This window comes from Scyliorhinus torazame, chromosome 29, assembly GCF_047496885.1.
Source record: "Scyliorhinus torazame isolate Kashiwa2021f chromosome 29, sScyTor2.1, whole genome shotgun sequence".
Taxonomy (NCBI): domain Eukaryota; kingdom Metazoa; phylum Chordata; class Chondrichthyes; order Carcharhiniformes; family Scyliorhinidae; genus Scyliorhinus; species Scyliorhinus torazame.
This window is the reverse complement of record NC_092735.1, coordinates 34813224-34883549: the sequence shown is the minus strand read 5'-3', so window position 1 is coordinate 34883549 and position 70326 is coordinate 34813224. Positions and strand designations below refer to the sequence as shown.

General features: G+C 50.5%; 3 protein-coding genes across 5 annotated transcripts in view; 2 read left to right on the top strand and 1 right to left on the bottom strand.

The window, feature by feature from the left end:
• The window catches only part of pdap1a (pdgfa associated protein 1a), a 19454-nt gene extending 15656 nt beyond the window's left edge, over positions 1-3798 (top strand). Inside the window, exons 4-6 of the mRNA XM_072492406.1 lie at positions 334-458; positions 1697-1848; positions 3649-3798. Coding sequence (XP_072348507.1) covers positions 334-458; positions 1697-1848; positions 3649-3668 — 297 coding nt within the window. The 3' untranslated portion in view covers positions 3669-3798. The remainder of the gene's footprint in view (positions 1-333; positions 459-1696; positions 1849-3648) is intronic.
• A 13078-nt stretch (positions 3799-16876) lies between these two features.
• Positions 16877-31321, bottom strand: LOC140404048 (probable G-protein coupled receptor 146). Its single transcript, XM_072492405.1, has 2 exons — positions 30967-31321; positions 16877-20243 (listed from the first exon to the last, which is right to left on the bottom strand). Exon 2 carries the CDS (start codon positions 20102-20104, stop codon positions 19064-19066), a length of 1041 nt encoding a protein of 346 aa, XP_072348506.1. The 5' UTR covers positions 20105-20243; positions 30967-31321; the 3' UTR covers positions 16877-19063.
• Positions 31322-34525: 3204 nt separating this feature from the next.
• On the top strand, positions 34526-67943 carry LOC140404047 (lysoplasmalogenase TMEM86A-like). 3 transcript variants are annotated; one of them, XM_072492404.1, is made up of 3 exons: positions 34526-34698; positions 63825-64089; positions 67356-67943. In XM_072492404.1, exons 1-3 carry the CDS (start codon positions 34678-34680, stop codon positions 67781-67783), a joined length of 714 nt encoding a protein of 237 aa, XP_072348505.1. In that variant the 5' UTR covers positions 34526-34677; the 3' UTR covers positions 67784-67943. The 3 variants fall into 3 exon arrangements, with proteins under 3 accessions (XP_072348505.1, XP_072348502.1, XP_072348504.1); XM_072492401.1 differs by lacking the exon at positions 34526-34698 and adding an exon at positions 59877-60446; XM_072492403.1 differs by lacking the exon at positions 34526-34698 and adding an exon at positions 62302-62493.
• Positions 67944-70326: the final 2383 nt, after the last annotated feature.

Here is a 70326-nt window from a genome sequence, read left to right as displayed (position 1 = left end):
GGGCAGGTGTTACACCTTCTGCGATTGCATGGGAAGGTGCCATGGGTGATGGGAGAGGTACTGGGTATGGTGGAGGAGTGGACTAGATTGTCTCGGAGGGAGTAGTCTCTGCGGAATGCTGACAGAGGGAGTGAAGGGAAGATGTGTGGTGGTGGCATCACACTGGAGTTGGCGAAAATGGCGGAGGATTATGCTTTGCATACGGAGGCTGGTGGAGTGAAATGTGAGAACGAGGGGGACTCTATCCTTCTTCTGGGCCCAGTGAAGAAATAATTCTTGGGTTGATGAAGGAATTATGGTGAGATCTGAATTTTTTTTTTTCCCCGATCCCAGCCCAAGAAGAAAGGAGTGGAGGGTTTAATAGAAATCGAGAACCCAAATCGAATAGTACAGAAAAACAAGAAAGTAACCGCCTTGGATCTCAATCCCCCTAACCGTGAGCTCAGCAGGCGGGAAAGGTAAGAAAAAGATTCAGTCTGCGTCACATTTGAAACGGGTAATGTTCTCTCTGGGCCAATTGGCAGTGTACCATGTCCTCCATTAGCACGTGCATCATGTCCACCACAAAATCCGTGCTCCCTCTCCCGGCCCACGCTCTTGGGATGAACCAGCATTCTGCCTTTGTTCTGTTGGATTACTTGCTGGGTTTGTCTCTGTTCTGAAAGCATTGGGCCACCTCCGCCCTCCACTTTAACCCGCCTGACACTGAAGCAGCACTTTTGAGAGCCTGGAAGTGACGAAGCCCTCCTTCCCGGTCAGCTTCCTATCTTCTACTTTCCCTCCACTTCAGCCCTTCCAGATCCGTTCGTATCCTATCGCACGCCGTCTCAATCACCGCATTTTTCCGGACTACCTCCCATCCCCGACATTTTAAAGTGGGCAACACGGTAGCACAGTGGTTAGCACGGTTGTTTCACAGCTCCAGGGTCCCAGGTTCGATTCTCGGCTTGGGTCATTGTCTGTGCGGAGTCTTTTTTTTAATAAGTTTAGAGTGCCCAATTATTTTTTTCCAATTAAGGGTCAATTTAGCGTGGCCAATCCACCTAGCCTGCCCATCTTTGGGTTGTTGGGGAAAAACCCACGCAGACACGGGGAGAATGTGCAAACTCCACACGGACAGTGACCCAGGGCCGGGATTCGAACCCGGGTCCTCAGCGTCGTAGGCAGCAATGCTAACCACTGTGCCACGAGCCGCTCCCGTCTGTGCGGAGTCTGCACGTTCTCCCTGTGTCTGCGTGGGTTTCCTCCCACAGTCCAAAGTTGTGCAGGTTAGGTGGATTGGCTATGCTAAATTGCCCTTAGTGTCCAAAAAAAGTTAGATGGGGTACAGGGACCGGGTGGAGGTGCTGGCTTGGGTAGGGTGCTCTTTCCAAGGGCCGGTGCAGACTCGATGGGCCGAATGGCCTCCTTCTGCACTAAATTCTATGAGATCTCGCTGTATGTTCATTCTTGTCCCTCCATATCCATATTGTCCCTTCTCCAAAAGGAAGTCACATGAAAAGGTCCTCTCAAGACATGCTGTTGTGTTTCTCTAGTGTTTGTTTAATGAATTTACACGCCAGTTTATTTACGGTCCCGCAGTAAAAATAACTTGAGCTATAAAGTCAAAACATTGTGCAAGCCGAATATGAATTTTGTTCAATTTCTTCCTTCCTTCCCCTTCCTCTGCCCCACCTTTTATCTAATCATATGCCAGGGAAGAGTTAGAGAAACAGCAAGCACGGGAGAGGTATATGAAACTCCACCTTGAAGGGAAGACTGAACAGGCGCGAGCTGACTTGGCACGGCTCGCCATCATCCGGAAGCAGAGGGAAGACGCAGCCAAGAAGCGGGAGGTTGAGAAGAAAGGTGAGTGAAAGGATTGACGTAACCAGCGAAAGCCAGTGCCTGTTGAGTGTTAGACTGGGGCAGGGGAGGGGAAGCGGGCCTTGATGTCTGCACCTGAATTAGTAACAGAAGTAACATTGGGGAAGGGGTACAAGTCCCCTTCGTCTTGCTGTAAGTGCCCACTGTGAAGGAGCTTCAATCTAAGATGGATCCTGGTAAGTCCTTCCCTGGGTAGCACAGTGGTTAGCACTGTCGCTTCACAGCGCCAGGGTCCAAGGTTCGCTTCCCAGTTTGGGTCACTGTCTGTGCGGAGTCTGCGCGTTCTCCCCAAGTCTGCGTGGGTTTCCTCTGGGTGCTCCGGTTTCCTCCCACAAGTCCCGAAGGATGTGCTTGTTAGGTGAATTAGACATTCTGAATTCTCCCTCCGTGTACCCGAACAGGCACCGGAATGTGGCGACTAGGGGATTTTCACAGTAGCCTCATTGCAGTGTTAATGTAAGCCTACTTGTGACAGTAATAAAGGTTATTATTATAAGGAGCAGTGCCGCAAATAGCATCTTTGCCAAAGAGAATGACATTGGGTTGGGGAGTGGAATTGAAGCGCCTCATCCGTGGCAAGCTTTGGCGATTGTAACACAAAGACTTTTCCAGCTCCAGGTTGGCATTGCCACTGATGCTGTATTCACCACTTTGAGCTCAAAAGGTGCAGCACCACCATTGTACTTTTCCTCTGTCCAAATCTGAGTGGTCTGAAGAGCTATATAACACTAGGGTGAAGTACTGTTGGTTGCGATTCTGTCACAGTTGGGGGGGCGTGGGGGCAGTGGAGTAATGTGGGGTAATAAATTAAGATGATCACCGGAACGGTCTTGCCCTGTTACATTTTGGGGGGAGGTGGGTGAAAAATATTGATTCCAATACACTAAAAGCCTAGAGCCAACGCACACCTCAGATGACATAAAATTATTGGTAGGGGCTGTGATTCCATGTGACAGCTGTGCTGGCTGGTTAAACTATCACTGACAGGGCAAAACAAAGGGGCACGATCAAGATGCCAGACTTGAAGGCGGCACAGTGGTTAGCACTGCTGCCTCACGACGCCGAGGTCCTAGGTTCGATCCCGGCCCCGGGTCACTGTCCGTGTGGAGTTTGCACATTCTCCCCGTGTTTGCGTGGATTTTGCCCCCACAACCCAAAGATTTGGATTGGCCACGCTAAATTGCCCCTTAATTGGAAAAAATGAATTGGGTACTCTAAATTTATTTTTTTAAATGTTGCCACGCTTTGTATGTTTGTGTGGGGGGGGCGGTTGGCCATGGTCGATTTGGAGGATTGTCGGAGGAGGTTACACGAGGCAGGCACAGGGCCACGGAGGGATTTGAAACCAAAGATGAACATTTTCAATTTGGGATGTTAGCTGGATCGGGAGCCAGTATAGATCAGGGTGTCCAGGGGATGCTGGGGAGGTGCTGTGGTCTTGGGTCAGCGCCATCAACCCCTGATGCGCAAACCCCCCCCCCCCCATGTGTAACTGGGCACAGCCTTTCTAGATTGCCTCTGACGCTAAGGCATGGGAGGGGTTGGGTACAGTGCGTATGGGCATAGAAGCTGCTACACGGCGATTGCAATCGTGAGACTCGAGGCTGTGAGCAGCGAGAAAAGAGAAACTTTTAAAGGTGGCATAAAATGGAGAATTTGAACATTAGAGTGGCAATGGTGTGGGTAAAGAGATTGCTTGGCGTGCAAAAGGATAACGTTTTTTTTTCTTTTACTCTCATCTCTTTTCTCTTACACCCTCCCCCCATCGTTTTTCTTTTTCAGGAAAAGAAGCAAAGGCGTAGTGCTGAATCAGCCCGGCAGCTTCATCTGGGCACTTGGAAGGGGCAGGCTGGGGCAGTCAGACTGTCTGCTCCCACACACAGCTCATCGCAAACAAAAAAAGAAAAAAAAACCCACAAAACAAAACCCACCCATCACGCCACACGCCGCAACTGGGTCCGGCCAGAGGGGGGGAGGGGGGGGGGAGAGAACGGGGGACTGTGCAGTGTTTGAATTTTTACCCTTCCGATTAGCCATGAATAAACGGGTGTTTGATTTTAAAATGCAGCCGCGTGCTTTTAGAAGCACCATTGGCATTGTGTGAAATGAAGGCTGAAAGACTTGCAATTGTTCAAAAGGAAGTGCCATATGACCTGTCAGCGCTGAAGCAGTTAGGGGTTCAAATAAGTAGCGAGAGTTTGGGTACCCCCTTCACTGGCCAGGTCCCACCGGCTACAGGCCTGTTTGTTCAAAGCTCCTCCAGTTCACCAGCCTTCCATTTCATTGTTGGCGTTCATAAATTTATTAATAGTGGCAAGAAGGTAACCTGGATAATATTTTTTTGTGAAGGGGGGGTGGGTGGGGGGGGGGGGGGGGAGCTGCAGGTTGGAATTGCTCCCGTAGGAAGGTATGTACTCCTGCCGGACATCTGGTGCTGATTACATATCAGTCTTGTCGACAGAGGTTCTGCGAGCATATCATTTGGGGGGGAATTAAATGATTGGCATCTACTCCCAAGCATTTTCTGGTTAAGTAAATGGGCTACAGGGTGTTCCGAGGGTGCGGTTTTGTCTTTTTCCCCCGGTGATTTACTGGCACTGCCCGTTTGAGTCTGTGTTCTCTTGTCAATTTACTTTTTAATTTGAACCCCTATTTTCAGCTTATTTCCCATTCGCCAAATCTGTCTCTCTTTTTTTTTTCCTTCACTTTTTGCTGCGAGACTGTTGGTGTGCCCAAGCTTCATTGGTTGCCGCTGCTATGAGCTAATTAACATAAGGAACCGCCTCTGTTGTCAGAGGTGTAGTTACGCTGACATTGTTGTAAATGGAACGTTACTTTTAATTCCCCCCCCCCTCCCTTGGGCATGTTGCGAGGTATATCCAGTTTCCACACCTCACGCCAATCATTTTTGGTTGGGTTTTTTTGTGCCTGTTTACTTTGTGGGAAAGTTGAATGGTTAATTTCTCCTCGACTCTCCGTGTAGGTTACAAAGGAAAAGATCAGAGGTGCTGGAAAACTGAAATACAAACGACTCTCCGATCTGAACTTCCCGGATTTAATTTCTGCCCTGTGGTTAATTTGGTCAATGTCGGACCTCGGTTGCTGGAGTGTGCTAGGTAGACCTGGGGATGAGGGGAGGGCGGTAAAGAGAGAGGGGGTGGCAATATTACTTTTTAAGTTCCCCTTGTGCCTAGGGATCCTCCTGGATCACTCCCTGATGGCTGCCCCTGGGAAGTGCATGCATGCAGTGGTTGGGTGGAACTGTTGGTCTGTAGTGCCCCTGGAGGTCACATAACCCTGCATCGCCTGGCATGAGTGCGTGAGGTACCATTGGTGTGCAGAAGCCCCAGCAAGGTGACCGGGGTTTGAGGGACTGGTACAAGGCTTGTCGGTAAGGATTACGACTCCATTCTCACCAGTCCGTGCCCGTGTTGAAAAGGGCAGAATCAACCTCTGTGTTTCTAGCATCGTCAGTTTTACATTTTCGATATTAATTTTCGAGGCGCATCAATAAAATTCTAATTCTGCAATAGCTTCTCTCTGCATGAAGCCCGTAAACTCAGGCCAAAGCGTAGAGGTACCGAGGGAGCTGTGGTTACAAGAAAATGTGTCCCTCTATCAGAACTCTTGTTTTTAAATTTCCAGGCATCGATGTCCGTTTTAGATTGAGTCTCTCTCCTGAGGCATGTGTTTGAAAAGAAAAGCAGCCCTTGTGCAATTCAGTACATCTCAGCTGGGCCAAAGACCGTCTCTCGTGCCCTGGTCTCAATGGGTCCCTGGTCCTCTTAAAACACTGAAGGTACCACCAACCCGGGCCTCTCTGCAGCAAGTAGTCTGGGAGCGCTCAGTGACGAGACAGCCGCACTCGGGATGCCAGTTTGTCATCCACTTTACCCCTTTACTCATGACCTTCATTTACTCTTCATTGAACTGAGCCTTTTCTATTCCCCTTCTCATTTGTCTCCCGAGCAACAAGGGGGGGGGGGGGGGGGGTTGCAGTGAAGAGAGTGTCATCCCAGCTGCCATAACACGACTAAAAATCCCTACAAAACTTGTTCAGGTGTGCAGATTTGCTTTTATCCCAGTAGCCTTTGCTTGCAGTTGTATTCCCTGTAATCAGAGCGCTCTGTGTGTGTGTGTGTCAGTAGTTTACCTGACTGGCCACAGTCACAAGACTTCTTGCTCCTGAAGCAAGGTATTGATTGGGAAGGATCCTGAACTAAGATTCAACAAGTGACAATCCACCACCATGCAGCCATCCATATACTTTATTCAGGTGTGGTGAATGTCCCCTGACATCCCGCCTTCCTTTATGCCTACAATGCTCCTCAGATCATTTTACAAATTCATTCACAAATCGCAGGAGGCCGAGGTTGATTTGCATTCAAGCAGTGCTTCAATTCACAATCGAGGCAGCGCCGTAGCAGGTGGTTTCTCGAGAGCACAATTTAATCTCGCGCATTCGACTATCCTTGAAGGCACCAGGAAGTATTCCCTGTGGAGCAGGAACGATCAACGGCATTCTACCAGATTGAAGTTGTGAGTTTTCAACTGACTGCAGCTCGTGATCTGAAAGATCCCAACATTTAATTTCTCATCAGTGGGGGGGGGTTCATGATGCAGAGCGCGGCCAGCAGCGCGGGTTCAATTCCCATACCGGCTGAGGTTATTCACGAAGGCCCCGTCTTCTCAACCTTGCCCCTCGCCTGAGGTGGTGGGGCTGGCCAGCTGTACTTCAATCGGGAGTGTCTCGCCCCCAACCTGCTTGCACCCCTTTGCCGAACCAACTCCGTTGTGAAAACTTGTGGGCTGGAGTGTGGCCACCTTTTGGGGCTATAAGCAGGTATGATTCAAGCTGACATCTTTATTCTTTCCACTGTTTTCTCTACATAAGATTAAGAGCCCACTTTGTCAACCACTTCCTGCAACTAGTCTCCCAATCATTCGCCCTCTAGTTCAGTTCCGGGAGCTGTCACCTGTCTGGAAGATTCCCTCCAGAGAATTCTGGGGATGGAGTTAATGAACTGTCAAGGGCGAGAGCCTGCATTGTGGGCTCCTGTTTGATATCCAGACTGAAATCCTTCAGCAATCTAGTGTTGCGACATAATCACAGGGTTAAAGAATGCTTTTTTTTAAATTGAAATTGAAATAAAACCTGGAAGAAATTGCCTGTTTGTCTTGTGTGTTTTTTAAATAAAGCATCCTGTAATTCATGGATCTATCCTTGTCCCCCTCCAGACTTTCCAACTCTCTCTTGGCTGGTGTCCTATTCTCTAATAATTTGATTAGAGATAGTCAACACGGTTTTGTGAAGGGTAGGTCGTGCCTCACAAACCTTATTGAGTTCTTTGCGAAGGTGACCAAACAGGTGGATGAGGGTAAAGCAGTTGATGTGGTGTATATGGATTTCAGTAAAGCGTTTGATGAGGTTCCCCGCGGTAGGCTACTGCAGAAAATACGGAGGCATGGGATTCAGGGAGATTTAGCAGTTTGGATCAGAAATTGGCTAGCTGGAAGAAGACAAAGGGTGGTGGTTGATGGGAAGTGTTCAGACTGGAGTCCAGTTACTAGTGGTGTACCACAAGGATCTGTTTTGGGGCCACTGCTGTTTGTCATTTTTATAAATGACCTGGAGGAGGGCATAGAAGGATGGGTGAGTAAATTTGCAGATGACACTAAAGTCGGTGGAGTTGTGGACAGTGTGGAAGGATGTTACAAGTTACAGAGGGACATAGATAAGCTGCAGCACTGGCTGAGAGGTGGCAAATGGAATTTAATGCAGAAAAGTGTGAGGTGATTCATTTTGGAAGGAATAATAGGAAGACCGAGTACTGGGCTAATGGTAAGATTCTTGGCGGTGTGGATGAGCAGAGGGATCTCGGTGTCCATGTACATAGATCCCTGAAAGTTGCCACCCAGGTTGAGGGTTGTTAAGGCGTATGGTGTGTTAGCCTTTATTAGTGGAGGGATTGAGTTTTGGAGCCATGAGGTCATGTAGCTGTACAAAACTCTGGTGCGGCCGCATTTGGAGTATTGCGTGCAATTCTGGTCGCCGCATTGTAGGAAGGATGTGGAAGCATTGGAAAGGGTGCAGAGGCGATTTACCAGAATGTTGCTTGGTATGGAGGGAAGATCTTATGAGGAAAGGCTGAGGGACTTGAGGCTGTTTTCGTTAGAAGAAGGTTAAGAGGTGACTTAATTGAGGCATACAAGATAATCAGGATTGGATAGGGTGGACAGAGCCTTTTTCCTCAGATGGTGATGCCTAGCACGAGGGGACATAGCTTTAAATTGAGGGAGATAGATATAAGACCGATGTCAGAGGTAGGTTCTTTACTCCGAGAGTAGTCAGGGTGTGGAATGCCCTGCCTGCAACAGTAGTGGACTCGCCAACACTAAGGGCATTCAAATGGTCATTGGATAGACATATGGACGATAAGGGAATAGTGTAGATGGGCTTTAGAGTGGTTTCACAGGTCAGCGCAACATCGAGGGCTGATAGGCCTGTACTGTGCTGTAATGTTCTATGTTCTACCCTCTGCAAATTCTGCTGCTCTGACTCTCGACAACTCCCACTTGCCCCCTGTGCTCACCGACTGGGAGGATGTTTCCACTTGTGGGGTGAGTGGAACCAGGGGCCATGGTTTACGAATAAGAGATCTACCGTTTAAGACATGAGAATTTGTTTTTTCTCAAAAGAGTCAACGGTGTGTGGAATTCTCTTTACAAAGCAATGGAGGCTGGGCTTTAGAATTTATTCAAAGCAGTTAGATTTTTGATAGACGGGACAGTTGGGTGGGGTGGGGAGGTGGCAAAGTGGTGTCGAGCACAACCCGATGGGTCACTATTTTTAAAAATAAATATAGAGTCAATTTTTTTTTCTAAATGGGGAAATTTAGTGTGGCCAATCCACCTGCGGTGCACATCTTTGGGTTGTGAGGGTGAGACCCACGCAGACACGGGGAGGATCTGCAAACTCCACAGGGACAGTGACCCGGGAGTGGGATCGAACCCAGGTCTTCAGCGCTGTGAGGCTGAAGTGCTAACCATCCTGCCGCATGAGCCATGATCGTACTGACTGCCCTAGCCTCACTGCTCAGTCCTAAGTTCAACCCTTCCAAGGTCTCCCTCACCGTCTGCTAGGGCTACCACCCCTTAGGAAGGGAATATATACAAATGACCCTGAGTATATTCAGGAAGGAAATGGACTTCTGGACTAAAGGTGTCAGGGGACATGGGGAGAGGTGAGGGAGTGGGTTGAGGTAGAACGTCAGTCATCTTTATTCATGCTGGAGCAGACGAGGTGCCAAATGCCGTACTCCTATTTTCTTTCGTGTCCTTCCAAGATAACTTCACCCCTCCAATTATGGCCTTTAGTGCCACCCTTTCCCTTGTTGCACCATTGGTCTCTGTGTAGTGGCCCTCCCCAAATCTTGTCTCCAATCCGTTAAAACTTGCCTCTGATCAAGGTTTTTCCCCTTTATAGATTAGTCTCAAATATTGCCCAACAGCACCCCTGTGATGTTAACAGTGCCACAAACTTCCGTCCTATGAGATTTGTGTCACAGTGCAAGAACCACGTGTTTGGCACTGTTCTGGAGGTTCTAGGATCTCTCATCCAGCACGCCTTGCTGAGCAGCCCAGACGTTGCGCCGGTTAACGTTTGTCAGAGCCACATTAACTAATCACAACCCCAACAAGCGTGGTGGAATGTTGTAGTTAGGCACAGCCAGAATTCTAGCTCCTGTCCATTATCGTGTAACGTGCCCATGTGGTCAGCAAGGACAAGTATGGGTGTGATCAACTGACCAGATTAATCCAAATTGTATTGGTTCAGACACCAGGGATAAGTCAACGTGTTGAATTTTTTCATGTCAATAGGGAAAACGAGCAAGTTTACTAGTCTGTTCACACACTGGGGACTCATCGGGCTTTGCCAATGATTCAGGAGCGTTATCAGCACAGAATTACTGAAAGTATGTTTGTACACCCAGGTGGACCATGGAAGCTGATGTGCTCAGTGAGATAGTCATGTGTTCTGTATAATATAGAGCAGTGGAGGGCAATGTTGCACCAGTTACACCCTCATTAGAATGTGTTGTTTACGTAGAATATCATTGTGTAGTTATAAATGTCATATTAGGGCAGCGCAGTGGGTTAGCACTGCTGCCTCGGGGGGCTGAGGACCCGGACCCAGGTCACTGTCCGTGTGGAGCTTGCATATTCTCCCCGTGTCTGTGTGGGTCTCACCCCCACAACTCACAGATGTGCAGGGCAGGTGGATTGGCCACACTAAATTTCCCCTTAATTGGAAAGAAATAATTGGGTATTCTGAATTTATTTATTTATAAATCAGACCCGCCAGTGCTTCAGATGGGGAGGAAGTCGAATGTCCTCACCTTCGCCTCGTTAATAGTCCGGAGACGAGTTCTGCTTGGGTGCCGCCTAGTACCTCAGCTTGGTGGGTGACCTTATCTCTTTCGTACACTTGGAGAAGGTTAAGTTCACCATTGGAGAGTTGGTAGAAGGATTCCACCTAAGGTGTCAGCCATTCATTTCCTTTTTTAAGGAGCTAATCACTGTCAGCTGTTAGAGGGTTTTGTTTGGCTTTTTGGGGGGTTGTTAACATTTACTTGTTAGCCTCGTTCTTTGATTGTGTAACTTTGGTTAATTGTTTTATCTGACTTTGTTCATTATGGAACATTTTTTTTAGAAAGGTTCTGAATGCATAAACCATAGTGTCTCCTTTTGCCATTGTCCCATCAATAGGAAAGGACCGTTCTTATTCCATGTCGAGAGGCATTACATGATGATACCAATTCTCTCTTGGCGTTCTTCATTAGATCCACAGACCCGTTGAACGTTTTAGTGTCAGAGGCTGCAGGATCAGTTAAACACTTAATAATACTGAATATTGGGGCCCCACTTGCCTTCAAATGGATTATTTTATGTCCGTCGCCAAGAAGACGTAGCGCATATGTCCAACGTACTGGGGCCAGTCTTCCACGTCCCCATCACAAGGCGCGAACCTCCCAAGCAAGGCCATTTCCGCCATTTCATTTTCCTTTGTTTCTTACCAGAGTTGTCTGGGAGTTTCGATGTGTCTGCTCAGAATCCTGTGCTTAATCCTTATCGCCAGTGCAATAATGCCAGGGGGCGCGGCGCGAAAGGCCAAATTGACTTACTTTCATGGGCTGTTTGGCACAGGGCTAAATCGCTGGCTTTGAAAGCAGACCAAGGCAGGCCAGCAGCACGGTTCAATTCCCGTAACAGCCTCCCCGAACAGGCGCCGGAATGTGGCGACTAGGGGCTTTTCACAGTAACTTCATTTGAAGCCTACTTGTGACAATAAGCGATTTTCATTTCATTTCATCTGAAAATAAAGCTGCTTCAGGGGTTCACAAGGCAAACATCCCAGCCCGGGACTATCGGGAACTCCGGGTCTGGGAGCTACAGTTAAATGTCCCGCTAACAAGCCCCAGCTGCGTAGGCCTCTGCCCGCTCACCACTGCAACGGGTATCCCACAAAGCCCACAGGGAAATCCCTTCTGAGGCTGCGCTACAGTTCTTCCTGTATCATTTAAGCTATTTTCTCCATCATGCACCATTCTCCAAGGCTACTGACACAGGTTTGTGATCACGCGCGCTTTTGCGATATCCCTGAAATTTGGTTCAAATGTTGCTGTTTCCAGGTATTGGAATCTTGAGGAAAATGGTGCGAAAACCGTCTGGAAATAGACAGGAGAGGGAGCAGGATTCGGGTTGAGACTAGTTGAGTGGATCATTCGTGATACGGTCTACTGAAGCTGTAGAGAGGAAATTGTACATCAGAGGGCGCTCCTGGCTTAGAATTCTTCCATATCAGAGATTTTCAAAGTGTGGGTGGCGGTCCACGGGTGGGTTATGGGCAGGTGGCAGGAGAGTTGCGGAGTGATCAGTCGCGGCAGCCATTCATGGGAGAAGCACCCAATGCCCGTTACTGACAATTAAATTGAGAATGGTAGCTGCTACCAGCTTTTAAATGAGAACAAACTGACACTGCGTGCAATCTTCTGACCATAAGCGGAGGCAGAGAGCAGGTCACGGGCCCTGGACAAACCTGCCTTTGGCACAAAATCATAGAGGAGAGCTTCTTCCATTTTCTAACTGCTAGCGAGCAAGGCAAGAGGACTGAAGATGAATCATTTTGTTACAAGAAAGTGATGACCAGAGACACAAATAGGCAGTGTACCGTACGGCCAGGATCTCGCATCTGAATCTGCCGGAGAGTCTGCGGCAGGACAGAGCAGTACTAATGTTAGCTCTGTACGGAGCTCCAGGGCCTCTGGTTAAGCGCCAACAAAGAAGGACCTTAACTCGGGAACAAAGCAGTATAACGATGATTTCTTGAGGTATGGTTTTGTTCAGTTTGCCAATGCAAATAAGGATACAAAGCCCATGTGTGTTACATGCAGGGAAGTACTGGCAAATGAGAGAAGTTTCAGATTTTGAAAGAGAAGTGGTGGGTGAAAAATTCCTTTTGAGGTTGGGACCCGAGATTCAGTTATTAACTTACAGCTGACTCCAAATGAAAAGACTATGGTGCTGTACCCGACCTGTGACAGCACATTAAAAACATGCCAAAAGTCCACGAGCTGACAGCATTCCGGAGCAGCATCTCCCAGGAATGTCCAGTGCTGAGTAAAACAAGCATTTGTTGCCATTGCCCTTCACGATGACCGACATGTGCGAGGTGGGATTTTCAGTTCACAAAGATGAAGATGGCACAAAGGAGTTGGCTAAAGCCTGCACCTGATGTACATTGCCCTCTCCTCCTGATTGGAGTGAGATCGTGAGGACCAAACGGGCTCCCCTTTTGCATTAAAGGTAAGCAAACGTAGCGTGTGGGTCACGAAGGTCGGTGGATGTGGGTCCTGAATGATGGCCAGTTGGCAAATATGGGTCCCGGGCAAGAAAGTTTGAGAAACACTGGTTTATACGACAGTTGATCCGCAATCACAAAATCATCTCAACGTTGGGAAGTCTACAGTGTACCTTAAAGAGATGGGGGTATGCTGTTTGGGCAGCGCGGTGGTTAGCACTGCTGCCTCATGCTGCCAGGGGCCCAGGTTCGATTCCGGCCTTGTATGACAGCGTGGGGTTTCCTCCGGGTGCTCCGGTTTCCTCCCACAGTCCAAGGATGTGCAGGTTAGGTTGGATTGGCCATGATCAATGCGCCAGGTCACGGTGATGGGGCGGGTGAGTGAGCCTAGGTAAGGTGCTCTTTTAGAGGGTCAGTGCAGACTCAATGGGCCAAATGGCCTCCTTCTGCACTGCAGGGATTCTATGATTCTGACTTATAATTATTTTTTACACATATTGGAAGCATTTTTTTGTTGGGTAGCAGGAGATTTGGGATATAGAGCCAAGGCCCTCCTTCTGAATCATAATAGCTGTGACTCTGATTACATTTCATATTGTAGGATGCCTTGAAGCTCAAAGATAAGGGATAACCAAGTCTGGATGTTAGACTATTGACGGAGGGACATTCTGGATGAAGGAAGCAAAAAATTGTATTTGCATCAATACCATAAATGGGAGCTGAAGGCAGCAATAAGAGCAATTTGAAATGTTTCCTCTGTGTTTCTAAGCCCCTCCGTGACCTCCCCCCTCTCTACCTCCCCTCCGTCACCTCACCCCTCTCTATCACCGCTCCGTCACCTCACCCCTCTCTACCTCCCCTCCGTCACCTCACCCCTCTCTATCTCCCCTCTGTGACCTCCCCCCTCTCTACCTCCCCTCCGTCACCTCACCCCTCTCTATCACCGCTCCGTCACCTCACCCCTCTCTACCTCCCCTCCGTCACCTCACCCCTCTCTATCTCCCCTCTGTGACCTCCCCCCTCTCTACCTCCCCTCCGTCACCTCACCCCTCTCTATCACCGCTCCGTCACCTCACCCCTCTCTACCTCCCCTCCTTCACCTCACCCCTCTCTATCTCCCCTCTGTGACCTCACCCCTCTCTACCTCCCCACCGTCACCTCACCCCTCTCTACCTTCCCTCCGTAACCTCACCCCTCTCTACCTCCCCTCCGTCACCTCCCCCCTCTCTACCTCCCCTCCGTCACTTCACCCCTCTCTATCTCCCCTCCATCACCTCACCCCTCTCTACCTCCCCTAGGTCACCTCACCCCTCTCTATCTCCCCTCCGTGACCTCACCCCTCTCTACCTCCCCTCCGTCACCTCACCCCTCTCTACATTCCCTCCGTGGCCTCACCCCTCTCTGCCTCCCCTCCGTCACCTCACCCCTCACTACCTCCCCTCCATCACCTCACCCCTCTCTACCTCCCCTCCGTCACCTCACCCCTCTCTACCTCCCTTTGTGACCTCCCCCCTCTCTACCTCCCCTCCGTCACCTCACCCCTCTCTATCTCCCCTCCGTGACCTCACCCCTCTCTACCTCCCCTCCATCACCTCACCCCTCTCTACCTTCCCTCCGTGACCTCACCCCTCTCTACCTCCCCTCCGCCACCTCACCCCTCTCTACCTCCCCTCCGTCACCTCACCCCTCTCTACCTCTCCTCCGTCACCTCACCCCTCTCTACCTCCCCTCCGTCTCCTCACCCCTCTCTATCACCCCTCCGTCACCTCACCCCTCTCTACCTCCCTTCCGTCACCTCACCCCTCTCTACCTTCCCTCCGTCACCTCACCCCTCTCTACCTTCCCTCCGTCACCTCACCCCTCTCTACCTCCCCTCCGTCACCTCACCCCTCTCTATTTCCCCTCCGTCACCTCGCCTCTCTCTATCTCCCCTCCATCACCTCACCCCTCTCTATTTCCCCTCCGTCACCTCACCCCTCTCTATCACCCCTCCGTCACCTCACCCCTCTCTACCTCCCCTCCGTCACCTCACCCCTCTCTACCTTCCCTCCGTCACCTCACCCCTCTCTACCTTCCCTCCGTCACCTCACCCCTCTCTACCTCCCCTCCGTCACCTCACCCCTCTCTATTTCCCCTCCGTCACCTCACCCCTCTCTATCTCCCCTCCGTCACCTGACCCCTCTCTATTTCCCCTCCGTGACCTCACCCCTCTCTATCTCTTGAGCCCTGCAACACTTTGAAAACTCAGCTCCCCTCCACATCTGGAATCTTGCATTTCTCCCACTCTTCCCATTGTTGGCCGTGCCTTTCAGCCCCCTGAACTTTAATCTCTGCGACAACGCTCTCCCTAAAACTCTCCACTTCTCGCCCATTAAGTCGCTCACTAAAACCTACCTCTTTGACCAGGCCCTTGGTTACCTGCCCCAATATCTCCTCAAGCAGCTCGGTGGTCAGTTTCTGACTGATAGCACTCGAGTGAAGGGCCTTGGGGACATGTTGTTGCAGTGTGCCCTCTCAATAACTTCAAGTTTTCCGTTTTATCCTAACCGTGATTTTGTCGCGCAATACTGTTGATGAACGAACTGTGATCCGTATTCATCCGCTCAAACTTGACAACGTTTGTGCCATTGTGGGAGGTGGTCCGGGAGGGTGGCGAAGCTGCCCATTGGCCTGCACGCTGTCTGGGTGTCTTTCCCACAGCTGATGAATCAGCCACTTTGCACTCTTTGCACTTCAAAGCGGTTGCGTTTGAGGAAGGTTTACATTTCGCGAGGAAGGCCGTCGTGAAATTTGGAAACAAACAATTAGTTCCAATTACCTCGGGACCACAGGAAGCGAGGAGTCTGTGAGTTCCCAGCCCTGCCCAGCTCCCGTGCGATTTCAGTTCTGAGCAATAGGTTCTTGCGCCCAAAGATGCCACTTTGAACATAAGAACTAGGAGCAGGAGTGGGCCATCTGGCCCTTCGGGCCTGCTCTGCTATTCAATGAGATCATGGCTGATCTTTTGTGGACTCAGCTCCACTTTCCCATCCGAATACCGTAAGCCTTAATCCCTTTATTCTTCAAAAAACTATCTATCTTTAACTTGAAAACATTTAATGAAGGAGCCTCAACCGCTTCGCTGGGTAGGGAAGTCCAGGGATTGCCTGGCGTGGCTGAGGACCCACATGGTCATTTAACCTGATTCCTTTTCCTCCCGCCCCCCCCTCCCAAAAAAAAACCCTGCCCCAAAAATTCAAACAGCTGGATTTTCTTTCCAAATGGTTCCTGGTAGTTACGTGCAGAAGCTGGGATTGTTACAGCAGGCAGAGTGAAGAGGAGATTTGCTGGAGGTGTTCAGAATGATGGAGGGTTTTGAGAAGAGTAAATGATGAAGAACTGTGTCCAACAGCAGGAGGGTCAGTAACCAATGGGGACGCAGATTTGAGGTAGCTGGCAAAAGAAGCAGAATACTTCTTGCCTTGTGACTGGTTGGTCTCGTTTCCATGGGAATTTCAAAAAGTGAGGGGTGATTTGAAGTATACGACGACATCCTGAATGGTCTTGACAAGATGGATGGTACGGTAGCACAGTGGTTAGCACTGCTGCCTCACAGCTCCAGGGTCCAGGTTCGATTCCGACCTCGGGTGACTGTGCGGAGTCTGCACGTTCTCCCCGTGTCTGCGTGGGTTTCCTCCGGGTGCTCCGGTTTCCTCCCACAGTCCAAAGATGTGCAGGTTAGGTGGATTGGCTGTGATAAATTGCTCCTTGGTGTCCAGGAAGGTGTAGATTAGGTTAAGGGCTTATTGGGATAGGGTGGGGAAGTACGCTCGGGTGGAGGGCTCTGCCAGAGGGTCGGTGCAGACTCGATGGGCTGAATGGCCTCATTCTGCACTGCAGGAATTCTATGAAAATCTGCAGGGTTAAGGAAAAAGAGTGAGAGGGGAGCGGGACTAATTGCGATAGCTCTTTCAAACAACCAGAGCAATGGGCCGAAGGGTCTGCTATACTGGCAGAGTTTGTGAAGTGATTACCGAACATTGTCTATAAATATGCAGACACTCGAGCAGCTCTCTGAATCGTATTCCTGAACATTAATCAAACTAGTCAGCACACTTTTAAACTTCAACTGAGTGAGAACCTACCATTGGCCAGCCGGACACATCTGTGAACACTAAATAGATATTTATTGATGCTGCACATCAAAGTATACATTTCCTTTTGAGAAAATCGCCCATTGTTATCCAAAGAAGCTGCACTAATAGAAAAGGAATGATAGATTATACTTTCTTAAAGCCATTGTGCTCAGTTTGTAAAAAGTTTTGATGGTTATCTGTTACATGTATAAACAATGGTCAGGAATGTTGTTTCATTAGCACAGTTTCTGAGAGTTATTCATTCGGATGTCATTCTCCCTTTACCCTCTTTGATTTTTTGGGTGACTGCCTCGAGTCTCATGTAACAGTGTCTACAGAGGGAGTGCCACGCCGTCCCATCGTCTGTTGGATAAGGCGTTAAAGCCAAGGACACCTCGGGTATTGCGAAAGATCTCATGGCACTATTTTGAAGAAGGACTGTGGAGTTATGCCCTGGTGTCCAATCCAGCGACCCTCAACCAGCGTCACTAAAAGGGATTATCTGCTGTTGATGGGATCTTCCTCTGCACGGATTGTTGCCGTGTGACCTACATCGCAACAGTGAGTGCGCTTCAAAAGTACTTAATTGGCTGCAAAGTACTTTGTGAAAGGTGCTATAGAAATGCAATTCTGTCATCCAAATGGCCATCGTCGAATTGAGGCCTCCCCAACCAGGGGGGGAACAGGCCCCTCAGTAATTACACCCTCAACCTGCCAACGATTTTATCTTGGGTCACTTCTCGTTCTTCTGAAGTGTTGTCTTTCAGACGCTAAAATCAAATAATTATGAAGACGGGTCCCACGGCGAGACTTGTATTTCCTTGAGAATAAAAAGTGTTTAAGATGATTAGAATAGCAGGTAGAGAAGGCGGCACGGCGGCGCAGTGGCTAGCACAGTTGCTTCGCAGCTCCAGGGTCCCAGGTTCGATTCCCGGCTGGGTCACTGTCTGTGCAGAGTCTGCACGTTCTCCCCGTGTCTGCGTGGGTTTCCTCCGGGTGCTCCGGTTTCCTCCCACAGTCCAAAGATGTGCAGGTTAGGTGGATTGGCCTTGATAAATTGCCCTTAGTGTCCAAAAAGGCTAGGTGGGGTTACTGGGTTATGGGGATAGGGTGGCGGCGTGGGCTTAAGTAGGGTGCTCTTTCCAAGGGCCAGTGCAGACACAATGGGGTGATTGACCTCCTCCTGCACTGTAAATTCTATGATCTATGAATTATTTCCTTTGACGTGGAGCAAGGAGGCAGGATGTTAAAACGAGGGCTATTCAGGGGTGATGTTGGGAAGCACTTCTTCACAAAGAAGAGCGGAATCCTGTCACCCAGTAAGGCTGGGCGTCAAACTGGAAATTTTACAACTCAGCTGGATAGGTTTTGTAAGTATTGAGGGGAATGGAACCGCAGCGAATGGCCCGAGTAGGAGGCAGGTCAACTGTGATCACATTGACTGACAGAACCAGCTCAAGGGGTGAAATGGCCTCCTCCTGTTCCTATGTAACGATAATAATAGCAATCTTTTTATTGTCACAAGTAGGCTCACACTAACACTGCAATGAAGTTACTGTGAAAATCCCCCAGTCTCCACATTCCAACGTCTATTCGGGTGCACGGAGGGAGAATTCAGAATGTCCAAAGTACCTAACGAGCACAACTTTCGGGACTTGTGGGAGGAAACCGGAGCGCCCGGAGGAAACCCACGCAGACCCGGGGAGAACGTGCAGACTCCGCACAGACAGTGACCCAAGCCGGGGATCGAACCCGGGACCCTGGCGCTGTGAAGCAACAGTGCTAACTACTGTGCTAAAGACCCGGGTTCGAATCCCGGCCCTGGGTCACTGTCCAGGTGGAGTTTGCACATTCTCGCCGTGTCTGCGTGGGTCTCACCCCCGCAACCCAAATATCATCTAACTGGTCAGCTACCTTAAAGCTGCCGCTGGTGTGCACATTAATCGCCATGGCTTCCTACAGAAACAACAGTGACCATACACCTAATTTACTGTGAAGCACAATAGGGCATCTGAGCTCATTAGAGGTGCTATTTAAAGGCAGGTTCTTCCTGCTGTTGAGGGGCCATTAGGGTTAAATTGTGGAGAGTGTGGAGTGCAGTGATTCTGGAGAGTTCGATTCAGTGGCATTCCAGTTTGTCTTACAGTTGAATCGGAGTGGGGATTTCAATGTAAGTTATTGGGCAGAAGCACTGATACTGTCCACAGCTAGGCTGGAGCTTTCATTCCACGGGCAGTTCTGCCTGTGACACTGTTGCAATGTGTTGCTGCCGTAGCCCACGTTGGTTGCACAGACCCCGCTTTAGTCCGCATTGCATGTCCTGAATGACCAGTCTAAGCCGGCTGTCGAAGGTTTTCTGAAGGCATTTGTAGATCATCGGCACTGCACAGGTGCTCACGTAGGCGAGCAGCTCGCAGCCTCCTCGCAGGAAGTGGAGCAGGTTGGCGAACCGCATGTCGTCCCGGGCTCGCGTGACAAAATGGGCAGTGCTCACCAAAAGGGTCAAGTAGTACGGCAACCACAGGGCAAACTGTGCCAGGACCGTGGGCAGGAGCAGCCTCTGGATGGAAGGGTCAAGCCTCGAGGATTCTGCCAACTGGAACAGGTGGCTCTTCCGGGGGCAGAGAATTAGCCGGAAGGCATAGCCCACCCCGGCGGTGGGGACCACCAGGCCAGTGAAGAACATGATGGCGTCGCCCAGCTCCTTGGTCTGGAGCTTCGAGCAGTCGTTGACTTCTTCAGAAATCTTGCTGCAGACGTAGAAGAGCAGGGAGGAGAAGCTGGCCAGGGCGGCGCCACCCCAGACAAAACTGCACACGTGCTTCGTGTTGTAAACGCTGGACATGTAGGTGTGCGGCAAAGCTTGCTCGATGAAGCAGTCCAGGCTGAGCAGCGTGGCGGAGTAGATGCTCACCAAGGCCGCCATGTTGAACAGGATGAATGAAACCATGCAGAGCTCCCGGCCAAACGTCCAGACTGGCCAAAGGAGGTGGTCGGGGCCCAGAAGCTGCAGGAAAGCGACCAGGTTGAGGATCAAGCCAGCCAACGCCATATTGGTGAAGTAGACGTCGGACATGTTGATGGACAGCTTGTGACGAAGGTTGACAACAAGAACCAACACGTTGAAGATAAGGCCGAGAGGGAAGCAAACAATGAGGTAGGCCGTCGAAGCAATAGATAGGATCAGGCCAACGTTATGGCAAAGGTCATCTCCACAGAACGTACTGTTGGGTCCAAAGTTCCCTTGAATGCAGCTCCACATTGTAACGAGATTCTAGGCCAACAGAGGCTGGGATTGTCAACAAGGCAAGGCTTGGAGCTTCATTATAAGGAGAGATCGATATTGTTGAAGAAAGTGATGTGAGCAGTGTGGAAATCAGCTGCCATCTTTATCTGTATGTCTGTAAATAAGATCGAAAAATATATTAGAACTATAATTTGCTGAGCTTGTGATTTTGACGTCTCTTCAGAGGTGTGTGAAAGAGGCTCTTCATTCCTTGAGTATTCCTTCTCGTTAACCCAGCCACTCCCAAAGCCCCCCTCCCCTCTGATAACCTCTATTAATTAACAAAGTACAGCACAGAAACAGGCCATTCAGCCCGGCTGCTGGCCCATGCTAGCGTTTGTGCAGCACAGGCGCCTCCTCCCACCCTTCTAAACCCAATCGCATCAATAGATCCGTCTATTCCTCTCTTCCCTCATCTGTCATCCAAGCTGAAGTCCTCTAATATTCCAACCAGATCACTGTCACTCAAGGGAAATCCAACTATGTGACCTACTCTCACAATGTAACCCTCTCAGCTCTAGTATAATTCTGGTGAATGTGCACTCGACCCCCCACCTTCTCGAACACCCCTCCCCCCCCCGTCCTCAACCCAAGGGCCACACATTGTTTCTGTGTACGGAACTGAATACAGGGCACGGGACATTAAATTTGCTCGAGTCTGTGACAGGGTAGGTTGTCCGGGATATGGGGAGGCAGGAGGCTTCCGGAGGATTTTCCTGGGGGCGAGCGGGATTTAGCATTGGGCAAAACTCACCCATCCATGAGTTTTCATTTACCGCCACAGTTGAATTGTTTGTAAAAGTGGGGTGGCCTCAGTCGATTTGGATCCCAGAATCTCTTCAGCCTCCTCGCTATAATTACTCACTGGTGCGAACACCGAGTTGTTTGCAATGTCCCTTGGGGTTGCCAATTCTTTTTGGACGATGTGGTAGCGCGGCCCCTGTAAGGGACGAGCCTTGGCGGTCCACGTGACCGCCGGGGCCTAACCCGCGGGAGCTCGCAAACACGGACCAATGGGGAAAAAGCACGGGACCCTGGGAGCCAGAGAGTGAAGACCTGTTTAGTGACCTTGCACCTGTGTATGGTTTATCTTCACTTGATAACAAGCCCTTGTTCCGCTGTACTGGAAACCTCCACTTTATTGCCTCGAGCCATCACTGGCGAGCTCCCGGCAGTCTCTACGCATCACCTCCCACTACCCTGCCTCTCCTCCTACCATTGGTCTACCTTGGGACACTCTGACCTTGCATGGACAACGGGAAAGTGTTCAGGTTGCGCTCCTCGAATTAAGTAAATGATTCTTGAGTGTTTGTCAAATATCATTTTGTTACTCCCGCATTCCTGGTCCATTGCCACAGATATTAATCACACTCACTGCTGTTCAACACACTTTAAGCGATTGTGTGCCTATATCACCCGAATGTACAATCCCAGAGGGGAAGATAGTGACGCACATCGCAGGAATGTACACAGAAGTCTATGGGCTGGAGTAAGATACACAGTTCAGTGGCATCTCCCGAGGCCAATATTCCTGCAAGGAAACTTATTTAATAATTTCTGAGATTGGTGTCACCTCTTCCTGTTTTTTTTTTAAAGCAGTCACACGTCAAGCACTTTGAAAACAAAAACTAATTTGGGAGATTACAACATCACCATCATCAACGTTAACACTTTCACAGTCGGAGATCGAAAATAAACCCCAGAGATTAGACGTTACCAGGCTTTTGCAAAGGGCAGTGGCACAGGGGGGGATGATTATAGGAATAAAGGAACAGGAGTAGGCCATTCGGCCCCTCAAACCTGTTCCACCCATTCATTGAGATCAGGGCTGATATGTAACCTCGAGGGTCGCCAACTCTGACTATTGCCAGAGATTTCATCAAATGGCTTTTAAAAAAATAAATTTAGTGTACCCCAATTATTTTTTTCCCAATTAAGGGGCAATTTAGCGTGGCCAATCCACCTAACCTGCACATCTTTGGGTTGTGGGGGTGCGACCCAGGCAGACAGGGGGAGAATGTGCAAGCTGCCTATGGCGCTGAGGACCGGGGTTCGAATCCCGGCCCTGGGTCACTGTCCGTGTGGAGTTTGCACATTCTCCCCCTGTCTGCATGGGTTTCACCCCCACAACCCAAAGATGTGCAGGGTAGGTGGATTGGCCACGCTAAATTGCCCCTTAATTGGAAAACAAATATTTGGGTACACAAAATGTTTTTTTAAAGTATTCAAATCCCTCCATGGTCTCACCCCTCGTTACCTCCTCCAGCCCCACAACCCGACAAGTCCATGTCTGGACCCTTGATCATCCCTGACCTTGGTTGCTTCACCATTGGTGTCTGTGTCTTCAGCTGCCCAGGCCCAAAGTCCTGGAATTCCCTCCCTAAACCTCTCCACCGCTCTCCTCTTTCAAGATACCCCTTAAAACCAGCCTCTTCAATCAAGTTTTGCATTGCCTGTGTCCCCTTGTGTTATCCGGTGTCAAGCTGTGCCTCATTTACACCCCCCGTGGAGCATCTTGGGGAAAAATACAAATTGTTGTTGTGTCTAACACATACTGTAGCAGGTCTGAGGGAGGGAGGGTGCGGTGATGGGATTCCGGATTTGGTCTACTTGATATCTAACCTCCGGATGAGTGGCCAAAACCTCACCTTGACCATGAGCGCACACCTCCTTGTAGAAACATGCACACACATCTCAGCCCTACAGTCTGTGGGCAGCACGGTGGCACAGTTAGTACAGTTGCTTCCCAGCTCCAGGGTCCCAGGTTCGATTCCCGGCCGGGTCACTGTCTGTGCGGAGTCTGCACGTTCTCCTTGTGTCTGCGTGGGTTTCCTCCGGGTGCTCCGGTTTCCTCCCACAGTCCAAAGATGTGCAGGTTCGGTGGAATGGCCATGCTACATTGCCCCTTAGTGTCCAAAAAAGGTTAGGTGGGGTTACAGGGATAGAGTGGAAGTGTGGGGTTAAGCAGGGTGCTCTTTCCAAGGGCTGGTGCAGACTCGATGGGCCGAATGGCCTCCTCCTGCCCTGTAAATTCCATGATCTATGATCTGCTGATTGGGGATCGATTCCGGGGGATGATTCCTTTCTCCCTCTTCTCAAACACGTTGGCAAAGCCAGACTCACTGGAGCCAAGAGGAGAAAAGAATGAATTAACTATTTATATAACTGGTTTGTAAAGTAGATGAATTGCAAGGGAACAGCCACTGGGTTTTGTTTTTCGCTTGTTGGCACAGGCGATGTTGATCCAAAGCTTTGACTCTATTTAATGGGATATTTTGGATTTCCGCTCACATCCTCGATCAGCGAAGGCCTCCGAGCTGCCCGCCCATTAGCATGCTCCCAGACAAAGGAAGCTCTCTGTATTTTGATCCTGTTCCAAGCGCGCCACAATTCGATGGCTTCGGTAATTCTCAAACCAGACCTCAACTTGTGTTCCAAGAACAATAAATGGAGGCTTCCTCACACAAACGAGCCTCAGGAAGACCCATATTTCACAAACATATCAAACACCAGGCAAGGCCCCACTTTGTAACTTCTCGCTCTTTTTCAGGGAGAACTGGGATATTGATTGAAATGTGAGATTTCAGCGCAGGGGAATGCAACACATTTGAAGAGGGTGCAAGCAGTTTCGACTTCAAACCAGGTCCTATGATTTAACTGGGACACGGGATGGTGTTGAATTTGTAATAATGAGGGCAGCACAGTGGCGCAGTGGTTAGCACTGCTGCATCACGGCGCCGAGGTCCCAGGTTCGATCCCAGCTCTGGGTCACTGTCCGTGTGGAGTTTGCACATTCTCCCTGTGACTGCGTGGATCTCGCCCCCACAACCCAAAAGATGTGCAGGGGAGGTGGATTGGCCGCGCTAAATTGCCCCTTAATTGGAAAAAATAAATTGGGTACTCTAAATTTTAACAAAACAAAAAATGAATTTGGATAAGTGTGAGGTTATTCATTTCGGAAGCAAAAACAGGAAGGCAGATTACTACCTGAATGTTTGTAAATTGGGAGAGGGGAGTGTGCAGCGGGACCTGGGTGTCCTCATACACCAGTCGCTGAAGGTAAGCATGCAGGTGCAGCAGGCGGTAAAGAAGGCTAATGGTATGTTGGTCTTCATTGCAAGAGGTTTCGAGTACAGGAGCAGGGATGTGTTGCTGCAATTGTACAGGGCCTTGGTGAGGCCACACTTGGAGTATTGTGTGCAGTTCTGGTCTCCTTCTCTGAGGAAGGATGTTCTTGCTCTCGAGGGAGTGCAGCGAAGGTTTACCAGACTGATTCCAGGGATGGCGGGAATGTCACATGAGGAGAGATTGACTAGGTTGGGATTGTTCTTGCTGGAGTTCAGAAGAATGAGGGGGGAATTTCATAGAGACTTATAAAATTCCAACAGGACTGGACAGGGTAGATGCAGGGAAAGTGTTCCCGATGGTGGGTGTGTCCAGAACCAAGTGTAGAGGGAGCTTTACTCTGTACTGACAATGACGCAAACATTAATGATGTTCTATTTTCTGGAAATAGCATCTTTCACCTTGATGAGCCAGTTAAAAATACAATGAGTTCTTTTATCCATTGGGACTCTAGATTCACTTGAGCGGAAGCTCTAGTCACCTGGTTGTCACACTGTATGTAACCAATGTCATCCAGTCAGAGCTCTCTGTCCTCATTCTGCTCTATAGAGAATGTTTAGATTTAATTTAGCGATTTTCCCATCCACAAATAAATCAATTGAAGCAATTTGTTCGTGCTCTCTGTCAAGCAATATAGCCACCCTGGCCACAATGAATTAACATCTAAACCACTGACAATGATGCATGTGACAGGCCACAATCTCTCACGTCTGCATCCTGCTTTTAGCAGCAACGGCACGAAGAGTGGCCACAACACTGTTGCACAAAACTACATCAGCACGGTAGCACTGTGGTTAGCACTGTTGCTTCACAGCTCCAGGATCCTGGGTTTGATTTCCGGCTTGGGTCCCTGTCTGTGCGGAGTCAACACGTTCTCCCGTGTCTGCGTGGGTTTCCTCCGGGCGCTCCGGTTTCCTCCCACAAGTCCCGAAAGACGTGCTTGTTAGGTGAATTGGACATTCTGAATTCTCCCTCCGTGTACCCAAACAGGCGCCGGAATGTGGCAACGAGGGGATTTTCACAGTGACTTCATTGCAGTGTTAATGTAAGCCCACTTGTGACACTAATAAAGATTGTTATTACATCCAGATATATTCCAAACAGCATCCGAAACTCACGGGGATAATAGAGAACACAGACAGAGGGAGTGAGAGGCTTTCCAAGCCCAAGGGACAGTGCCAACAGTGCCCACATGGAGGCGCAACTGCCCCATCCACCTCCATCTGGTAGGCAATGGAAGAAACCAGATTAAGGGTGCAAAAGCAGGAAATAGGGAGTAATTCTCCCGCCATGAATGACACACTCAGGCCTGACCGGCAGGCTCCGCCTTGACAGCCATGTGAATTTTTTCAGCTCAGGAGCCTTGATTTTCCATTAACATTGTCTACACGTTCTGTCAATGTGCGGATATCCAGCAATTCATCACAGGAAGTCTTCACAGGAGATTTAACACGCACTTTTGACCTTAGCAATGTATGGAATTCGAATATTGTTCATTTTTTGGAGGGTGTTTGTGTGTGATTGTGTGTGTGTCTTTTCAGAATCCCTCCTTGATTGACATCTGAAAATATGAACATACAAGTTACGAGCAGGAGGAGGCCATTCGGCCCCTCGAGCCTCCTCCACCATTCAATAAGGTCAGGGCCAATCTGATTGTAAACTCGACCGCACGTTATAGTGTTCAATTCTGGTCGCCGCACTACCAGAAGGATGTGGAGGCTTTAGAGAGGGTGCAGAAGAGATTTACCAGGATGTTGCCTGGTATGGAGGGCATTAACCAAGAGGAGATGTTGAATAAACTTGATTTTTCTCACTGGAATGAAGGAGGTTGAGGGGCGACCTGATAGAGGTCTACAAAATTATGAGGGGCATAGACAGAGTGGATAGTCAGAGGCTTTTTCCCAGGGTAGAGGGGTCAATTACTAGGGGGCATAGGTTTAAGGTGCGAGGGGCAAGGTTTAGAGGAGATGGACAAGGCAAGTTTTTTACACAGAGGGTAGTGGGTGCCTGGAACTCGCTGCCGGAGGAGGTGGCGGAAGCAGCGACGATAGTGACGTTTAAGGGGCATCTTGACAAATACATGAATAGGATGGGAATAGAGGGAAACGGACCCAGGAAGTGCAGGAGATTGTAGTTTAGACGGGCAGCATGGTCGGCACGGGCTTGGAGGGCCGAAGGGCCTGTTCCTGTGCTGTACATTTCTTTGTTCTTTGTTCTTTTATTACTGTCGACCCCTGATAACCTTTCACCCCCCGCCCCCCCGCCCTGTTAATCAAGGATCAGGGCGCGGAGGTTATGGAAGAACCCGCTGTTTGCTTCCAGCACTCTTGAGGAAGAAGGTTCCAGAGACTCATTATCCTGAGAGGAAATAATTCTCCTCATCCCCGAATTAAATGGGGGAACCGCTTGTTTTTGGACAGTGTCACTCTCGTTCTGGATTTCTCCCACAAGAGGAAACTCCTCTCCACATCCACCCTGTCAACATCCCTCAGGGTCTATGTTTCAATCAAGTCACCCCCTCATTCTGCTAAACTCCAGTGGATACAAGCCCACCCTCTCCAACCTTTCCCCATAAGACAACCCGCCCATTCCTGGTATTAGTCCGGTAAACCTTCTCTGAACTGCTCCCAACACATTTACATTCTTCCTTAAATAAGGAGACCAAAACTGTTCACAATTCCCCAGATGTGGTCTCACCAATGCCCTGTGCAACTGAAGCATAACCTGCCCTCCTTTGTATTAAATTCCCCCTCACAATAAACAATAGCATTCTATTAGCTTTCTTAATTACCCGCTGCACCTCCATACTAACCTTTTGTCATTCATGCACTGGGATGGCCAGATCCCTCTGCATCTCAGAGCTCTGCAATCTCTCTCCATTTAGATAGTATGATTCTTCTTTATTCTTCCTACCAAAATGGACAAGTTCACGTTTTCTCACATTATACTCCACATGCCTGAGCTTTTTCCCACTCACTTAACCCACCCATACCGCTTTATGACTTCTTCACAACTTACTTTCCTACCTATCTACGTGTCATCAGCAAATTTAGCGACACTCGTTACATCCTGCCAACCAGAATATGACCCATTTATGCCTACTCTCTGTTTCCTGTTAGCCAGCCAATCTTCTACCCATGCCAATGTTACCCCCTACACCACGAGTTTTTATTTCCCGCAATAACCTTTGACATGGTACCATAGCAAATACCTTCTCATAGCTTTAATAGAATTTACAGTGCGGAAGGAGGCCATTCGGCCCATCGAGTCTGCACCGGCTCTTGTAAAGAGCACTCTACCCAAGGTCAACACCTCCACCCTATCCCCATAACCCAGTAACCCCACCCAACACTAAGGGCAATTTTGGACACTAAGGGCAATTTATCATGGCCAATCCACCTAACCTGCACATCTTTGGACTGTGGGAGGAAACCGGAGCACCCGGAGGAAACCCGCGCACACACGGGGAGGATGTGCAGACTCCGCACAGACAGTGACCCAAGCCGGAATCGAACCTGGGACCCTGGAGCTGTTAAGCAATTGTGCTATCCACAATGCTACCGTGCTACCGTCTTCTGGACGAGGGCAGCACGGTGGCGCAGTGGTTAGCATTGCTGCCTCACGGCGCCGAGGTCCCAGGTTCGATCCCGGCTCTGGGTCACTGTCCGTGTGGAGTTTGCACATTCTCCCCGTGTTTGCGTGGGTTTCACCCCCACAACCCAAAGATGTGCAGGGTAGGTGGATTGGCCGCGCTAAACTGCCCCCTTAATTGGAAATAATTAATTGGGTACCCTAAATTTCTAAAAAAAAAATACCTTCTGGAATTCTAAGGACAGTACATCCACCGGTCCTCCTTCATCCGCAGCCCATGTTACCTCTTCAGAGAACTCCAATAAATTGGTTAGACATGATTTACCCTTTCAAAAAACCATGTGTGATTACTTTGAATTTTTCTGAGTGGGTGGTGATCACCTGCCTTCCTGAATCGCTGCAGTGCATGCAGTAGGTACACCCACAGCGCTGTCAGGGAGGGAGTTGAAACATTTTGACCCAGCGACAGTGAAGGAACAGCGATACAGTTCCAAGTCAGGATGGTGTGTGGCTTCAAGTGTAACTTCCAGGTGCTGGCGTTCCCCCTGTATCTGCAGCCCTTGTCCTTCTAGATGGTAGAGGTCGTGGGTTTGGACGGTGCTGTCCCAAAAGCCTTGGTGAGTTGCTGCACTGCAACCATGTGGTTACTGTTAGGGGGTGCACAAGACTCTCAGTTTTTGCCTTCATCATTTCTCGTCTCTACCCAAACCACATCTACATCTTGGTTTCCTGATTTTCGGCCATTCCGCTCTGTCGCTAATACTATCACTAATTAACAGTACCGCCCCACCACCTTGTCCCGGCTTCTTGCCGTCCCTAAATGTCACAAACTCTCCAATGTTCACACTCATATCGATATCATGCTGCAGCCAGGTCTCCGTGACAGCTAACAGGTCGTACTTTTCTTTTGCACGATCAATTCATCATTTTTGTTTCGAATGTTACGTGGATTCGGATACAGAGCCTTTAGTTCTGTCCTTTTGTTATCGTTGTAAACTGTGCCCTTATCTTCTGATCTGCTCTGAGATTTGAACAGAATCTCTGTCCCTTCCTGTCACAGTCTGTTTATCATTTTGCAGATTAATACTTTTCTCTCTTTCCTTGTCTCTGCTCGTTGATTTTGCTGCGTCTTCCCAAATGTGATCTCTTTCCCTCTATATTTAATTTAAAACCCTCTCTACTTCCCTAGTTAAGCAGCTCGCAAGAACACTGGGGCTGGTATGGGTCAGGTGTCTGGCACCGCCCCCACTTTCCCCAGTATTGGAGCCTGTGGCCCAGAAACCAGAACCCACTTCTCCAACACCAACCATTGAGCCACTGATTTAACTCTCTAATTTTATTTACCCTCTGCCACTTCATCCATGACTCAGGTAATTGAGGATCTGCCTTTTGATCTCGTCCTCGATGCACAATCTCTTTCCGAGCTCAACAGGTGCCAAGCTAATTGGCGCAAGTTGTAAACTGAGGGGTTAGGTGGAACAAGCATAAGGGGTGGGATTCTTCGATCCCGTGCCGGGATTTCATTGTCAACACTAAAAGACCATTTGGGCTGCTGCGGCTAAATCCTCCGACCGTCAACGGTTAATTTAAGGGGTCAGCTGTGGCTCTACTATCATTACTGTCAGCCAGAATGTCCTGGGGTTCAGGTCCCACTTGAGCAGCGCAACCTAAGCGCTCCTCTGCTGAAGGTTCCTGTAGAGACACTAAAACGAGGCCGCGCCTGTCCTCTCGGGTGGGTGTAAAGTTGCTGTTTGTGGGATCTTGCTGTGTGTTTCTTAAAGGTGGCTACACCGCAAAAGTACCTTAAAAAATTAATTCATGGGTTGTGCGCGTCGCTGGCGAGGCCAGCATTAATGGCCCATCCCTAAATGCCTTCGAGAAGGTGGTGGTGAGCTGCAGTCCATGTGCTGTAGGTACACCCACTGTGCTGTTAGGGAGGGAGTTCCAGGATTTTGCCCCAGCGACAGTGAAGGAACGGCCGATATATTTCCAAGTCAGGGTGGTGAGTGACTTGGAGGGGAACCTCCAGATGGTGGGGTTCCCAGGTATCTGCTGCTCTTGTCCTTCTAGGTGGTAGAGGCCGTGGGTTTGGAAGGTACTGTCTCAGGAACCTTGGCGAGTCACTGCAGTGCATCTGGTAGACGGTACACACGGCTGACACTGTTCGTCGGTGGTGGAGGGAGTGAATGTTGGTAGATGGGGCGCCAATCAAGCGGGATGCTTTGTCCTGGATGGTGTTGAGCTTCTTGAGTGTTGTTGGAGCTGCACTCACCCAGGCAAGTGGAGAGTATTCCATCACACTCCTGACTTGTGCCTTGTAGATGGACTGGTTTTGTGGGGGGTCAGGAGGCGAGTTCCTCACTGCCGGATTCCTAGCCAGATTCCTACTGAGTGGATTTTGAAGTGCTTTGGGGCATCCTGAGATTGTGGGCGGTGCTATAGAAATGCAAGTCAATTCAGACACTGGATTAAGGGAATAAATTGTTCCCTGAATCACTAAAGGTGAGAGATTGGCTCCTCAACGCACTGGCTTCTCCCACAATGTGCTATTTCTGGGTTATTTGAACCTCTGCTCTGGGGGGGCTGCTCAAATGCCGCCCGATTAGTTTTTTTAAAAACGTCTAATTTGTTGGCAAACTAAAGCTGTGCACCGGAGCACTTCCTTCACACATGGGAGCTATTCTGACAGCCGCAGCAACAACAGCACTGGAGAAAAACAAGCCCTTCCCTCCCTGCACCCTCTAACACTCAGACAAGGCGTTTTAAAAAATTACATTAAAACCAAACTTCCCCCCCCCACCGCTTCTCGCCCTCCAACACCAGCCAATCTCTGACCCGAGGCTGGGGGTGGAGGAAGGGGAGGGGGGCTGCTGCGCATCCTGCTATTCCACTGCGTGAGCCTTCACAAAAATCTTCTCTCCCCCCTCCCCCAAAACACGCGCAGGTTTAATTTTAAACAGGGTTCTCCACGATCTTTAACACCAGGCAGGTGGGAAACTCCCATTTTCCTTTCGACAGGGGCAAAATATAAAATAATAATTTATTGATATTATTTCCATGCAATTTCAATGTCAATATTGAGCAAAAAAAGTAACCAAATATATAGATTTTTTAATGATTACCTTTTTTTATTTTCCCAGCGCCTCCACAACGTTCCTCTGAAGCCTGAAGCGTGTGTTAAAGTCCCCCAGCTGTTTGTGCCTTCTTTTTCTAATGAAGTTGTGTTTCTTCCCCCCCACACTCACACACACAGAGGAAGCCGAGATCCCGGCACAGATCTGCAGCCTGGCAGCCTCATTTCCAAAGGCACACAGTAGCGACCGGCTCTCTGCTTTGTCCTCCCCTCCCCATCACTTCCTCACCCACCCCTCCCTCTCCGAGGGGGCTACCTCTCCCAGCAGAGGCCACAGTCACAGGAGGAGGGAGAGGGTCCAGTTGGAGGAGGTGACAGCAGCAAGCTCTCACAGTCACAGGCAGCTCAGAGGGAGTTGCAAATGTGCAAATGAATCCCTGCTTCACTGGTGCCTGAATGGCTTGCCACAGAATTGTTAACAGCACAGAAGGAGGCCATTCGGCCCAGCGTGTCTGCACCAGCTCCCCAAACACAGCATTGTGACTTAGTGCAATCCCCTGTATTTTCCCCCCCAAACCCTTGCACTTTGTTTCTGTTCAAATACTCATCCAATGCCCTGGGTTGAAGCGGCTTCTCCTGCACTTCCAAGCAGCGCATAATAATAATCTTTATTAGTGTCATAAGTCGGCTTACATTAACACTGCAATGAAGTTACTGTGAAAATCCCGGAGTCGCCACACTCCGGCACCTGTTCGGGTGCACGGAGGGAGAATTCAGAATGTCCAATTCACCTAACAGCACGTCTTTCGGGACTTGTGGGAGGAAACCGGAGCCCCCGGAGGAAACCCACGCAGACACGGGCAGAGACACGCATTCCAGACCCACACCACCCGCTGTGCGAAAACGTTCTCTCACACCACATTAGCTTCCTTTGCAAATCGCTTTAAATCTGTGCCCCTCTCGTTCGCCATCCTTTTACCAGCGGAATCAGTTTCTCCCCTGTCTTCTCTTATCCAGCCCCCTCATGATCTACCAAATCACCTCTCAGCCTTCTCTCCAAGAACAGACCCGACCCCTCCAATCTGTCCCCATCCCAGTCTTCTGCGCTCTATCCGATTCTCACGGATATTATTGGCTAATGTCTCCCATCCCCATTCCCCATTCGTGGGTAGCACGGTAGCACAAGTGGATAGCACTGTGGCTTCACAGCGCCAAGGTCCCAGGTTCGATTCCCCGCTGGGTCACTGTCTGTGCGGAGTCTGCACGTTCTCCCCGTGTGTGCGTGGGTTTCCTCCGGGTGCTCCGGTTTTCTCCCACAGTCCAGAGACGTGCAGGTTAGGTGGATTGGCCACACTAAATTGCCCTTCATGACCAAAAAAGGTTAGGAGGGGTTATTGGGTTATGGGGATAGGGTGGAAGTGAGGGCTTAAGTGGGTTGGTGCAAACCCGATGGGCCGAATGGCCTCCTTCTGCACTGTATGTTCCATGTTCTATCTGCCTGACACCAAGGTTGTTATTTTAAGATGCATTAACAATTTATGAGGTGACACCTTCACCAGATTTAAACCCCCAATTCCTCCCCACCCCACCCTCGCCACCCACATAGAATCAGAGAGTACAAATGGAGGACATTGTGCTGTACTGTGCAGGCTAAAAGAGCTGTCAAATTAGTCCTGCTGCCAGCCCCCCTCCCCCAACTTTCCCCGTAATCCTGCAATGGGGCTGGTTTAGCAAAGGGCTAAAGAGCTGGCTTTGAAAGCAGACCAAGGCAGGCCAGCAACACGGTTCAATTCCCGTTCCAGCCTCCCCGAACAGGCGCCAGAATGTGGCGACTAGGGGCTTTTCGCAGTAACTTCATTTGAAGCCTACTTGTGACAATAAGCGATTTTCATTTCATTTCATTTCATTTTGGGGGCAGCACGGTAGCATTGTGGATAGCACAATTGCTTCACAGCTCCAGGGTCCCAGGTTCGATTCCGGCTTGGGTCACTGTCTGTGCGGAGTCTGCACATCCTCCCCGTGTCTGCGTGGGTTTCCTCCGGGTGCTCCGGTTTCCTCCCACAGGCCAAAGATGTGCAGGTTAGGTGGATTGGCCAGGATGTCCAAAATTGCCCTTAGTGTTGGATGGGGTTATGGGGATAGGGTGAAGGTGTTGACCTTGGGTAGGGTGCTCTTTGCAAGAGCCGGTGCAGACTCGATGGGCCGAATGGCCTCCTTCTGCACTGTAAATTCTATGATAATTTCAATTGCTTTATTTTTTGAATATATTTCCAGTTCCCCCTTTTGAAAGATCTTATTGAATCTGCTCCCCAACACCCCCCCCCTCCCCCGCCCCCACTTTAGGTGGCACCTCCCAGATCACAACAACCCGCTGTGTAAAAAAAGTCTACCCCAGGGCAGCACGGAGGCGCAGAGGTTAGCACTGCTGCCTCACAGCACTGAGGCCCCAGGTTAGAATCCCGGCCCCGGGTCACTGTCCGTGTGGAGTTTGCGCGTTCTCCCCGTGTCTGTGTGGGTCTCACCCCCAAAAACCCAAAGACGTGCATGTTAGGTGGATTGGCCATGCTAAATTGCCCCTTAATTGGAAATAAAAAAGAATTGGATACTCTAAATTTTTTTTTTTTAAGTCTCCCCCCCTCCCTGCCCCCCCCACCCCCCACCCCCCACCACCACCCCCCCACCACCACCACCACCACCACCACCTTCCTTCTTATTCCTTTGACAACAATCTTAAGTCTTTTTTCCAACCCACCTCCTTGTTTACTTCCAACAAGACTCCTTCCTGATTGTGATCGTCTTGGGTCTGCCCATCTCCAAGGGCAGCCATTGAGATTAGTGGAGCACTGACTCTTGCTGAGGTGCATGGGGAGGGGCGGTACAGTTGCCAGGGGATGCTCACTGCCCCCTTGGGCACACAGTCCATTTTCCCATTCTTCCCGCCTGGAGCAAGGCAGTGAGTGGCAGCTGGTTATTTGACCTTGGTGTGCATCGCAGTTGGGTCCCACAGCGACCTCACCGAACAAGAAGAGTGTGTCCTTGTGCAGGAACTTAATTGTTTTAGTGTCTCTGAGATTACTCTCCTCAATTTGCTTGCAGTGTGCGAGCGATTCTGCTTTGAAATGATGGAAGTGCTTGATAGGGTAGACACAGAGATGCTTCCACTCGCAGAACAAGGACAGTCACTAATGAATCCCACTGGGAGTTCAGGAAAAGCCTCTTTACCTAGAGAGTGGTGAGAATGAGAATGTGCAGTTGAGACTGAATTTCCCCCTCTTCTCCTCTCCTCCTCTTTTCAACCTTCTCTTCATCCATCCCCTCCCTTCCCCTCGCCTCCCCTCAGCTCCTACTTCCAACCCCTCCTCCCTTTCCCCACCCTCATTCCTCCCCTCCCCTCTTTGCTCCCCCCCCCCTCCCCCTCTCCTTTCTTTGCTCCCCCCCCCCCCCCCCTTCCTCCCCTCCTTTCTCCTACCCTTCCTATTCCTCCCCTCCCCAGCTGGAGCCCCAGTCCCTCCCTGTTCTCTCTCACACCCCCACCCACCCCTGCTCCTGTATATTTCAGGTAATGAGCAGTCACTTCCCTGTGCTGTGTGTTGGGACTGTGGCAGTGCTGCTCAGTAACTTATTAACTCAGTGCGTGCTCTGTAAATCAGCCTGACAATCTCCACCCCAGGGCCTCTAAGGGCGCCCGGTGGCCACATCAAGGTGAAGGGCCTCATGAACACAGCAGAAGGAGGTGGCTCGCTGGGTGATCCAGACCAGTATGGTGCCAGTTTTCAATGGGGTAAGTAGAGTGGAAATAATGCAGCTTTCAAAGGGAAGTTCCGAGCTGTTATTCGACTGAGTGAAGCCTCGCCTATTGGGAAAGGATCAGACACAACTCAGCATCTGATTCGAGCCCACAGCAGTCACTCAGGATCTATGACTGATACCTGTCACCCAGCACAGCCAGTCATAGATGCTCCTATTACTGACCCTGACAGTTCCTCGCACTGATCGTAGAATATACAGGGCAGAAGGAGGCTATTTAGCCCATGAGCCTGCACCAGCCCTTGGAAAGAGCACCCCACCTAAGCCCACAGCTCTACCCTATCCCAGTAACCCCACCCGACCTTTTTTGGGCACTAAGGGCAATTTATCATGGCCAATCTACCTAACCTGCACATCTTTGGACTGTGGGAGGAAACCGGAGCACCTGGAGGAAACCCACGCACACACGGGGAGGATGTGCAGACTCCGCACAGACTGTGACCCAAGCCGGGAATCGAACCTGGGACCCTGGAGCTGTGAAGCAACTGTGCTAACCACTGTGCTTCATTGCTGCCCTGATTTGGAACAAAACCTTCTACCCCTGAAACGTTTCTGCTGGCCAGTGTAACTTCCTCCCCCGTCCCATCCTGGGACAGCCTGGCATCTGCACGCTAGCCCTTGTGTGTGGAACAACTCCCATTTGACCATTCATCAATTATCCCACCCCGTGGAGACAAGTTAGTTAGGCATCAACTCGGCTGTGATGCCCCCCTTGGCCAAATGGCCCATTGACACTAACTGGCAAGGAGCATACATTGATAACAACCACTTGAACCGGAGGAACTGTATCCAGGTGAGGCGCTGATAGTATACCAATAGGACACGAGGAACAGACATGATGAGAGAAATGATTTTGTATTCACTTGATCCAAACTTTCAGTTAAGCGACGATGTGGAGTGCAGTCTGCTGATTTTGTGGAGTGTCAGGAGCTGCTTCACAAACTCTATGGTAACAGGCACACCTCCAGCACCACCAGTTTCGCCAGTGCGTCGCTGAATAGGAAAAATACTAAAGCATAATCAGTATGGTAGTGACAAGTCTCAACACAACTTAACACTTGGGAAATGCAAATTAACAGCTTCATTAGTAAGTGGGAAACGATGGGGACAAGGAACACCAGAAACCACAGAGGAGTTTATCATTGGCTGTGCTCTGTGCTCTCTGTCCCGCTCTCTCTGCCTCTCTCCCACTGTCTCTGTCTCTCTCTGTCTCCCTCCCACTGTCTCTGTCCCGCTCTCTCTGCCTCTCTCCCACTGTCTCTGTCTCTCTCTCTCTGTCTCCCTCTCACTGTCTCTGTCTCTCTCTCTGTCTCCCTCCCTTTGTCTCTGTCTCTCTCTCTGTCTCCCTCCCACTGTCTCTGTCTCTCTCTCTGTCTCCCTCTCACTGTCTCTGTCTCTCTCTCTCTCTCTGTCTCCCTCTCACTGTCTCTGTCTCTCTCTCTCTGTCTCCCTCTCACTGTCTCTGTCTCTCTCTCTCTCTCTGTCTCCTTCCCACTGTCTCTCTCTCTCTCTCTGTCTCCCTCTCTCTGTCTCTGTCTCTCTCTCTGTCTCCCTCTCACTGTCTCTCTCTCTCTCTGTCTCCCTCTCACTGTCTCTGTCTCTCTCTCTCTCTCTGTCTCCCTCTCACTGTCTCTGTCTCTCTCTCTCTGTCTCCCTCTCACTGTCTCTGTCTCTCTCTCTCTCTCTGTCTCCTTCCCACTGTCTCTGTCTCTCTCTCTGTCTCCCTCCCTTTGTCTCTGTCTCTCTCTCTGTCTCCCTCCCTCTGTCTCTGTCTCTCTCTCTCTGTCTCCCTCCCTCTGTCTCTGTCTCTCTCTCTGTCTCCCTCCCTCTGTCTCTGTCTCTCTCTCTGTCTCCCTCCCTCTGTCTCTGTCTCTCTCTCTGCCTCCCTCTCACTGTCTCTCTCTCTCTCTGCCTCCCTCCCACTGTCTCTGTCTCTCTCTCTGCCTCTCTCCCACTGTCTCTGTCTCTCTCTCTCTGTCTCCCTCCCACTGTCTGTCTCTCTCTCTGCCTCTCTCCCACTGTCTCTGTCTCTCTCTCTGCCTCTCTCCCACTGTCTCTCTCTCTCTCTCTCTGTCTCCCTCCCACTGTCTCTGTCTCTCTCTCTCTGTCTCCCTCCCACTGTCTGTCTGTCTCTCTCTGTCTCTCTCTCTCTCTCTCTCTGTCTCTCTCTCTCTGTCTGTCTCCCTCTCACTGTCTCTGTCTCCCTCTCTGTCTCCCTCCCACTGTCTGTCTCTCTCTCTGCCTCTCTCCCACTGTCTCTGTCTCTCTCTCTCTGTCTCCCTCCCTCTCTCTCTCTCTCTCTCTCTATCTCCCTCCCACTGTCTCTGTCTCTCTCTCTCTGTCTCCCTCCCACTGTCTCTCTCTCTCTCTCTCTCTCTTTCTCCCTTCCACTGCCTCTCTCTCTCTCTCTCTGTCTCCCTCCCACTGTCTCTCTCTCTCTCTCTCTCTCTGTCTCCCTTCCACTGCCTCTCTCTCTCTCTCTCTGTCTCCCCCCACTGTCTCTGTCTCTCTCTCTCTCTGTCACCCTCTCACTGTCTCTCTCTCTCTCTCTGTCTCCCTCTCACTGTCTCTCTCTCTCTGTCTCCCTCTCACTGTCTCTCTCTGTCTCCCTCCCACTGTCTCTGTCTCTCTCTCTCTGTCTCCCTCTCACTGTCTCTCTCTCTCTCTGTCTCCCTCCCTTTGTCTCTGTCTCTCTCTGTCTCTGTCTCCTTCCCACTGTCTCTGTCTCTCTCTCTCTCTACTCAGTTGGTCCCATTCATCTGTCTTCTCCCCGTGGCCCCGAGAGATCCATTTTCTTCACCGGATAATCCAGTTCCCTTTCGGAAACCTGGATTGAAGGTGCCTCCACCACACTCTCAGCCAGTGCCCGGCCAAACCTCGCTGTGCGAAAATGGTTTCTCCTCATGTCCCCGATGCATCCTTCACCTGTCACCTTAAATCGGTCTCCCCCTGCTTCTCCATCCTTCCACCAACGGGAACAGCCTCTCCCAATCCACTCTGTCCAGACCCCTGGTGGGTTTGAACACCCAGATCAAATCTCCTCAGACCCTCCCTGAAGCCCGGTGCCCAGAATTGGAAAAGTTCACCAAAACCTCCTTAATTTGTGCGGTCCATCCCTCTGTATAGAATGCCCAGGACCCAAGAGGCCACAACAGGCACTTTCTCAACCCGTCCAGCCTCCTTCGATGCTTTACGTACATAAGTACCCCTAGGCCCCTCTGTTCCTTCTCCAGATTTTCTCAGTTAAGGATGCCTTCGGGCCAAATCCTTTGATCTCATTGGTGAATTCGTCCAATCAGGGCTCCACGTTCAGTCAATTTCCCCTCCTCCCCTTCCCAACAGCACTGGCGAATCTCCCTGCGAGGACATTAGCCCTGGTCCTGCTAAGGTGCAGCCCATCTACCTTGTACAGGTCCCGCCTACCCCAGAACTGGCCCACGATGCCCCAGCAATTTGATGCCCTCCCTCCTGCACCAGTCACGTGGTCAATCGCTCAGTTCTCCTATTTGTATGCTCGCTGGAACGCGGGGCTGGAGGCAATCCTGAGGTTACCGCGTCGGAGGTCCCGTTTCTCAATCCCCGTCCCAGCTCCCTGAAATCTGCTCTTCGGACCTCAACCACTGCCTTTCCAAACTAAACCTCTGGTGCCAACATGGGCCACAACCTCTGGCTGCTCACCCTTCCCAGGAAGAATATCCTGTAGCTGCTCCATGACGTCCTTGACTCTGATGCCATGGAGGCAGCAAAGCACCCTGGTGTCATATCTATGACAAATTACCCTAACAAATCCCACATCATTACTGCTCTTCCCCTCTTGTTCCTCCCCTCCTGTACAGCTGAGCCACTTGCATTGCCACAAACCGACTCTGACTGCGCTCCTCCGAGGGACCAGCACTCTCATCAGTGTCCAAAACTGAATCCCGATTAGCGAGCGGCACCTCAGGGGACTCCTGGCTCTCTTCGACGGCCCGGAAAGTCTCCCATTCCCTTCCTTTACTGCTAGATTGCGATGTGACCAGCTCTCTGAACGTACTATCCATGTTGCTCTCAGCCTTGCGGATGCGCAACAGTGACTCCAGCCGCCGTTCGAGCTCCGAAACCCTGCAGCTGGTGGCACCTCCTGCCCATGTTTTCGTCTGGGCCACCGGTAGCATCCACGGCTTCCCACGTAGCACAGGAGATGCATTCCACGCGCCCAAGATGCCCTGCCGTAACTTTACTTCACTTATATTAACTTGGCCTTAACTTAATAAACCATACAACTATTGATAAACCTTACTAGTACTGATAGATACGACTAATACGTAACATACTTTACTAGTTATGATTAACAACTTTTAGCCCCTATGGTTTTTTCCCCTGGGTGCCATCCGTGGCAGTACCCTGCAGATTGAAATTAAATCCCTGGAGATCCCAAGGGAAATGTAGACGGTTGGCCAGCTGCTGTGTTGGAGCGCCTGCTATTACCAAGCCAAGCACCAGGGGTCCCCAAAGCCCAGTTAATCAGCCACCAGCCGACATGTCCTGTTAGAATGTGGAAAATCTAGGGCCTAGATCCCAGGCCCACAGGCCGACCAGAGCAACCGGAGGATGAGGATTGAGGACAAGGGAGAGGAAGACAGATGAAGCAAAGACACGGGTTGATTTTTTTTAAAAGGATGTTTTTCAGGGTTTTTCTTTGTCCCCATATTGGTCCACTGAGCAGGGTTGCCAACTCTGATTAAATGTATTCCTGGAGCTTTCATTACATGACATGCCCCCCCCCGCCCAACCCCCACCTCCAGCCATTGGTCGGCCAACACATCTTTCCTCGTGGCGCACGGCCTTCCTACGCCAATCGGAGAGCAATGAGACCCATTGCCCAATGGGATGATTGATCAAATAGCCTTCATGTAACAGTTACAATATTCTTAATGTCTGGTGAACAGAAATGACAGGAGGAGACTGATGTGTTATCTGAGTTGGCTCAACGTTGACTGCAACTGGATGCAGTGAGACTAGAAACAGGCTTCCGACACAAGAGATGGTCCAACACTGTTTTATTGAACCTGCTGGTTGCTGTACATAATCTGCTGTGGGTTGACACTCTATTAATCTAAACTGATAACCTCCTACTGGCTTGACCAGACTAGCTCTCTGTCACATGAAGATGGTGCTCACTGGCTTGTGCACTCTAACTATCTCAGTACCTGTGTCCTGTGAGAGAGGGAGAGTCTTAATGCCCTGTGGGCTTTATAGTGGTGTCCTGTCTGGTGATTGGTTGTTCTGTGTCGTGGTCATTGGTTATCCTGTGTGTCTATCACTGCCTGTCTGCATCTCATTATATACATGAGTGGCTATTATGACAGAGACGGTAGCACAGTAGCATAGTGGATAGCACAATTGCTTCACAGCTCCAGAGTCCCAGGTTCGATTCCCGGCTTGAGTCACTGTCTGTGCGGAGTCTGCACGTTCTCCCCGTGTGTGCGAGGGTTTCCTCCGGGTGCTCCGGTTTCCCCCCACAGTCCAAAGATGTGCAGGTTAGGTGGATTGGCTGCGCTAAATTGCCCTTAGTGTCCAAAATTGCCCTTAGTGTTGGGTGGGGTTACTGGGTTATGGGGATAGGGTGGAGGTGTTGACCTTGGGTAGGGTGCTCTTTCAAAAAGCCGGTGCAGACTCGATGGGCCGAATGGCCTACTCCTACACTGTAAATTCTATCAAATCTATGAGACCATTGAGCGCCTCGGGTCCCTCCTGATGAGCAATCGATCAAGGCTGATCAGTCTCCAATCCCTTTTGATTCCCTTTGCCAGTAAAAATCGATTGAGCTCAGGTTTAAACTGGTTAATTTAGCCAACGTCCAGTGCATCTTGTGGGAGAGGGTTCCACATTTCTACCACTCTGCGTGACAAAGGTTTTTCCCTCACTTCCCTCCTGAATGATCTGATTCTATTTTAAGCTTATGTCTCCTTGGCCGGTCGAAAATGCCTCTTTCTATATCGACCCTATCAGCTCCTTTCAAAATCCGAAAACCCTCAGGTCAAATCAACCTGTTATCCTCATATATTCCGGGGAACACAAAACTCTTTTACCTAATCCCTCCTCACAAGCAAACTCCGAGACGTATTCTGGGTGGATGCAGCAAGGTATCTGAGCCTGACAGGCCAGCATACTGCTGTAAGAAATAGGAGCTGGGGTAAACCATTCGGCCCTTCAAGCTTATTTAAAAATTCATTTACGGGATGTGGGCGTCGCTGGTTAGGCCCAGCATTTGTTGCCCATCCCTAGTTGCAACTTGAGAAGGTGGCGGTGAGCTGCCTTCTTGAACCGCTGCAGTCCCTGAGGTGTAGGTACACCCACAGTGCTGTTAGGGAGGGAGTTCCAGGATGTTGCCCCAGCGACAGTGAAGGAACGGCCGATATATTTCCAAGTCAGGATGGTGGGTGACTTGGAAGGGAACCTCCAGGCAGTGGGGTTCCCAGGTATCTGCTGCCTTTGTCTTTCTGGATGGTAGAGGTCATGGGTTTGGAAGGTGTTAAGGAACCTTGGTGAGTTGCTGCAGTGCATCTTGTAGATGGTACACACGGCTGCCACTGTTCGTCGGAAGTAGAGGGATTGAATGTTTGTGGAAGGAGGAGCAATCAAGCGGGACTGCTTTGTCCTGGATGGTGTCGAGCTTTTTGAGTGTTGCTGGAGCTGCACTCATCCAGGCAAGTGGAGAGTATTCCATCACACTCCTGACTTGTGCCTTGTAGATGGTGGACAGGCTTTGGGGAGGGTCAGGAGGTGAGTTACTCTCCGCAGGATTCCCAGCCTTTGACCTGCCCTGGTAGCCACAGTATTAATGTGCCTAGTCCAGTTCAGTTTCTGATCAATGGTAACCCCCAGGATGTTGATTGTGGGGGATTCAGCGATGGCAATGCCATTGAATGTCAAGGTGCGGTGGTTAGATCCTCTCTTGTAGGAGATGGTCATTGCCTGACACTTGTGCAGTGTGAATGGAACTTGCCACTTATCAGCATAAACCTGGATATTGTCCAGGTCTTGCTGCATTTGGACATGGACTGCTTCGTTATGAGGAGTCGCGGATGGTGCTGAACATGGTGCAGTCATCCGCAAACATCCCCACTTCTGACCTTATGATGGAAGGAAGGCCATCTCCCTTTGTGCCGGGTATAACTCCAACCAGCGGAGAGTTTTCCCCCTGATTCCCATTGTCTCCAGTTTTGATCGGGCTCCTTGATGCCACACTCGGTCAAATGCTGTCTTGATGTCGAGGGCAGTCACTCTCACCTCACCTCTGGCATTCAGCTCTTTTGTCCACGTTTGAACCAATGCTGTAATGAGGTCAGGAGCTGAGTGACCCTGGGCGGAACCCAAACTGAGCGTCCGTGAGCAGGTTATTGCTGAGTAAGTGCCGCTTGACAGCACTGTTGATGACTCCTTCCATCACTTTGCTGATGATGGAGAGTAGACTGATAGGGTGATAATTGGCTGGGTTGGATCTGTCCTGTTTCTTGTGTACAGGACATACCTGGGCAATTTTCCACATTACCGGGTAGATGCCAGTGTTGTAGCTGTACTGGAACAGCTTGGTTAGGGGTGCGGCAAGGTCTGGAGCACAAGTCTTCAGTACTATTGCCGGGATATTGTCAGGGCCCATAGCCTTTGCAGTATCTGGTGCCTTCAGCTGTTTCTTGATATCACGTGGGGTGAATCGTATTGGCTGAAGACTGACATCGGTGATGCTGGGGACCTCCGGAGGAGACCCAGATGGATCATCCACTCGGCACTTCTGGCTGAAGATTGTTGCCAATGCCTCAGTCTTATCTTTTGCACTGATGTGCTGGGCTCCTCCATCATTGAGGATGGGGATATTTGTGGGGCCTCCAGCAAGTTGTTTAATTGTCCACCACCATTCACAGCTGGATGTGGCAGGACGGCAGAGCCTAGATCTGAGGCATTTATTGTGGAATCGCTTAGCTCGGTCTAACACTTGCCGTTTATGTTGTTTGGCACACAAGTAGCCCCGTGGTTGACACCTCAATTTCTGGTCTGCCTGATGTTGCTCCTGGCACGCTCTCCTGCACTCTTCATTGACCCAGGGTTGACCCCCTGGCTGGGTGGTAATGGTAGAGTGGGGGATATGGCAGGCCATGAGGTTGCAGATTGTGGTTGATGATGATAATGGTCCACAGCGCCTCAGGGATGCCCAGTCTTGAGTTGCTAGATCTGTTCGAAGTCTATCCCACTTAGCACGGTGGTAGTGCCACATGACACGATGGAGGGTACCCTCAATGTGAAGACGGGACTTTGTCTCCACAAGGATTGTGTGGTGGTCACTCCTACTGATACTGTCAGGGACAGATGCATCTGCAGCAGGCAGGTTGGTGAGGATGAGGTCAAGTATGTTTTTCCCTTTTGTTGGTTCCCTCCCAACCGGTCCCAGTCCCCGTCTAGCACCTATGTCCTTTAGGACTTGGCCAGCTTGGTCAGTAATGGGTATTACCGAGCCCCTCTTGGTGATGGATATTGAAATCCCCCACCTAGAGTACATTCTGTGCCCTTGCCACCCACAGTGCTTCCTCCAAGTGTTGTTCAACATGGAGGAGAACTGATTCATCAGCTGATGGTGGCCAGTATGTGGTAATCAGCAGGAGGTTTCCTTGCCCATGTTTAACCTGAAGCCACGAGACTTCATGAGGTCCGGAGTCTATGTTGAGGACTCCCAGGGTAATTCCCTCGCGACTGTATTCCACTGTGTGCCCATTGACTCCCTCAGTGTCCAGTCATCTTTTGATTCCATTCCTGAGTGACCACCCCCTGATCTGGGACCGTGAGCCCGGGGCCAAATCGGCCATTCACTGCAGCAGGGGAGCGTACCCCCTTTCCGTGAACGGACGGAGAACTCACACAGCACCCCCCCCCCCCCCCCCCCCACCCTTCCAATATTCTCGACTCTCCAGCCAGGGAGAAGCAACCTCCCTGTCTCTTCCCTGTCAAATATTCCAATGCGAGCAATTCTCACTCTTCTAGTCTCCCGGGAACCTGGGCCCATTCTCCTCGGCCTCTCTTGTCGTACGAGAGATTTCTCTCGCTCCAGGAACCAATCCAGTGAACCTTTACTGCAGCCTCTGCAGGGTTGGTAATGGAGTTGATGTGACAGATTTGGATAAATAAGATCTGTGCCTTTACACCTGACCCATTCTGCCCCCAATGCCGACACCTGGGCCTGACCTTCCGCAGCGCACCGATAAATGCGCTCGCTGAAGTAGCTGCCCACACATGCAGAGCTGTCGCTTCACCGTTTACTGAGTTGACGCAGTGAGCAGGCAGGCTGCAGTTTTAGTCCTCAGCCTGCGTCGAGGTTACCCATCCCCTGGTGCGGGGCAGGAGTTGGGGTTGCTACAGGCGGTGACGGTGGCCGATGCAAGCCAGGCTACATCCCGCTCTGGATCATTATGCCAGAGACTCCAGATGGGCCGGGGGCCGGGGAGTGTTACTAACTTTTGGTTGGTTCAATTGGCTCTGTTTTATAACCTTTGCTCTCGAGTCGCCAGGTATCTTTATGATACCGCCACGAGGTTCAAGTTCAAGTAATGATCATTAACTCAATACACCGATTAGTAAGATTCAAATCAAAGCACATTTATTATACACAGTAATCGCTACTCATGCATAAATTCTACGTCTAAGCTACTTCTACAACTAACAGGCCTGTACTTAGCTTCGGACTGGCCCACCAGGTCAGGGGAACAAATGGCCTTTCGTTCGGGTTCTGAGTCTGCGGGATTCGAAGTTGGTACGGATTGGTAGCTAGGAGCGCCTATCTCGTAGCGAGCGTTGACTTAAGACTTACTGGATATCGGCGGCAGCTGCACCGGTCACTGTCAAGGGTTGGTTCGCGTTGCTGGGTGACCCGGTCAAGAAGAACGATTTGAACTTGGGGGCTTAACTTTATAGTCCCCAGGGGCTTCCCGCCTTTCGGGGCGGACCCCGTACCTGGTTCCAAGTGATTGGACTTTGTTCCAATCTCTTGGTCCGATTTCTCCAATACTGGAGCGGTTCCCTGATCGATGGGCGGTCTTGAGGTGTCCGTTAACCTCTTTTGTGTTGGCTCCTGCTGGCGCCGGGGAGTCTGGCTTGGCTTTGTTTATCCCAAATGTTGCGATTGTTCTCGGGGATCGCATATTAGTATGTAGATGGCTGCTACATTATTATGCAGATGGCTGCTTGTATTGATGCTGTCTGGGCTTTTGCAGAGTTTAATACACAGTAATTTGCACCTGCTAGTTTCTGTATGTGTTGGCTGAATTTCCCTTCAGCCTTTGCTGTTCTCCATTTGAAATCGGGACTTGGCCAACCCAGGTGGCTACACACCCTCCTTGTGATCCTAACGCGAAGCGTGAAGGATCACATAACTGCGTTGTTTTTCAGTCCCTGACCCGGCAAGCACTCTTCTATGGCCTCTACACTGTCCATAACTTTGTAAAAAACTTTTAACTGACAAGTCTGAGGGGCGCTATGTCAAACAGGGACATGCATTACAAAATAAGAAAATCGGAACCTCTAACTATCCTTAATAAACTACACTCACTCAAACATTTCATCACACTAACTTCCTAAACCATACAAACAAAATCATAGCAATATTATACACATTTTTCTAGCTTGGCAGTCAAGCTCAGGATTGTACAATTGCTCATGAACATTTCTTTATTTACAACAAATCGCAAACGAATGCTCTTTATTATAGATCGCGGGGGTCGGGGGTCTGGTCATATCCAAAAATAGGGGATCTTATTCTATATACCGGGGTGCGAGCGCGGTAGGCTCTCCTTCGCCATTTTCTCAGACGCATAGTCTGCACGATGCAGCAGAGTATCGGCAATACCAATAGGGATTCTATCAAGTAGGACAGCGAGTACCAGGTTATAAACCTGTCACACCAAGATGGTGTGGTGTCGCTTGTGACTGGGCTCTGGGTACTGTGGGGAAGTGAATCATTAATGGTTGGGGGGGGTTGAGGTCAGGAGGTTCGCGTTCACGCGCAACCAAATGTCCATTAGGGCGATGAGCAACACGGAGGATGTCCTCATGGTTCTTCTTCTTTCTCTTCTCTTCTCTTCTCTGGTCCTGGAGCTTCTGGAGTTCTGTGGGATCAAGCATAGTGTATGTTACTATCTTGGTTTAATATCTCGTATGATATCCTGTCTGTCCTTTAGTGCCAATTACTCCCTTTATAATTGGTCACTATGTGTGACTACCTCATTTTTTTTTTTTCAAAAACTGAATTTTAGGACAAGACACACTTAACAAATACTGAACCAGTGCGGGCCGTCTCGCAGACTGTGCGGTTTACAATCCAAATGTTTGAGGACGTAATTAGCATAAGGTTGGCAACCTAAGGGTCACCTGAAAACAAAACACGGCATTTTTGAACAAAACGTGCCGAAATGAGGTGCGTGTGGGCCGCGACGGGTAAGATTTGGATGGAGTCCCTGGGTAGGACGGCGACCAATGCCGTGTGTGCTCTACCTGAGCGTAGCTGACCAGAGGGGGGTTCCCAGGCAGGGCGGGTCCCAGTGCCGTTTCTCCACTGCCTGAGCAACCGACAAGAACGGGCAAAAATGTAGTCATCGTGGGGGGTTGCCGTATTGGTTCTTCCTTCGAACCAGAAGAGCAGTTACGAACGGGGTTCTGTGTTTCAGTCGACAGACGAGTTCCTCTGAACTGGCGTCTGGGACATTAACAAGTCTCTGCGGACAAACTAGTTCCGCTGAACTAGCGTCTGGCCAAACTAGTTTCTCTGACTGCCAGTGGGCGTCAGAAGGGTGGTGGCGTGGGGCTGGGGAATTTTTTTTTTCCGGTCCAACATACAGCATTTAACAGAACAAGTACAAACAACATCAAACATGCTGCAGGTTCCATCAGAAAGGACACCGTTTTCTCCCAAGCGGTTCCTTTTAAAACATCATCTGGACACCTCAGTTATCGGTTGTGAACAGGGTCGCAAAGGGGTTCTCGCTTTGGGAGTCAGACTCAAAGTCGTCATCTTCTCCCGGATGCCAAACTCTCGAGTGTATCAGGGCGGATAGGGCTGCATGGTGAGATTTTGGATCGCTCTCGTCGTTCCGGACGAGTCTGTACAAATTATCTTGGTGCCAATAGGTGGTGTCTAGTTCTGTGGGGACGGAATCGGGGTCGTCATTGTAGGTCGGTGGTGGGGTTTGTTTAGGAAAGTGATTGTGAAGGGATCACTCAAATCATGGTCAGATTCGCTGAGTGTCGGTCCTCTTGCATGGGGATAGTAGGGAGGCGTGCTGTGGCTATTGTCCGAGTCACAGTCGCTGTCGCTGCTGCTGCTGTCTGTGGGCATTCCGGGGCGGAGTGTATATTTCGGGGGTGGAGTCGGGGTTGAGTCCGTGGCTGGGCTGGACGTGTTGGGGGAGGGTAGGGTTACGTTGGCTGTGGGCGGGGCGTGGTCTGCTGCGTCGAGCATGAGTCTTTCCATTGGGGTACTTTATTTTGTAGACAGAAGGGCTGACTTTGTCCGCAATGGAGTACGGACCCGAATATTTAGGTGACAGGAATGTGCTGGGGTTGTATACGGAGAGCATGACTTGCTGTCCTATACTGAACTCAGTCGCATGCACTGTCTTATCGAAACAGGCCTTTCTTTCTTGTGCCCAATTTCGCTGCGGCTGCTAGCTGAGCCGTTTTAACATTCTCCACTAATTGACTGCGTTCTCGTGTGTGAGGGCCGTCACTTCGGGGCTGGTCAAATCTAATCCTAATAAAAATTCTGTGCCTTTCATAGGGCGTCTGGTCATGAGAGTGTGTGGGGTGTAACCTGTGGATGTGGAAACCGTGTTTCGCAAAAACATCAGCGCAAAGGGGAGGACTGAATCCCAAGTGGTGTTGTTTTGCTGGACCATTTTTCTGAGGGTGGATTTTAGGGTCCGATTCATGCGCTCCATGATACCACTCGACTGGGGGTGGTATGCGATGTGGAATTTTTGGGTAATGCCAAATATCGTGAGGACGTTCTGCATGACACGTCCCGTAAAATGGGAACCTTGGTCGGATTCAATGCTACGAGGGAGTCCCCATCTCGTAAAGATGTGGTGGGTTAAAATCTTGGCTGTGGTCTTTGCCGTGTTTGTTCTGGATGGGAATGCTTCCACCCATTTTGTAAACGTGTCTATCACCACGAGTACATATTTATAACCATTCCTGCAAGGGGGCAATGGTCCTATAAAGTCAACCTGGAGGTTAGTCCAGGGGCCATTAACAGGTCGGGTGTGACTAAGCGCAGCCTTTTTGGCGTATCTGTCCGGATTGTTTTGGGCACAGATCAGGCAATTCTCAATGTAGTGATTTACATCATCCTTTAAACTCGGCCACCAACAGAGCTGCCTGAGGGGGGCTGTAGTGGGATCGATTCCCTGATGTCCATGACTGTCATGGAACAAACAAATGAGCAGATTCCTGTCCTGTTCAGGAACCACATAAAGGATGTCTTTTAACACCACACCGTCATGTGTGGTCAGAGCATTTTTAAATCTCTCATAGGGGGCTGGATAGTTTCCTTTCAAAATCTCCCTGAGATTGCTGTCCTGCTTCTGGGCCTGCACTAAATCCTCGATATTAGTCTGTGAGACCAGAACTGCATTCACTGGTGCTCTTTCGGGGGGTGTCCAAATATATCCGTGCCTGGAACCTACTTTAGCCAGTGCGTCGGCCTTTACATTTCCAGGGGGGGAAGAACGATGGTGACTACGAACTTTGACTATCCCAAAAGTCCTGTTCTGTGCACGCTCTAAAATGTGACGGAGCAATGGGGCTGAGGGGAGGGGTTTTCCATCTGCGGAAACAAATCCTCTTGCTTTCCACAGGAGTAGGAATTCCGTAAGGCTGTTGCAGACATAGAGGCTGTCCGAGTATATGTCTGCGGGGCTGGGGAAGGAATCTGGGTGATCCACTATGTATGTGATGGCCGCAAGTTCTGCCGCCTGTGCGCCTAAGTGTCCTGGAAGTTTTATTGCTATTTCTTCTAGGGCGCGTCCCTGCGCGTCTTTTACGTAAATACCGCATCCTGTTACGCGCTTCCCTTCTAATATTGTGGAAGATCCATCCACATATATCTTTATGGGTTCGCAAGTGTCTGTGTGCTTGGGGCTCTGGGTTGAACTACCTATCTTTCTGGGGGGTGTTTTCGCAATAAAGGGGCCTGTGTTGTGGTGTGGAGAGATAATTTCACATTCATGGGGGGTTCCGGGGTACTGTAGGTTGTCGGCTAAAAAAGTGTGGGTCTTTGTCCTTTTAACAGTGATGTCCCGTCCCTGCAAAAGAAGGGTCCATCTGGTTGCTCTTATCTGACTAACTGTACCGTCCTTGAGTCGTCCGTCCAGTAAAAGTTGGGTGGGGATGTGTTCTGTGAGGATTGTGATGGGGTTTAGTCCGGTAATGTACAAAAAATACTGTACTGCCCAGAATACTGCGAGCAGGTGCCTTTCACAGGCTGAAAATCCCTGCTCCACAGCATCTAAAACTCTGGAGGCGTAAGCCACGGGCCTTAACTATTCGTGCCGTTACTGAAGGAGCACGGCCGAAAGGGTGCGGTCTGTGCTTGCTACCTCTATCGCATAGGGGGAAAGCGGGTCTGGAACTTATAGTGCGGGGGCTGCTATGAGTGCTTGTTTCAAAGAGTCCACATCATCCGTATGCTGCGGAAGCCATTCCCAGGGGGCTCCTTTCTTTAGGAGGTCCGAGAGGGGTGCTGCCTTGCTGGCGAAACCGTCAATGTGGTTTCGGCAGTATCCAACCAGTCCTAAAAACGACCGGAGGGCTGAAACGTTCTGGGGAAGGGGCAATTTAGCAATCGAGTCAATCCTTTTATGCTCGATCTCCCGTTTACCATGCGTGATAATTGTACCCAAACATATCACTTTGTGTTCCAAAATCTGGGCCTTTTTGGGGTTAACTTTACATCCAATTGCTTGTAGGAGTTCCAGGAGTTCGGACAGAAGCTCGATGTGCTCTTCCTTGGTGTCTGTCTGCAGTAGTAGGTCGTCTACGTACTGGACCAGACATTCGGGGCGTGACAATTTTGATAAACCATTTGCCAGCTGTCGGTGGAAAATGGAGGGGGAGTTGTGGAATCCTTGTGGAAGGCATGTCCACGTGTACTGTTGATTTTTAAAGGTGAAGGCGAATTTGTACTGGCACGCCTTTGCCAATGGAATGGACCAGAATCCATTACTGATATCCAAAACCGTAAAGAATCGGGAATTGAGTCCCTGCTTGAGCATGGTCTCGGGACCTGTGGCTACTGTGGGGGCTGCTGCGGGGTGATTTTGTTAAGTTCCCGGTAATCGATGATCAGTCGCCATGATCCATTGGGCTTTCTCACTGGCCAAATCGGGGCATTATTAGTGGAGGCTACTGATCTAAGTACGCCCTGCTCTAATAAGCTGTCGATTACTTTTGCGATTTCTTCCTCTACCTCTTGGGGAAATCCATACCGCTTTTGGGGTCGAGGGTCAGGTCCTGTGATTTGTACTGAGCCAGTCATCCGGCCACAGTCGTGTTTGTGGGTCGCGAATGCTGTCCTGTTCTTTTGTAACACTGCCCTAACCTGCTTGTCCGTGCTAATTGTCGTCGGGTTAAACCAAAATTTGCCTACTGAAAATGAAATGAAATGAAATGAAAATCGCTTATTGTCACAAGTAGGCTTCAAATGAAGTTACTGTGAAAAGCCCCTAGTCGCCACATTCCAGCGCCTGTTCGGGGAGGTTGGCGTATTCTCCTATGGTGAGCGTTGCGGGGGCTCTTGCAGATTTTGCCATTTTCCAGACACATTGGTTGACTGGATCAAAGGATAGATTGTGGGAATTCATAAAGTCTATGCCCAAAAACCTGGGGCAGGTCGACTAAAACTATGGGGTGCTTGGTGGTGATGTTGCCGATTTGAATGGGTACAGGGGCTGTGATGTGTCCCTGCTGTGAGTGGCTTGTAAAGCCGCTGAGGGTGATAGTGGCTGCAGTGGGCCACGTGTCCTTTTGGAACATGGTGGAGGAATTAATTGTGGTGCGGGACCCTCCTGTGTCCCAGAGAAACTCGATGGGCTGTCCCCGTATTTTTGCGGCGACTACGGGTCATCCGGACCTATCCCAAAGGGTGTCGCAGACCCAACTGGGGGAGCCCGAACACCGTCAGTCCGTTCCGTTCAGGTCCGTCTGATCTGAACGGTTGCTCACACTATGTATGGGCTCTGTCTTATTCTTACTTAGAGTGCCCATCTGCTGGGCTCTCTGTGGCTTTCGTGGGGCATTGCACTCTCTTGCAAAGTGTCCCAACTGTCCACAGTTGTAACACTCCTGTGACTGTGGGGGACTGTTCTTGCTTTCATTTACCCATGCGGGGTTCTGGTGTGTTTTAACTGCTTGTATGTCTGCTCCTGTCTGCTGTTCCTCAGGATTTTTAACTGCGGGTTTGTTTTGTACAGACTGCTCCCAGGCGCGGGACAATCTTTTTACGACTCATTTCTCATTATGAGCCTCCTCTGAGGGATCATAATTCAAGCAAGCTTTTTGTCCTGTTTCTGTGGCATGGGAGATAAGGGTGCGGGTCCATTTGGCCATGTTGTCTGGTCTAAGTCTCCAAAAACTGCTGCAAAGTGGATCCACAGGCATCCAGCAAACGCTGTGGGGTGCTCAGTTTTCTTTTGCTTGCACTTATTGAGGCCATCTACGGGGTCACCCTGGTTATACTCAATCGCATCTAGGATCGCGGTATGCATTTCAGCAAGGGTGCCTCCTCCTACATTCTGTGGGTCGGGAAGGGCTGCTACGACCGAAGGGTCTAGACTCAAAACTGTGAGCTTTACATGCTCTCACTCATACAGGCCGTACATGGTCGCCTGTTGCTTTACTCTGGCAAAGAAGTGGTGGGGATCTGAGGTGGGGCGGAACAGTTTGATTTTATCGCACGCGTCCCGTAATTGGGTCACTGTTAAGGGGGTGGTGTACAGAAATTCCGTATCGTCCGATGTGGCTGTGCGGTGGGTGGTTACTGGGTTCATTGGAGCCTGAACTATCTGCTCAGTGGGGGGTTGGGCCGCTTTTCTCTTTTGGGGCTTTCCCTGCGCACATGTTCCCTGAACATATCTCTGTGCTGTCTCATTCAACACTTCCCAATCAAGGCCGTCTTCCTCATCTAATTTTGCTCCAAAGGTTTCCTGGAATCCTTTTTGAACTGAAAGCAGAGATTGCAGCTCTGCAATCTGCTTCCGGCACTTTGCATGGTCTAACGAGCTTTGTCTGCTCCGTGGTGGCAGCATGGAGTGCTCTTAACGCTGCCTTCAGGTCACTGCACTGCCTCTGCAATGCTTCTACCTGCTTTTCGGTTTCTTCTCGTACCAGGACTGCACGTTGCGTGTCCCGATAGGCCTTTTCATACTGGGACTGGAAGCTGCTTAAGTGCGCCAGACAAGACTGGTGTGCCCTCTTGGCATCATCCACCGCTCCGTCTTTTGCTGCCAACTTCCTCCTTAACTCTAAGTTCTCTCTTTCTACCTCATTAACATCGACCTTGCTCATTCGATGTATGCCTTCTATCTCTTTCCGGAGTGTCCTAACGACCTGCTCTGTGCCTCGCAATTGTGCCAAGCAGGACATGATTACCATCGGCTTGCGCGCTTTCCCTAAGCTCTTCTTGTGAATCTCGCTCAGGTTCTCCCACCAAGTATGTTCTATACTCCCGGGACCTGTTTCCTCATTGCTACAGAATTCGCTCCAAAGGGGCCATCCTTTCCCTTTGAGATACTTCCTGATTTCTTCCTCCCATACAGGACATTATCCTACTCTACTGCTGCTGGTCGCTGCGACCGCAAATTCTTCTGGGTTCGTGAGGCGTTGCATTGCCTGCATTGCCATCTTTCTCATCTGAATGCTTCTTTTAAATTTGGAACAGGGGGACTAAGGCGGTGCTGTAATTACGGGTACGGCTTTCGCTAATTTTCGAAATACAAACTCCCGACAGTTTTGTCGCAACAAAAAATCTATCAGTTTACCTTATAGCCCTGTTAGTTACTCATGCATTTAACACACTTCCGAATTATGAGGATTGATCAGAACTGCTTGAACACTTGTGGTATTTCTGTTGCCAATTGGATTTCTAATTCAAATTTTTGGGTTCTCCCGGAGTGGTTAAGCCACTTCTAGTTCGGGTCCCGTCAGATGTCGCCAGTAATATGTTGCTAACTTTTGGTTGGTTCAATTGGCTCTGTTTTATAACTGTCATGATATTCAAACACACACATCATGATGGACACACTAACAGGCAAATCAGAGTACACAACACCACAACCAATCACAGACAAGAACACCAACCACATAAAAAGCACGAGCACGACACCTGGAGGTCAGTAGGTCTGGGGAGAAGGAAGCATGAAAGAGCTGTTGAAACACCACAAGCAGGGAGCCCCCCACGTGCAGAGTGCAAAGACCAAGTTGTAAGTAGCAAGTTTAAATAAACAAGTGTTGTACCATATGCAACTGTGTTGGCTCTTCTGTGTGTTAGAACACCCAACACCACATGGTACAGGAGTGGATCGATACCTGCCTACCAACCTGCCATTCTGGACATGGACCACACCGGCAAACCGCAGCCGATGCAAGTCACGGGGAACCTAGGCACCAACTGGAAGCTCTACAGGCAGCGATTTGACCTGTACATCCGTGCCACCGAAAAACAGAATGTCTCGGATGATTCGAAGATTGCAATGCTCCTCTTCTACGCAGGCCCCCACCCAAATGATGTCTTTAATTCACTGGTGTTCGAGGAAGGCGAAAACCAGGCCAAATATGACACGGTCATCCTCAAAATGGACCAGCACTTTCAAACTGAAGTAAACGAAACTTTCGAAAGATACATCTTTCAGCAACGCCTGCAAGGTAAGGAGGAGCTTTTTCAACCCTTTTTGACGCACCTCCGGATTCTAGCGCAGTCCTGCGGTTACGGCACCACCACAGAGTCCATGATCAGGGACCAGATTGTTTTTGGCGTTGCCTCCAGTGGCCTACGCCAGCAGCTTCTTAAAATAAAGAGCCTCACCTTAGCGTCTGCTGTGGAAGCCTGTGTCCTCCATGAAAATGCGACCTGCCGTTTTGCCCGATTTCAGGCGTCCGAGTTGGCACGGAGGGGGTCCCCAGCCGTCGAATCGGCAAGCCAGGCCGCCCACGACGTTGAACGCATCCAGGCCGTCGATTTCTTCCCGCCCCACGGCCCGGACGACAGCGGCCGCTTCCCGCGCTTTTCGCGGTCTCCCGCGCAGGTGCGCGCCAAGAATAACGGCCACAACGAGGGACGCACTGCGCAGGCGCGCCCACCGCAAGATCGCACTGCGCATGCGCAGTGGCGCAACGAACGCCGTGACGTCATGACGTGCAGCAAGTGTGGAGGTCTACACTTAAAAGGGCAATGTCCTGCAAAATACCAACAGTGCAACAGATGTGCCATGATAGGCCACTACGCAGCCCGCTGTCGTGCGGCTCAACCCATGGATCCGGCGCATCCTCGACAACCTCGCACACGAGTCAGGACCGTCCAGCCCACGCATCAAGACTTCCAGTTAAGTGATGCAGATGACCAGGATGACTTCAGAGTTGCCGTCATTGATGTCAACAAGGTCAATGCCATCAATCCAGACGATGAGTGGTGTGCCACCCTGACGGTCAACCGATCGCGCGTCGCCTTCCGTCTGGACACCGGCGCATCCGCCAACCTGATTGCTTACTCTGCAGTCCAGGCCATGAAGGTCAAACCACTCATCACACCATCCCGGCTTAAGATGGTTGACTATAACGGGAACGTTATCCCGTCCGTAGGATCTTGCCAGCTACAGGTGACTCACAAGAGGTACACGGCCACACTCCCCTTCGAAGTTGTGGGCTCATCAAAGGACTCGTTACTGGGCGCACAAGCGTGTAAGGTCCTTCACCTGGTACAGCGCATCATGTCTCTCTCTCCAGATGAGATATCCGACTTCCCGGATGCTGAGTTCCACGCGAATCTCCATTCCCTCCTCGCTCACAACCAGGAGGTTTTTGAAGGCATGGGGACATTGCCACACACGTACAAGATTCGACTCAGACCGGACGCCATCCCTGTCGTTCACGCACCTCGCAGGGTTCCTGCGCCTCTCAAAGACCGCCTCAAGGCACAACTGCAGATTCTTCAGGACCAAGGGGTCCTATCCAAGGTCACGGAGCCCACGCCATGGGTCAGCTCCATGGTCTGTGTAAAGAAGCCCTCTGGCGAGCTCCGTATATGTATAGATCCAAAAGATCTGAACAACAACATCATGCGGGAACACTATCCCATCCCAAAACGAGAAGACCTCACCAGCGAGATGGCGCGAGCCAACATATTCACTAAATTGGATGCGTCCAAAGGATTCTGGCAGATCCAACTGGACCCGGCCAGCCGAAGACTATGCACATTCAACACCCCTTTTGGCAGATTCTGCTACAACCGGATGCCATTCGGCATCATTTCGGCATCTGAAGTATTCCACCGCATTATGGAGCAGATGATGGAAGGCATCGAAGGGGTACGTGTATATGTGGACGATATCATCATTTGGTCCACCACTCCGCAGGAACACATGCATCGTCTTCGACGTGTCTTCACCCGCATACGGCAAAATGGCCTGCGTCTCAACCGTGCGAAGTGTGCTTTCGGCCAGACGGAGCTGAAATTCCTCGGGGACCACATCTCAAGGTCCGGGGTCCGTCCCGATGCAGACAAGGTTAGCGCCATCACAGCCATGCCACGACCGGCTGACAAGAAGGCTGTCTTAAGATTCCTGGGCATGGTCAACTTCCTTGGGAAGTTCATTCCCAACCTGGCTTCTCATACAACAAACATGCGCCATCTCGTAAAAAAATCGACGGAATTCAACTGGCACCAGTCGCATCAGCAGGAATGGGAGGAGCTCAAGCACAAACTGGTCACGGCACCAGTGCTGGCCTTCTTTGACGCGACTCGCCCTACAAAGATCTCAACAGACGCCAGCCAATCTGGTATTGGAGCGGTACTCCTGCAAAAAGACAGCACGTCATCATGGGCCCCGGTTGCGTATGCCTCACGAGCCATGACCCCTACCGAACAGCGCTACGCGCAAATCGAAAAAGAATGCCTGGGCTTGTTAACTGGACTGGACAAGTTCCACGACTATGTGTATGGCCTGCCACGATTCACGGTCGAAACTGACCACCGCCCCCTGGTCAACATCATTAACAAAGACCTGAACGACATGACTCCTCGCCTCCAGCGCATCTTACTCAAACTCAGGAGGTACGATTTTGAACTGATCTACACTCCGGGGAAGGAACTCATAGTGGCGGACACTCTTTCCCGAGCAGTGAGCACACCACCAGATGCGGAGGGGTTCGTGCGTCAAATTGAGGCACACGTGACTCTGACAGCAGCAAATATGCCAGCTGATGATCCTTGTCTGGCCCACATACGCGCAGAGACGGCGACTGACCCTCTGCTGCAGCGAGTGATGCGCCACATGACGGAAGGGTGGCTAAAAGGGCAGTGCCCCCAGTTTTACAATGTGCGAGATGATCTCACCAATATAGACGGGGTCCTTATGAAATCGCATAGGATCGTCATTCCACACAGTGTGCGCCAGATGATTCTTCGTCAACTACACGAAGGCCACTTGGGTGTCGAAAAATGCAGACGAAGGGCCCGGGCGGCGGTATATTGGCCGGGTATTAATGAAGACATAGCCAACATGGTGCTCAACTGCACAACCTGTCAGAGGTTTCAGCCGGCGCAACCTCCGGAAACACTTCTACCACACGAGATGGTGACGTCCCCCTGGGCGAAGGTGGGTGTTGACCTATTTCACGCGCTCGGCAGAGATTACATTGTTATTATAGACTACTTCTCAAACTACCCGGAAGTCATGCCTCTCCATGATCTGACGTCGTCCGCAGTCATTGGGGCCTGCAAGGAAACGTTTGCTCGCCATGGCATTCCAAGGACTGTCATGTCAGACAATGGACCTTGTTTTGCCAGCCGTGAATGGTCGTCCTTTGCCGCAGCATATGGTTTCACTCATGTGACATCCAGCCCTCTGCATCCACAATCAAACGGGAAGGCTGAAAAGGGTGTCCACATCGCAAAGCGGCTCCTGTGCAAGGCGGCTGATGCCGGATCGGACTTTAACCTTGCCTTGCTGGCCTATCGATCGGCCCCGTTATCCACGGGCCTCTCGCCAGCGCAGCTACTAATGGGTCGCTCCCTCAGGACGACGGTACCTTCCGTCCTGGCACCGACAACAGACCATGAGGCGGTTCTTCGGGACATGCAACTGCAGCGTGATCGCCAGAAAGGTCGGTACGACACACGAGCGACGGACCTGCCCCCCCTGTCCTCCGGAGACAAAGTACGCGTCCATCAACCGTATGGTGGCTGGTCAGCACCGGCCGAAGTCCTCCGACAAGTGGCTCCCCGCTCGTTCCTGGTTCGCATGCCGGATGGTTCCGTGCGTCGCCGCAATCGGCGCGCCCTTCGCCGACTTCCACGTTCACAGCCACACAACACGCCAGATCCTCAACAGGCTTCCGAGGATGACTTTGTGGAGCTGCCGCACATCACGCCCTTTCCATCGCCACCCATGGCCATGCCTGCACAGCAGCCGGTGGTTCTTGATCCACCCTTAAGGCGGTCAACCCGAATTCGTCGCAAACCCATTAGAATGGACTTATAATACAGTTCATATGTTTAATAAGTTGGACAATTTTACATGATAACCTGTTGTTGTTTATCGTTCCAGATGTCGTCTGACTGGACAACTGTTCAAAATTTTTTTTCTTCTTCTCTCGTTCGCATTTCTGTTATGTTATGGTACAACTGGATTCATGTGACGCACTCGACATCGCCCCATGTACATAGTTCCGTCATAGACACATGCTGCACACGACACACACACACTCTTAGATGCACTCACGTCACGATCATATTTATTACCACGTAGGCACATATCTTTGTAAAAAGGGGGGATGTCATGATATTCAAACACACACATCATGATGGACACACTAACAGGCAAATCAGAGTACACAACACCACAACCAATCACAGACAAGAACACCAACCACATAAAAAGCACGAGCACGACACCTGGAGGTCAGTAGGTCTGGGGAGAAGGAAGCATGAAAGAGCTGTTGAAACACCACAAGCAGGGAGCCCCCCACGTGCAGAGTGCAAAGACCAAGTTGTAAGTAGCAAGTTTAAATAAACAAGTGTTGTACCATATGCAACTGTGTTGGCTCTTCTGTGTGTTAGAACACCCAACACCACAATAACCTTTGCTCTCGAGTCGCCAGGTATCTTTACGATACTGCCACGAGGTTCAGGTTCAAGTAATGATCAATAACTCAATACACCGATTAGTAAGATTCAAATCAAAGCACATTTATTATACACAGTAATCGCTACTCATGCATAAATTCTACTTCTTAGCTACTTCCACAACTAACAGGCCTGTACTTAGCTTCGGACTGGCCCACCAGGTCAGGGGAACAAATGGCCTTTCGTTCGGGTTCTGAGCCTGCGGGATTCGACGTTGGTACGGATTGGTAGCTAGGAGCGCCTATCTCGTAGCGAGCGTTGACTTAAGACTTACTGGATATCGGCGGCAGCTGCACCGGTCACTGTCAAGGGTTGGTTCGCGTTGCAAAAGTGACCCGGTCAAAAAGAACGATTTGAACTTGGGGGCTTAACTTTTATAGTCCCCAGGGGCTTCCCGCCTTTCGGGGCGGACCCCGTACCTGGTTCCAGGTGATTGGACTTCGTTCCAATCGCTTGGTTCGATTTCTCCAATACTGGAGCAAATTCCTGATTGATGGGCGGTCTTGAGGTGTCTGTTAACCTCTTTTGTGTTGGCTCCTGCTGGCGTGGGGAGTCTGGCTTTGTTTGTCCCAAATGTTGCGATTGTTCCCGGGGATCGCTTATTCGTATGTAGATCGTTGCTACATTATTATGCAGATGGCTGCTTGTATCGATGCTGTCTGGGCCTTTGCAGAGTTTAATACACAGTAACTTGCACCTGCTGGTTTCTGCCTGTGTTGGCTGAATTTCCCTTCAGCCTTTGCTGTTCTCCATTTGAAATCGGGACTTGGCCAACCCAGGTGGCAGCGAACCTGGGCCCATTCTCCTCGGCCTCTCTTGTCGTACGAGAGTTTTCTGTCGCTCCAGGAACCGATCCAGTGAACCTTTACTGCAGCCTCTGCGAGGTTGGTAATGGAGTTGATGTGACAGATTTGGATAAATTACACCTGACCCATTCTGCACCCAATGCCGACACCTGGGCCTGACCTTCCGCAGCGCACCGATAAATGCGCTCGCTGAAGTAGCTGCCCACACATGCAGAGCTGTCACTTCACCATTTACTGAGTTGACGCAGTGAGCAGGCAGGCTGGAGTTTTAATCCTCGGCCTGCGTCGAGGTTACCCATCCCCTGGTGCGGGGCAGGAGTTGGGGTTGCTACAGGCGGTGACGGTGGCCGATGCAAGCCAGGCTACATTCCGCTCTGGATCATTATGCCAGAGACTCCAGATGGGCCGGGACCCGGGAAGTCAACCCATCCAATGGAGGGGTTACGTGTCAGCATTCAGTGTGTGCTAAACCACTGTGTTCTGATATTAGGGGTTGTACGGTAGAACCTGCACTACAGGTTCACCTGTGGCCCCTGCATGCTAGCTCCGCCCAGGAGGCGGGGTATAAATATGCGTGTCCTCCAGCTCGCAGCCATTGTGCCAGCTGCTGTGGGAGGCCACACGTCTGATACCAATAAAGCCTCAGTTTGGATTCAACTTCGTCTCCAGTCAAGTTGATCGTGCCTCACAGTGACAAAAGGGCCACTGACTCAGAAAGATGAAACAAAGATAGGCCTTGCATTGAGACACTGTTGGATTTTGACCTTTGTTTTCGGTTAGTTGGTGGTTGTAGGTGCATCCTGCTATTAGCTGCAATCGACGGGTCACCACGTGGCCATTATCTGAGGTACCCGATCGATCAGCGACTACGAGATAGTGGGGGAGAAAGTCCGTAAACATTCCAGATAACAGCAATAACCTGGGAAAACCAACGACAGACAACAGAGAGAGAGAGAGACAGAGAGAGAGAGAGAGAAAGAGACTGAGAAAGAGAGAGAGACAGAGAGAGAGAGACAGAAACAGAGAGAGAGACAGACAGAGAGAGAGAGACAGAGAGAGACAGAGAGACAGAGAGAGAGAGAGACAGAGACAGACAGACACAGAGACAGAGAGAGAGAGAGACAGACATAGAGAGACAGAGACAAAGAGAGAGAGACAGAGACAGACAGAGAGAGAGAAAGAGACAGAGACAGAGAGAGACAGAGACAGAGAGAGACAGAAACAGAGAGAGAGAGACAGACAGAGACAGAGACAGAGAGAGACAGAAAGAAAGAGAGACAGAGAGACAGAGAGAGAGAGACAGAAAGAAAGAGAGACAGAGAGAGACAGAGACAGAGAGACAGACAGACAGAGAGAGAGAAAGAGAGAGAGAAAGAGAGAGAAAGAGAGCGAGAAAGAGAGAGAGAGAGACAGAGAGACGGAATAAAAAGGAGGAAAGAACAGAGTAAAATGGATATTATGGGTCATGATGACAGGAGATGGAAGAAGATGTTCGCGACGGTAAGCAGTGGCTGTACCAATGAAGTCATTTTAAAACTGTCTGTTTGTGCATGTCTGCGATGTAATATGTGTGTATCTGTTTGCATGCGTCTGTATGCATGTGTGTGTGTGGTGGTGTATGTGTGTGCCTGTATGTATGTGTGCGTGTCTGTGTGTGCGTGTGTGCCTGTATGTGTGTGTGGCGGTGTGTGCGTGTACATGTGTGTGCCCGTATGTCTGTGTGTATGTGCGTGCCAGTGTGTGTATGTGTGCGTGTGTATGTGTCTGTGTATGTGTGCGTGGCGGTGTGCGCGTGTATATGTGTGTGCCCATATATCTGTGTATGTGTGCGTGTATATGTGTGTGCCAGTGTGTGTATGTTTGCGTGTGTATGTGTCTGTGTATGTATGTATGTATATGTGTGTGGGGGTCGGTTTAGCTCAGTGGACTGGACGGCTGGTTTGTGATGTAGGGCGAGGCCAGCAGCGTGGGTTCAATCCCCGCACCGGCTGAGGTTATCCATGACGGCCCCGCCCTCTCAACCTCGCCTGAGGTGCGGCGACCCTCGGGTTAAATCACCACCAGTCAGCTCTCCCCCGTCAAGGAGGAAAGCAGCCTATGGTCACCTGGGACTAGGGCAGCCTTACTTTAATATGTGTGCGTGTGTATATCTGTTGTGTGTATCTGTGGGATCACAGAATCCCTACAGTGCAGAAGGCGGCCATTCGGTCCATCGAGCCTGCACGGACCCACCAAACGAGCACCCGACCCAGGTCCACTCCCCCGTATACCCATAACACCACCCAAACTAAGGGGCAATTTATCACGGCCAATCCGCCTTTGGACTGTGGGAGGAAACCGGAGCACCCGGAGGAAACCCACGCAGACACGGGGAGAACGTGCAGACTCCACACAATCACCCAAGACTTGAATTGAACCTGTGAGGCAGCAGACTCCGCAGATATTCATATATCTTGACAAATATATGAATAGGATGGGAATAGAAGGATACGGACCCAGGAAGTGTAGAAGATTGTAGTTTAGTCGGGCAGTATGGTCGGCACGGGCTTGGAGGGCCGAAGGGCCTGTTCCTGTGCTGTACATTTCTTTGTTCTTTGTTCTTTTGTTCAGTGCTAACCACTGTGCTACATGTGCATGTGTGTGTATATGTGTGTGTGGCTGTGTGCACACGCACATGTGTGTAATAGAGGTCAGAGGTAGGTTCTTTACGCAAAGAGTGGTGAGGCCGTGGAATGCCCTACCTGCTACAGTAGTGAACTCGCCAACATTGAGGGCATTTAAAAGTTTATTGGATAAACATATGGATGATAATGGCATAGTGTAGGTTAGATGGCTTTTGTTTCGGTGCAACATCGCCTGCACTGCGCTGTATTGTTCTATGTTCCATGTATATATGTGTTTAAATGTGTGCATTGTATGTGCTTGTGTCCGCATGTTGTGCATGTGTGCTTCCGTGTTTGCTTGTGTGTGTGTTTGTGTCTATATGAGCATGCATGTGTGTGTGTGATAGGTTTAACTGGAGAAGGGTTGGGTCAAGACAACAGCTGATCTCACAGTCCCCCGAAAGTAGTGGAGCTTCCTGTGCAAACAGGAACTGAAATGGACAACTCACATCAGCCAAAGGGGGGGGGGAGTCGAATTGCCCTTCGCCGTGCTCAGTGACCCCCACCTGGGCGCCACTGTAACCAGACTCTGAGACGTCCAGCCCGGTGTCACTCACCTGGGCGCCACTGGAGTTTGCATAAATCAAGGTCACCCAGATTCCCTCTGCTGTGGCTGGATGCACTCCAACAACACTGGCTTTTTTTTTTTAACGCAGCCACAGTTACAGGCAGCCGCCCAGGTAGCTGCAGTCTCCTGTTTGTGCTTTCCCACGGCGAGGGTGGATTGCCGGCGCCTAAGCTGCAGGAATCAAGCTTCCTGCAAGTGATTGCCGGTGACGAGGAACCGGTGAACTGGGAGAATCCCCAGCACGCACAGGTCGCCGAAAGGTATCTAGATCTATGGCACGATGTCTCAGGCTTGGAAACAGCCAGCAGCCCTGTACGTAAGTCAACTCCAGCTGCCCCCCCTTTTTTTTTTATTTTTCAACCTCTTTTCGTGCGATGTGGACGTGGCGAGGAAGGGCAGCTCGCGCTGCCCACACTGGCCGAAGGCGGGCGTGAACTGCTGCGGTGGACCCGGGTCGACGGCTCGGCAGCGCTTTGAGACAACTGAATGTCTCGCTCGGCCGTTTCAGCGGGGGGCAGTGGGTCTGGAGTCACATGTAGGCCAGGCCGGGAAAGGACGGCAGATTTCCTTCCCGAAAGGGACATTAGTGAACCAGATGGGGTTTTTTTTTTTGTTGCAGCAATTGATGATGATTCCGCGCCCACAGCGACTGAGATCCGCCTTCAGTACCAAGTGTTTTCATTAATTGAATTTAAATTCCACGAGTTCCTCTGGTGAGATTTGGAATCATAGAACCCTGACAGAATCCCTAGCGGCGCGGTAGCACAGTGGGTAGCACTGTTGCTTCACAGGGTCCCGGGTTCGATTTCCGGCTTGGGTCACTGTCTGTGCGGAGTCTGCACGTTCTCCCCGTGTCTGCGTGGGTTTCCTCCGGGTGCTCCGGTTTCCTCCCACAAGTCCCGAAAGACGTGCCTGTTAGGTGAATTGGACATTCTGAATTCTCCCTCTGTGACCCGAACAGGCACCGGAATGTGGCAACTAGGGGCTTTTCACAGTAACTTCATTGCAGTGTTAATGTAAGCCTACTTGTGGCACTAATAAAGATTATCATTATTATTATTATTAATTTAGCGTGCCCAATCCACCTAACCTGACATCTTTGGACTGTGGGAGGAAACCGGAGCACCCGGAGGAAACCCACGCAGACACGGGGAGAACGTGCAGACTTCCACACAGTCACCCAAGGCCGGAATTGAACCCGGCTCCCTGGCGCTGTGAGGCAGCAGTGCTAACCACCGGGCCGCCCCAAAGCATTAACCTGGGCCTCCCAGTCACTGATCCAGCGACCTTACCATTAAACCATCGCCTCGCTTGTCTGTCCCCAGCACCCGACTTGGTTGTAACTCATCCCCATCATTGGCTCCCAATCGACAAAGGGGCAATTGACCGTAGAGCTAGATGCCCCATCCCAGATGGAGAAGAACAGTTCGGAACAGCATTCCTATTTCCTCGTTTGACTGTTTTCCTCCCTTCCGGTGTTGAACTGGAAGCTGCCGAGAGTCCGGGGGCATGCAGAGCATCAGGGAATGAGGAGAATTAGAAACAGAATAAAACCCAGTTCAGGTACGCTGGGTAAGAACGTAGAGGTCAGTTTGTCCCTTTGCCTCACGATTGTCGTTTCCTTCCCACCCCTCTCTCCTCTCTCAGGTAAAGAGCGTTGGCCCGAAGCTGATACCTTTCCTGAAAACCTTCTGCATCTACTTTGTTCTGTGGTTACCCACCTCCAACCCCTCGTGGATCAGTGCGTTGGTGAAGTGCCTGCCTGTTCTGTCCCTGGCCTTCTTTGTGCTGGCGCATGGCTTCAGCCTGGGGACGCTCCCACCGTATTCCCGAAAAATCCTCAGCGGCCTCCTCTTCTCTGCACTTGGTGACGTTTTCCTCACTTGGGGCGATCAAGGATTCTTCATCCACGGTAAGGCTTTGACATGTGAGGCCTCAGGAGCTCGTGTTGGGCAGGTGGAGGGGGGAGTTTGTATTGGGAAGGGGGCGGGGGTGAGGGGGGGGGGGGGGGGGGGAGCGGGTGGTCTTGCGTTCCGCTGGGATTTTCTTCCAGTCACGAAGCAAACCTGGGGTTCGTCGTGAGAAATACCGAGTGAAAGAGCAGTTTCAAGGGTGAAGGTTTTCCTGGACAGAGATTGCGCAAGGGTGAAAAATGAGCTGTTACCTACATACACACTGTCATAGCTCAGTGTTTACCAGACACACACGCAGAGCATTATCCACCCGTGACAGTCAGGGGAGCCATTCAGCCCATCGAGCCTGCTCCGCTTATCAATACAATCATGTCTGACTGGACACTTCAATGTCTTTTACCCACACTCTGTCCCCGTAACCCTTTACCTTATTGTTAATCAGGAATCTATCAATCTCTGCTTTATACACACTCAGACCCTGAGCTTCCACAGGCCGCTCCGGGATCGAGAATTCCAAAGATTTACAACTCTCTGTGTGAAGACATTTCTCCTCCTCGCGGTCCTAGGGTGACCCCCTCCCCTCCTCAGTCTAGGACTGTTCCATCTTAACGTCGGCGTTGACCTATCACCTTGAATTGTTCTAAGGCAGGAGACAAAATTGGACACGATGTTGTCGCTGGCACACAGAAGGAGACATGGGCAGAACGAAGGGGCGTTTGACACCCCGTTCTTGAAGGGGGACAGAGAGAGTGGGGGGGAGGTTTGGGGGCGATGGATTTCCGGAGCTTGGGGCCCAGGCACCTAAAGACATGGGGGCGGGGGGGGGGATTCTCCATTGGCCGACAGCGAAGTCGGGAAAGGTGATTGGGTGGAGAATCGGTTCCGATGACTAAATCGCAACAGGCACCAATTTGACGCCAAATCGCGATTCTCTAGCATCTCGACAGCGGCATCAGTGCGTTCCAGAACGCACGTACTGTAAACACCGTTTGCATATCATTAGCGGGCCCAACCCGGTATTCTTTGGGATCTCCGCGATGCTCCGCCTCCAATGGGCCAGGTTCCCGAAGGCGCGGTTCGCTTGTGCTTTTAAAAATCGTGAAACCGGCGTAGTGGCTGTCATAATATACACCAGTATATCATGGTGCAGACACACACACACTGATGGACATGCAGTGGGACCAATCAGCATGCACAACACCGCAGCCAATCACCAGTGAGAGCACACGCAATATAAAGACAGGGGACAGGAGAGTTCCTGCTCATTCTAGTAGCAGCCAGCTCAGAGCACAGAGCTCACAGCCTGCAACACAGACATTCACCATGTGCTGAGTGCATCACCTGGTTAGGACTAGGCAAGGGTCAACAGTTAAAGCTGGTATTGCATTTGCCCACAGTTCAAGTATGTTAATATAGTTAACCTTATAATAAAATAGAGTTGCACCACTTCCAGTGTTGGTGACCTGTTTGTGATCCAGAACACCCGACACATCAGTGGCTGCTGAGGGAGAACCACGGAAAGTGTCCAACATCGCCTGAGTTTGCTGACAGCCGTGCCGCTGGCCGGGGGGGGCTTCTGCCAGGGACGGGGGGGGGGGAGTAGCGGGGGGTGGCCAGGAGGTGGGCTGTGGGGTCGGGGTGGACGGGCACGGAACACCATTGCCGCGGCCGGCTATGCGGCTGCGCGCACCGCTAACAGCCCACTGTGAACTTAGTGTCACGGGTTGTATAGGTGTCCCCCCCCCCCCCCCGCCCGGGCCCTCTGGCCCCAGCCGGCCCATCAGCTGTCTGTGCGCGCTCCAGCACAACCAGTGCCACCTTGTTGGCCGGGATGAGTGTGTGTGGGGAGTGTAATGTGTATCTGCGGCTTCAGCTTGTCAGCTTCCCGAGTGTCGATCCCGGACCCGGCGAATCCCGCACCGTTTTGCATTGGAATGGATTGTGTTCCAGGCGATGCCGGTACTAGCCCCTCCACTGTAACGGAATCGGTTCAGGTGCGACACCGGCTTTGCTGCCGTGAACCTCCACGAATCCGGCGTAGGCGTCTCAGTCTCCGAAACGGCCCATAGTCGCCGATTGTGGAGGAGGGCAGGAGCCTCGGAGAAGCTGTGGGGTCTGGCGGAGGTTACAGAAATAGGGGCATTTGAAAACAAGGATGTGAATTTTAAATTTGAGGTCATTAGGTTCAGGTGAGGGCAGCACGGTGGCACAGTGGTTAGCACTGCTGCCTCACGGCGCCGAGGTCCCAGGTTCAATCCCGGCCCCGGGTCACTGTCTGTGTGGAGTTTGCACATTCTCCCCGTGTCTGCGTGGGTCTCACCCCCACAACCCAAAGATGTGCAGGGTAGGTGGATTGGCCACGCTAAATTGCCCTTTAATTGGGGGGGGGGGGAATGAATTGGGTACTCTAAATTTATTTTTTAAAATTAGGTTGAGGTAGAAGGGCTGCGAAGTTTGTGGATTTTGATGTCCTTTAGTGCACTCACTCCAACTTCCAGAGAGCTCCGATCGGAGGCTTGGCTCCAGTTATTGCTATCTCGGTTCACTTGGCCCTTTGTTACCTCACTGTCACCTCTGCAGTCAGACTTTGACCCACTCTCCCGCTGTCACAGCGAGACCTGGCTGTAAGAATCCCAGCTTGACAAGGCAGCTGAAGTTAATGTTGCTGTTCACCGGGCTTCGCACAGAGTGCCACAGATTTACACTTTTTAAAGCCATCACATCACACAGTGTAGCAGCAAATCCGGGCCTTTGAGTTCTCTCCAATGATCGATTCCTCTAAATAAAATACACCGAATGCCCAGGTTAGAACTGAAATTTTGGAGAAATATCTTTCAGTCTTTTTGACTTTATTATTTCCAGTGCTTTGTGCATGTGGATGATGTGAAGGTTAACATTCTTCAATATAAGGAGAGAAAAGGACTGTGATTTTGCTGACCTTTATCTAGTCCCTCTGTCCAATCCTGTACTTATTAAAGCTGATAATTTTCACCCGGGGTATAGCTCCCTTCTCCAACATGAGTGTATGCGTGTGCGTGTTTGTGTGTGCATGTGCGTGTCTGTATTGGAGGAGGAGTTGGAGGAGCGTGGAGATCTCAAAGAGTTGTTCGGTCGGAGGAGATGACAGAGATCGGGAGGGATGCGACTATGGACGGGATTTGGAAACGGGGATGGGAACTTTGAAATCAGGGGGTTGCTGGGCAGGGCGAATTGGGAAGCTTTTTCTTTGACTGAGAAAGATGTACTTTTTTTTTTTGCTTCCCAGGTATGCTGATGTTCGGGATTTCCCACATTCTGTACAGTTGGGCTTTTGGGCTACGCCCACTTAGACTCGGGTTAGCTCTTGCCATCTTGGTGCTTGGAGCGGTCTACTACGTCGCGGTGTACTCGTACCTAAGGGGGCCCATGGTCTATGCCTTGGTGGGCTACGTCTTGGTGCTGGGGTTGATGAGCTGGCGGGCAACGGCCCGAGCAGGCCTCTCCCGCTACCACCAGTCCTGGAGCCGCGGGTGCACAGCGGCAGGAGGTGTGGTCTTTGTCGTCTCCGATTTGATCCTGTCAATCGACCGGTTCTGCTTCGCCCTGCCCCATGCCCGGGCCATTGTCATGTCGTCCTACTACATTGCCCAGATGCTCATCACCCTCTCCATCGTTGAGCACAGTGACCAGGACAACCTCTGGAAGAGGAATTAGAAGCAGAAAGAAAACGTCAAAAATTGGAAACTGGAGCCTTCTGCCCGGACATTGTAATGTGAATACTGTTTTATACAAATTAAATCTGCACAATGCTAGCAGTCCTTGTTGAACTTCAGATCCTGGGTTTTGTTCAGAGGGAGACGGTGATGCAGTCGTATTGTCACTGGGCTGAAATCGGCCGAACCAACGAAAGAGATTTCCGACCCACTGTTTCCTCAATCTTTGATGTGGAGATGCCGGCGTTGGACTGGGGTGAGCACAGTAAGAAGTCTTACAACACCAGGTTAAAGTCCAGCAGGTTTGTTTCGAATCACTAGCTTTCGGAGCGCTGCTCCTTCCTCAGGTGAATGAAGAGGTCTGTTCCAGAAACATATATATAGACAAATTCAAAGATGCCAAACAATGCTTGGAATGCGAGCATTAGCAGGTGATTAAATCTGGATCTGTAAAGATTTAATCACCTGCTAATGCTCGTATTCCAAGCATTGTTTGGCATCTTTGAATCTGTCTAGATATATGTTTCTGGAACAGACCTCTTCATTCACCTGAGGAAGGAGCAGCGCTCCGAAAGCTAGTGTTTGAAACAAACCTGTTGGACTTTAACCTGATGTTGTAAGACTTCTTACTGTGCCCACCCCAGTCCAACGCCGGCATCTCCACATCAAAGATTGAGGAAACAGTGGGTCGGAAATCTCTTTCGTTGGTTCGGCCGATTTCAGCCCAGTGACAATACGACTGCATCACCGTCTCCCTCTGAACAAAACCCAGGATCTGAAGTTCAACAAGGACTGCTAGCATTGTGCAGATTTAATTTGTATTTTTCAGTGATTTCAAATCAGGTTTCTCTTCAATAAAAACACTTATTAAAATTGATGACTTCATGGTGATAAACACATTTTCAGTGCGTTAATAACACAGCATCAGATTTCCGTCTGAAGGCCCGAAACCCTGTGGGGGCCCGTGACGACACGCTGGGGACTTCCAGTAACGAACAAGGGGGTTTATTAACAACAGGCGCAGAGCAACAGTAACCAGGTCTTAACTCTCTGGCTCTGGGGGTCCACGCTGCCCGGACCCTGCTCCCGGGGCCGCGCACCTTTCCCTCGCTGGTCGGGATTTGCACGCTCCAGCATGATAGGCCCCGGCCGATCGCGTGGACCGCGAAGGCCCGCCCGTCAAAGGGGCGGCGTCACCACATCAGTTCCCCCTTCATTTCCTGAATAACATTTTCTAAAACAGTCTATATACAAGTGTTATATACATTGAAAAAGGTCAAGATACACAAGGGGAGTGAATCCATCACAAAGTCAATCTGTCCAGGGACCTTAGGGTCCTTGTAGACCGCCTCAGACTTGAAGAGAGTAAAGCCTGCTTCACGAGGTGGGAAGATGCCCTTGTTGATCTTTCCAGTGCCACCACTGGTGCTTTCTCAATAACAGGTGTAGTGGCTTCAATGTCGTGGCTACGTTGGGGATGAGTCTACTGCAATAGTTTACCATCCCCAGTAAAGACTTTAACTCGGCCGCTTTCCTCGGAGCCGGGACGTCTTGGTGTGTCTCGATCATTTTCTTCGAGTGGGTGCAGACCTGTGGCACCCACTCTGGACTCCAAGTAAGTGACTTCAAGTTTCAAATGGCCCCTGCGTCCAAAACCTCTTCAGCACCTCTTTCAGGCTTGACCCCTTGTTGTCCCCTTACTAGGACATCATCGACGTAAATCATAGGTTCTCCATGCTCGCCAAAGTATCGTGCAGGACGAGGAAATGCTGAAAGGTAACCTAATGTATTGGAATAAGCCTTTAAGCCTGTTGATTTTTTAAAAATAAATTTACAGTACCCAATTCACTTTTTCCAATTGGGCAATTTAGCGTGGCCAATCCACCTACCCTGCACATCTTTGGGTCGTGGGGGCGAAACCCACGCAAACACGGAGAGAATGTGCAAACTCCACACGGACAGTGACCCAGAGTCGGGATCGAACCTGGGACCTCGGCGCCGTGAGGCAACAGGCCTAACTCACTGCGCCACCGTGCTGCCCAAGCGTGTTGATTTTGATGAACCTTTGGGTCTCCTCATCCAATCCTCGCTGCAGTTAGACCTGGCTGAAGGGTTTGGAGTATGTGAGACCCCCTGCCAACTTTGCATAGAGGTCCTCAATTCTGGGAATTGGGTACTTGTCTACTTGGGCCGCCTCATTGATAGTTAGTTTGTAGTCTCCACGTATGCTAACTGAAGGGTCTGCTTTTAGTACGGGGACGATGGGGGTTGCCCACTCAGAAAACTGAACGGGTTTGATCATTCCCAGATCCTCCAGATGTTTGGTTTGGTTTCCACTTTTTAATGTAGGTGTAAGGGATGGTCTCAATCTAAAATCCAGATCAACGTAAATCTTGGCCTTCGCTCCCTTTATTCGGCCCAACTCATAAAATTTAGAGTACCCAATTCTTTTTCTTCCAATTAAGGTGCAATTTAGCGTGGCCAATCCACCTACCCTGCACATCTTTTTGGGTTGTGGGGGCGAGACCCACGCAGACACTGGGA

What these genes read in the sequence shown, in the direction of transcription:
- LOC140404048 (XM_072492405.1), bottom strand. Translation starts at nt 20,104, where the DNA reads ATGTGGAGCTGCATTCAAGGGAACTTTGGACCCAACAGTACGTTCTGT.
- LOC140404047 (XM_072492401.1), top strand. Translation starts at nt 60,396, where the DNA reads ATGGATATTATGGGTCATGATGACAGGAGATGGAAGAAGATGTTCGCG. An exon ending in GGAAGAAGATGTTCGCGACG is followed by an intron (nt 60,447 to 63,824) that starts GTAAGCAGTGGC and finishes CTCCTCTCTCAG; the next exon opens with GTAAAGAGCGTTGGCCCGAA. An exon ending in TCAAGGATTCTTCATCCACG is followed by an intron (nt 64,090 to 67,355) that starts GTAAGGCTTTGA and finishes TTTGCTTCCCAG; the next exon opens with GTATGCTGATGTTCGGGATT.